Source organism: Leptonychotes weddellii, chromosome 14 (assembly GCF_054177405.1).
Source record: "Leptonychotes weddellii isolate Sample4059 chromosome 14, ASM5417740v2, whole genome shotgun sequence".
Classification (NCBI taxonomy): Eukaryota; Metazoa; Chordata; class Mammalia; order Carnivora; family Phocidae; genus Leptonychotes; species Leptonychotes weddellii.
Genome location: NC_138382.1, coordinates 44025031 through 44097119, shown reverse-complemented (window position 1 = coordinate 44097119; position 72089 = coordinate 44025031). Strand labels below are relative to the sequence as shown.

Sequence of the window (72089 nt, the reverse complement as noted above, 5' to 3'; positions counted from 1 at the left end):
GATACAAGCCACCAGGATAGATTTGGAGCCCTATTTTGTCATCCAGTGCATTTTTATTCCCCCCAAGCTTTATGTTACATATTTGAAGCATCTTTAATCATATATCAGTCAAGTTCCTTATAACAAGAGGAGATACAAAGAAGGAGGAAAAAGAGAAAAACATAGAAAGAGCAAAGGCAAGTAAGGGGAAAGGAGAAAAAAAGAAAAAGAAATGAAAATATCTAGCATGTTAGGTATAAGGGGACTATATACTTCATCTTTTTTTTTTTATGTAACCCAAATTCATGAGATTTAGCAAACTCAAAACAGAGAAAGGTGCAACCTAATTAGAACAATTATAATCCCGCCTCCTCACATTCATTTTGGAAGGAGCTTTAAAGTATAAATAAACAAATACATAAGTATACTGTTGCCTCTGTATTTACTTTGCTTATTTCCTCAAATTGCTAAAGGTGCTTATCACACATCTTAATTATCTTCGCACATGTATGCATACTTGAAGGAAGAAACAATTTCTATAAATTTTTTTCTTTTTTTTCTTCTTTTCTTTCTTTTTTCTTCTTTTTTTTTTTTTTAAGTAGGCTTCATGCCCAGCATGGGGTCCAATGCAGGGGTTGAACTCACGACCCTGAGATCAAGACGAGTTGATATCAAGAATTGGATGCTTAACCAACTGAGCCACCCAGGCACCCCCGAAGTTTAAATTTTGATGTGGCTCAATTCGTCAACTTTTTCTTTTAGGGACTGTGCTTCTAGTTTCAATTCTAAGAACTTTTCACCTAGCCCTCGGTCACAAAGATTTTTCTTAATTTTAATCTAAAGGTTTGATAGTTTAAATATTATTTATTTATTATTATTATTTTTTTTTAGAGAGAGCACACACTAGTGGAGGGGGGAGCACAGGGTGGGGGAGAGAGAGTATCTTAAGCAGGCTCCACACCCATTGTGGAGCCCAACATGGGGCTTGATCTCACACCCCTGAAATCATGACCTGAGTTGAAATCAAGAATTAGACACTTAACTGACTGAGCCACCCAGGTACCCATAGGTATTTTTTTTAATCATATTGCGCTAGATCCTGGTATTCTATTTTATTAAAGATGACAATAATGAGATAGATGGAAAGATAACAGGGGTTATAATTATAAGTAACTAAAACACTATATAAAACTCTGTTCACCATAGGGCTACGTAGAGGTAGGCAGAAGAGAGTGAGAAAGACTGGAGTCATATTTGAACAAGTAGGGTTGCTGACACAATGGTACTTGAACCTTTCTTTCAAATTCTTTCAGAAACATAATTGAAGTGAGAAGACATCTTCAAGAACCCCCAAAATATATTTTTAAAGGTACAAACTTGGAATTAGTAAATAAATGTGTCCTAGGGAGCTAATACACAGCATAGAGATTGTCATCAACAATATTGTGTTATAAACTTCAAAGTCTCTAAGAGACTAGATCTAATTGTTCCCATCATAAAAAAGAAATGATAATTATGTAATGTCATAGAGGTTTTAGTTAATGCTATGGTGGTAATCATATTTGCAAATTATAAATATATCAAATCAACATGTTATACAACCTTAAACTTACACAATATTATATGTCAATTATATTTCAATTAAAAAAAAAACAAAATAAAAATAGGTAACAACAAACTGGCAGCAACTAAACTACCTGTTCAATATCAGAAGCCATACTAGAGAATGTAGAGGGAAAGCAAAGGGCCTTGTGAATGAGCTTAGACACAGAAAATTCCAAGTCATTATCATGTATTCACTGTAAACCTTCTCAGTCCATCCTCCAAAACAGCAGCAAAAGCTAGAAGGGCACATGGTAACCATCAATTTGGGTGAGAGTTCGAGGAACTTTGGGAATGTCTGCAAATGATAAAGTTATCTGGGAGTCTGAGCTCTACAAAATCTAGAAACCAGCAAATAAAGCAACTTCTCAGGTCAGTGTTCAGCATTGAGGAGATATTGCTTGGATGGAATCCAACTTGAGCAGGTCAAGGTGAATCGGAGCAAGGGAAAGTGAAGATTCAGATAAGGGCTAGGGAGGACTGAGGTGGGTGGGGAATTGTGGAGGAAGTACTCAGAAAGTGGAGACCATACTTGTGATTTGTCAGTAAAACAATGGAGGAGGGGGACTTAGGGTGGTGAAACTATAATAAATACCCTTGCTAATCCCTCATTCCTAAAAATACAATATGGTTATTTTACCTCTAAATGTGTAACAGAAAAGATCTGCAGCACACTCTCATGCAATGTCATTATGATAAAAAAGAAAATAGGGAAAAGAACATCCCTATATATAATGAAAGCATGCCATTAACATTTAACCACAGAGCAGATAAAAACTGTAAAAATTGTAATAGAAATTGTAAAATATTTCAAAATAAATTAAAAAATAAAAAATAGAAGTTTAATAGAATAAAATAATACTAATAAAATAAATCAACAAAGTAAAAGAAAAATTTAAGTGATGGAAATTTAAAATAATAACAAATCAGAAAGAGAAAAAGAGTGGAGGGGCAGGCAAAGAGTAACTAACATTACCTTAGAAAATGGGTGAACACTATCTCAGCTAGGTGACCAAGGCTGACATCTATAATAACGTCATGTTTAGTGTATGTACTCTTGATTTGTTATGAAGAAAATGGCACTAAACCTTTGTAGTCTTCCCCTCCCCTAAAATTTATAATCTTATCTGATAAGAAGAAAAATATAAGACAAACCCTAAAGGAGAGATATTCTACAAAAGACCCGACCAGTACCCCTGAAAACCATCAAGGTCACCTCCAAAAAAAGGAAAGTCTGAGAAACACGATGATTAAATGTAATCCCAGAGGAGATCCCAAAACAGAAAAAGGACATGAGAACAAAGCATGGACTTTGGTTAATAATAATAATGTATCAATATTGGTCCATTAACTGTAACAAAAACACCATACTAATGCAAGATGCTAATAATAGGGAAAACTAAGTTTGGAACATATGGAAAATCTCGGTACTATCTTCCAATTTTTCTGTAAGTCTAAAACTGTTCTAGAATAATAAGTTTATTTAAAAACATAAAAATCATTTCAGCATGATGATTAAACAAAACAGACACAAGAACAAATAAAATGAACAGACCATAAAGGAAACAGGAGATGTAGGGAAGAAAATGTTAAAAGCCAAAAAGCAATGAAGACAACAATGAGATACCATTACACACTTATTAAAATGGCCAAAATCCAGAACACTGGCGACACCAAAAGCCGGCGAGGATGTGGAACAACAAGAACTTTCATTCACTGATAGTGGGAATTCACTGGAAGACAGTTTGGAGACTTCTTACAAAACGAAATCCACTCTTACCATATGATTCAGCAATAGTCCCCCTTGGTATGTGCCCAAAGGAGTTGGAAACTTATGTCCACATGAAAACCTGCACATGGATGTTTATGGCAGCTTTACTCATAACTGCCAAAATGTGGGGCAACCAAGATGTCTGTATGTACATGAATGTACAAATATAATGTGGTACTTTCAAACAATGGACTATTATTCAACGCTAAAAAAGAAAGGGATATCAAGGCATGAAAAGACATGGAGAAGCCTTCAATGCATATTAGCAAACAAAAGAAGTAATCTGAATATGCTACTTACGGTATGATTTCCACTATATGGCATTCTGAACAAGGCAAGAACTATGGAGACAGTAAAAAGATAAGTAGTTGCTGGGGGTGTCAGGTGAAGGATTAATAGACAGAGCACAAGGGATTTTTAGGGCAGTGAAACTACTCTGTATGACACTGTACGATAGATTCAAGTCATTATACATGCGTCCAAACACATAAAATGCACAACACCTGAGGCTCCTGGGTGGCTCCGTCGGTTGAGATGCCAACTTTTGGTTTCTGCTCAGGTCACAATCTCAGGGTCCTGGGATTGAGCCCTGTGGCAGCTCCGCGCTCAGCAGAGAGTCTGCTTCCCCTCTTCCTCTCTCTCTGCCCATCTCCCCACACACTCCCCCCCACCCGTCTCTGGAATAAATAAATAAATCTTTAAAAAAAAAGAAGAAAGCACAACATCAGAGTGAACCCTACTGTAGAGTTTGGGTGGTTATGATATCTCATTGTAGGTTCATCAGTTGTCAAAATACTACTCAATGGGAGACGTTGATCATGGGGAGGCTATATATGGGTGGGGGAAATCTCCATATCTTCCTCTCAGTTGTGCTATGAAGGTAAAACTGCTCTAAAAAAAATGTCTTTCAAAAAAAGAAAGAAAGAAAGAAATGAAGAAACTGATCCAAAGGCCATTAAACAAAGTGGTAGATATAGAAGGTGGACAGATGAGAATGGCACCAAGTGGGGGGAAAAATGAGCAATGGAACAAAAAAATTAATAAAAACCATAGCATCCCACTCTCACCCAAAGAACTCCTAAAAACTACATATTGAAAATTCAAATTATGTGCCTGGGGAAAATCTTTCAGAATGAGTGACCCAGAGATTCATTCTGGTAAAATTTTTAGATGAAAAAAAGTTCTTTGGGCATTAAAACTTGACACTTGAATACAATTAGAGGGCAGAAACAGGGCAGTCATTGCCCCGGACATGGTGATAGTGTCTGGAGGCCTGGGGGACATTCAGGATTCTCATCACCACTCACTGGTAGACATCCTAGCCCCCAGATCAGGAGAGAACATGGGGGAAGCAGTAACGAGGGACCCCTAACACTCCCAGCAACGGAGTATTAGTGGAGGCCTAATGGAAGCCGGAAGTCCTCCCACACTGAACAGCAACCAGGGCCAACCTCCTCCTATGGCAATGGAGGCCAAGCAGGACTGAATTTCTACCTACCCCCAGCAGTAAAAGCCCGTCCTTCCCCTGCAAGAGCAACTTCGGAGGAAGCCAGCTAAAATACAAGATTTGAAGTAAGACCCAGAGCTTAATAACATAATATGCCAAATGCTCATGCTTTGATAAAAAATTAGTTACCATACCAAGAACTGGAAAAATCGAAAATGGAATGAATAAGGAATCAATAGACACCACCACCAAGAGGGCAGAGATGTTAAAATTACCCGACAAACACTTTAAAGCAATGAACATAAAATGTTTCACCAAGCAGTTATGAACATGCTTGAAACAAATGAAAAACTATAGACAGTCTCAGTAAAGAAATACAAAGTTTCAGGAAGGAACTACAGGCATAAAGAAGAAACATGGAAATTGTACGCCTTTAAACGCAGAAGCTGGGGGGTGGGGTGAAGCCCTCAAATGATGGACTAAACACCAGAATGGAGGGAACAAAGAACAAATCAATTAAAGAACAATAAAAAATACCCATTTGAACAACAGGCAGAATAGACTGATTAACAAGAAATAACAGAGCCCCAGAGACCTGTGTGACAAAGACAAAATATTGAAAATTCATGTTATCAGAGGCTCGGAGGGAGGAGAAAGAGAATAGAGCTTCGAAAGTATTCAAAGAAATAATTGCCGAAAACCTCCCAAATTTGCAAAAAAAACATACACCTACTTATTCAAAAAGCTGAACAAGCACCAAGCACTTGGGTAAAATTGTACAGAACTTGACACATTCACCCAGATACACACACATGCATGCACGCATGCGCACAAATGAGTACAAGGTAAATTCCGGGAATCTGCAGAATGTTGGTGGATTGTGTTAGTGTGAATAGCCTGGTTATTATATGATACTATAGTTCTGTAAAATGTCACCACTGAGGGGAACTAGGAAAAGTGTACAAGATATTTCTCTGTATTATCTTTACAACTGTATGTGAGTCTACAAGTATCTCAATAGAAGTTGTAACTAAAAATGGTTTTTGCAATCCATTCTCAACTTAGCTGTGCTCTCCTCTGTCATTATCTTGTAATCTAAAGGACCTGTAAGGAAGTTAGGAGGACGAGTACTTGATGTTTCTTATATTCTTGAAATGACATTATGATAGAAATGGTGAGTAGATTATGTCACCAGAAGTGAAAGAGAGGAGGGGGCAGGAGGGAGGGGGTCTTGGCTCTACAAGGGCAGCATGAGGCATTCTTGTGGTGATGGAAATTTTCTATATCTTGACTGTATTAACATCAATAGCCTGGTTGTGATACCATTCTATAGTCCTATAAGATGTTACTATTGGGGGAAATTGGGTGAAGGATACATGGGATCACTGTATTCTATCTTAAAACTGCACGTGAACCCACAACTATCTCAAAATTTAAAATTCAATTAAAAATAGAATTCAGCCAATGAAAATAAATACTTAGGAATTATATGAATGACCAGTGATGAGTACCGAATCCATTAAAAGTAGAACACATTAAATAACTATGACGGGCGCCTGGGTGGCTCAGTTGGTTAAGCGACTGCCTTCGGCTCAGGTCATGATCCTGGAGTCCCGGGATCGAGTCCCGCATCGGGCTCCCTGCTCGGCAGGGAGTCTGCTTCTCCCTCTGACCCTCCTCCCTCTCATGCTCTCTCTATCTCATTCTCTCTCTCAAATAAATAAATAAATAAATCTTTAAAAAATAACTATGAGAACTGTGATTTCAGATTATTAACTGACATAATGTGAAAATATGAAAAACAAAAATTTGGAAGTAATAGGTAGGCAATAAGAGGGGTTTTAAAAAGTTAAAGCCACCATCTTTCGCAGGAAAGAGATAATTTATAAATTGTCCCTGATTAAAATTCCATCCTGCAGTTTAAAAGTATGTCATTAGCAGACGGTAGTTACACTTGTGGTGAGCGGAGCATAACATATAGAGTTGACAGATCACTATGTTGTACACCCGACGCCAATGTAACCTTGTGGGTCAGCTTTACTTCAATTTAAAACACAGTCTGTCACTATTATGTTAATAGTTTTTGTTACATTTTAACATTACAGACACTCTTAGGGAGAATATTTCCTCTGGAGAAATTATTTGAATTTCAAAATTTCACTCTAGATTTTTGTTGTGTTACAATTAAATAAATTAAATGTAACACTGCCTAACACAGTACAATGCCTGATAATGCCCCTGAACCTATGAAGGAAAAGTCAGGAGGTAAAATGTCACAGAGGAAGAGTTCTTATAATCTTTGGAACTGTGAAGTTTGATTGGAATCTTTGATTTTGCATTTATGAGCTGAGAGTCCTAGAGCAGATATTGACTTTATCTGAAATTCAGTTTCATTTTCTCTGCATTGGGCTAGCACTGCTCATCCTCATCCTACAGGACTATTTTGGGCTTGGGACACAGTGCTCGGCACAGACTCTGCTCTCTGCCTTGACGTTAAAAAGTGTATTAATTTGTCAGTAATTATCAATTACTTCCTTCCCTCCCTTATTATATTTCCTTATATTCAATATGTTTTGAATATATATATATATATATATTTATTAAGGTCACAGTATATTTAGAATGACTTCTATTTAAAGTGGCTAAGTGTTAAGGGAAGAATCATATTCCATCAGCATCTTCTAACATCTAGAGATCACTCAGGGAACCTCAAGCACACAGGCTGGACCGGTTATAAAATACCATATTTTCTCATGGGGAATTTTGTAAAACGGCTCGGGTTTACCAGGGACTTTTTTTCTTGTTGCAAAACGTATCGAAAATCCCTGAGATGGACATACAAGATGTAAGGCTGGGAACAAAAGTGTCAGTACCCACACAAAGAAACGATCTGCTTTTCACTAGTGGACATTAGGTTGTTGGCAAGGACTAGCCAAACAGTTTCTGTATTTTTTACTTCCAGTCAGGCAGCAGCTGGTTTTCAATGGAAGACTGAACATTTGTCTGCCTTTCTCTTACCCGCAGCTGTCCTCCCCATATGTACTCACAGACGTAAAGAAAACTTCTAAATCCAATTAATAAAATGACAGACCATTGGGCAAAATATGGTACATTTTTCTCTCATTATTCAAGGGTTAAAGAGTAAACAAATCTGTTTCCACCACAACTGATGGTACAGACAACCGAGTGGTCACACGGGTTTGCTAACTGGCTCCTCACCTTCCTGGAACTGCTCTGCGGCTCTACTTTGCCGCTCATGGAGAGCAAATTAGTGAACTTGCCGGGCATCCAGTGACTGGTTTTCTCAGCGGGGGATCCTCCTGAACCTACCTTCTGAGGCTATTATGAAAATCATCTGACCAGAGTCCATTCAATGATGAACAGGTAGTCACAGCACTACCAAGTACCACAGATGAAGCCCCTGCCTTCCTGGGGAAAGCAACCTTGACAGAGCCAGGCCTTCTCTGTTAGCAGCAAGGTACATGCAAGGACCTGCGACAGTGGATTAGTTGGCGCTGCAGGGACACATCATCTCCTAATCACCATTCAGGTGTGTGTTTTCATGAGACCAGACTCTTGAAATTGTTTTATTATTATTATTATTATTATTATTTTAAAGATTTTATTTATTTATTTGAGAGAGAGAGAGAGAGAGCACAAGAGGTGGGGAGGGTCAGAGGGAGAAGCAGACTTCCCGCAGAACAGGGAGCCCGATGTGGGACTCGATCCCAGGACCCCAGAATCATGACCCAAACCCAAGGCAGACACCCAACCGACGGAGCCACCCAGGTACCCCCAGACTCTTGAAAGTGTAAGCAAAATTTGGTTAACCTATTACTTAAGATAGGATTTTTAAAAATCAGCGAGTATTTAGACAATTTAAACACTACCAATTACATTGACCTAACTGCTCTTTATAGAAGGTTGTACTCGACCGCGGCCACAAACACATTCTTTTCAAGGGCACATAGGATTCTAATAACATGGACCATAATGAGGGGCAATCATTCTCCAAAACCTTTGAAATTCTTAAAACCAACAGTGTATATTTTCTGAACATGGCAGAATTAAATGAGAAATCCACAAAATCCTACACATCAGTCAAAGAACAAATCATGAGAGAATACATAGAATAGTTGAAAATGAATGATAGTGAAAATACAGCATGTCAAAATTTGTAGGATGCTGCTTAAACACTGGTTAAAGAGAAATTTTTAGCATTAAATGCTTAGGTAAAATGAAAGTGTTAATTATCCACATTTCCACCTTAAGAAGACAATAAAAGAAGAGCAAAATAAACTCAAAGTATAAGGAATAAAATAAAATTAAAAAGAAATCAAGCAGCAAAGAGGAAAAAAACAGAAAAAATCAAAAAGGAAAAATTGATTCTTTAAAAAGAATGAAAATTGATAAATCCTTAGCAAGTCTGAGGAAGATACAAATTAAGACTAACAAGAATAAAAGAGATCTTGCAGATCCTATGCAATGTAAGAAGAATAATGAGGTGAAATTTAAATAACTTATGGCCAACCAATCCAACAAATTAAATAAAATGGACAAATTCCTTGGAAATCACAATTTACCAAAAGGATACCCAGAGAAATAGAAAATCTTTAAAAAAAATGAATACATAATCAACAAATTTCTCACAAAGAAAATCTCAGTACAAAATTGTTTCCCAGAAGAAATAATCCCAACAGCATATAAATTCTTCCAGAAAATATAAAAGGAAGGATCACACAACTCATTTTATGGGGCCAACAGAGCACCAAAAACAAAACATAAAAAGATATCACATAAAAATTTACAAGTAGATATCCTCCAGAACCATAAACAAAGATATTTTTAATAAATATTAGCAATAGAATCTCATGAATTATAAATCAAATAATGTGTAATAATAAAGTGGAGCTACCCCAGGAGTAACAGGATGATTTAACATTTGAAAATCAACCAAAGCAATCCACACTCTTAACATATTAAATGAGAAAGTAAAGGAGAAAAAACATGAAAAAAATTCATGACAATGCCCATTCATGATAATAATTTCCAGAAAACTCGGAATAGAAGAGAAAACAATGTTACAGGGCATCTATATAAAGCCTACAGCTAACAGCATTACTCCTTGTGGTAAAAAATGGGCATTTTTCCCAAAGACTGCAAAAAAGGCAAGGATGTTTGCTTTTAGCAATTATAGTCAATGCCAGACCAGAGGGTCCAAACTTTGAATAAAGCGAGAAAAAGAATAATATGCCTAAAGTTTGGAACATAGAAGTAAACTGTCTTAATTCGTAGCTAACGTGTTTGTTCTTGCAGACAGGTGAATATAGCCATGAAACAAAATAGAAGCCCAAGATGTGAGCCAAATATGTGCAACTGAGTTTTTTACAAAGGTGCCTATGTGGAAAGGACAGTTTTTCATAAATGTTCCTGGCATCACTAGATAAATATATGGGCAGGAATGAATCCTGACGCTTAGTTTTCAGAATAAAATAAATAAATATAATTCAAGCTGGGATGTACAACTGAATGTGAAATCTAAAAGCCCCTACAAGAAAACATGGGAGAATAGATTCACAAATTTGAACAGGCAAAGATTTTTTAGGCAGAGAGAGATCATAAAAAATCACTAAAAGAAAAAAACTGGTAACTTGAACTACATCAAAATATTGAACTTCTGTGGTTTAAAATATATAATTAGGAAAATGATTAGACAATCACAGAATGGGACGGAATATTGGCAATTCATATACACGACCAGGACTTGTGTTCAGATTATATAAAAATTTGATAAAAATAAATAATAAAAATCTGGGGTGCCTGGGTGTTTCAGTCGGTTAAGCATCTGCTTAATTAATAATTTCAGCACCTGCTTCACAGGATTAGTGTAATATGAAATGTTAAGAATTTAGCCCAGTGCCCAGTACACATTAGGTATTCCACATATATTATCTGTAAGCATTATTTCATTTTACCCTCTGCACAATCCCTACATGTTGTTTCACATCTTTGCAAAAACACAATTCTCACAAGCACAAAATGAACTCTATTCTTTCTTCCATTCCTTTTGTATATCCAGGTTAAATTACTGTTTAGGTTTTCATTACTCCCCAAATGCCCTTGGTGGTGTCTACTTAAAATACCACCTGTGCTTGCTAATGTATGCACCAAGACTGCCAATGCCAGGATTAAAGGTGCTAATGACCTTTATTTATGAAGCCTAAACATTCTCCTACTCATTGGACAAAGGTCTAACATAGTTCCCTTTCACAGTAGAAGCCATAAGCATCAATGCTATTATTATATTACATTCATTTTCTCCCAAGAAAATACAAATACAGGGCATTTGATCTTCTTGTTCTCCTTTGTAGTCCTTCATCTTAGAGTTCAAACACAAATGCATGGTTCAGGATCAGAGGATTTTTTAGAAAGAGATATCATTCTATGCTTACAGTTATCCCATTGGATTTCATCCACTGATCTTAAATCAAATTTATGTTTCAATCCTTTCTTCCCTTAGGAATCGTTCCCTATCCCCACACTCCCAGAGCTCTGCTCAATAACTCACGTAAATAATCACTTTGAAGGCCCCACAACCATCGCCAGTTCTCCAGGTGTAGCAAAATGTACCAAAAGTCTGGAGTAGGCTCAGATAAATCTCAATAATGGATCAAAACAGGATAAGTCACTGCCATACGGTAGCTGAAGGGGGCCGGGGACTGAAGAGAGAGTGGAGAGAGGAGGAAGAAGCCTGGAAGACCTCACAAGCGCTTATTAGAAACTTGTAGGAATCATATCAGAGCCTATAACATCAAGAGAAGTAAGAAAATAATAAGAAGGATCTGTTTTCCATGGATAGCTTGTACTACTTACTATTCTGTCCTGAGAATAGACCCAATATTCATAACACATAAATCACTAGCATTTCAGAGAAGAGAGTGGTTATCACCCAAGTGGTGAGGTGACATTGAAGTTTCAGGAAGACTATGTGTTCTAAGCTGCGTCTTGACCCATAAATTCCCTACACCAACTGGTAACCAGACACATGTGTCAATTTCTAAAAGACAAATGTAGATGACCCCTAAAAAGATGGCTTTATGTCAATGACCTAGACTGTCCATCTCTACTAACTTTTCCAACTATCTCATGAGGGTCATATATGGGTAGTCAAGCTTTCCACAAAGAAATAAAGTTTGACAAATCTTCCCATACTACTATGTTTCCAAATAAAAGATCCATTTTCTGAAGAAAGCAACTAGAATTTATACGCAAACATAATTTTTAGAAAATTACTTTGGAGTAGATATGGAGCTTTGCACAGTGGCAGTATCGTAGCCAATGAGGTTTATCCAAGGCGCGATTATTGCTAATTGGAGTAGATATGGATGTGAATTTATTCTGTTGAGTCATATTTACCTGCTCTCATCTTTAAAACTGGTCATGATGCTGCATTTCAATGGTGTAAACCATAAAACAGTTAAAAGGCATTAAGATTTATTCCCCATGATACTCCTAGGGAAATTTTGTAATAATCCTGTTGAGGTTGTTTTCATACCTAGAGTTTATTTATTTGTTTGACTTCTAAATGGATACACTTACTTAGCTCAGGCTTCACAACATTACATCATTGGACAAAAGTCCATAGAAAAATGTGGCACCAATGACAGGAACATATAGAACAATTTGAGATTGTGAAATAATCTGTCAATTAAGAGGTTCATTTATAAGCATGGAAAACCCACCACAAAGTGGCTTAAAAGGTGGCTGGGTGATAGACATTGGGGAGGGTATGTGCTATGGTGAGCTCTGTGAATTGTGTAAGACTGGTTGAATCACAGACCTGTACCTCTGAAACAAGTAATACATTATATGTTTAAAAAAAAAGAAGAAGAATATAGCAGGAAGGGAAAAATGAAGGGGGGGAAATCAGAGGGGAAGACGAAACAAACTGAGGGTTCTAAAGGGGAGGCGGGTGGGGGGATGGATTAGCCTGGTGATGGGTATTAAAGAGAGCATGTTCTGCATGGAGCACTGGGTGTTATATGCAAACAATGAATCATGGAACACTACATCAAAAACTAATGATGTGATGTATGGTGATTAACATAACATAATAAAATTTAAAAAAATAAAGGGCACTAATTGGCTGTAGTAAGTAGAAACAAAAAGAGACCAAGCTTTAGACTTGATTTGATTCAGGGCAACACAAAGTCAACAAGACAGCTTTTCTCCTTTCTTCTCCTTTACCTTCAGCTGTGTTAACTTCATCCCCAAAGTGCCACTCTTTTCAGTGACAATTTCAAGGGCTATATACACTTCTTTATCATCAGTGGAAGGAGAGAGACTCAGAAAAATTCCTGATGAGACAGAAGAGACTTATTTCCCATCCGACCATAACAAACCTTTTACCCAGTCTTCTTAGAACTAATTGAGTCAGGGATGACAAGTTTTTTTTCATATTTTCAGATTATGGTCATACTGAAAATATTTTATAAACTATTATGGTATATTTCCATTTTAACACCTTCATGTAAGAATTTCATAGTGCCAGAAAATGATGACCTTGAAGTATAAAGACAGTATTTTGATTATAGGGCAGAACATTTTTGCTATCACCTTTAAAATGTTGCCACATTCATTAACTTCTTGGGTTATAAAAAGCACATAGAATCCATTTCCTATCCTTCAGTACATTTTTATATCCACAATGCAGTAATCAGATACTGATGAATGTAATAATTTGGGGAGAATTTAAAGATTAAAACTTTTCAGGCAGCACAATGATTTAAAATCAACCAGGAAAAAGCTCCCTCAAAATATTGTTTTATGTAATTTTCTAGCCATTACCATAATAACAAAGTAAAACTAGTTCAATTTTATAAAGAAACTAAAGGAAAATGTTTCACGTTTGCTGTTCCCTTGAAAACACCATTATTAGTGATCAGTTGAAGAGGGCAAAATTTTAATTTGGGGGGGGAAGGGTGGAATCCTTTTTAGGCAAAAATCAACTTTGTCTCAGTTTACAATAAATTATTGAAGAAAGAAAGACATTACTTTGATTTGAAGTATTATAGGGGTACCTGGGTGGCTCATTCGGTTAAGCATCTGTCTTCAGCTCAGGTCATGATCCCAAGGTCCTGGGATGGAGTCCCACATCAGGCTCCCCGTTCAGCAGGGAGTCTGCTTCTCCTTTTCCCTCTGCCCCTCCCCCTGCTCATGCTCGCTCTCGCTCTCTCTCTCTCTCTCTCAAATAAATAAAATATTTAAAAAAACCCAAAGTATTACAAAATATTTCATTGTTACACAAAAAGTAAAATTAAAGTTTAAAATACTAGCAAATTGAACTAACATAAATCATTCATCAATGTACTTTACTCTTTTTAACAAATCCATAATTACAGAAAAATAGGTTAGGAAAGATGTCCTTTTCCTTCAATTTGGTCATATTAGCTTTGAATCACTAGGCAAACCATACAACTCTCTGACCCTTAAGGTCTTCATCTATAAAATGAGAGAAGTAAACCAAATGCACTCAAACATCTCTCCCAACCTACAAATTTGTATACCATTGTTATCTTTTTTTTTCTTTTTTTAAAGATTTTAATTATTCATGAGAGAGAGAGAGAGGCAGAGGAGAAGCAGGCTCCCAAGGAGCAGGGAGCCCGATGCGGGACTCGATCCCAGGACCCTGGGATCATGACCTGAGCCGAAGGCAGACGCTCAACCATCTGAGCCACCCAGGCACCCCTACCATTGTTATCTTAAGTAATCCTTTAAGGAATGAGGGTTAAACCTCAATGTGTCTTCTAGATACATAAAGCTCCCCTTTAAGTTGCAAAGCTTTACTTGGAGCATTTACAATAAATGCATTATGTTTCCCTGTCACCTTAAAAAAATATGAACTATGACTGCTAACACAATCTCCTAACTTCTTAGTCCTGCCTCTCAAACTTGTCAGCTGTTGGACTAGATCAGCACAGACTTCTGGGCCTTGGCTCCCATTCTCTGCAACCACGGGAAGAAGTTGGGAGTCTCAGAATGAAGATACCGGAACCTTCCCTTTCTCTCTCTCACTGTTTTGAACACCAAAAGGAATACCATGTAACAAAGTATATACAGATATTTTGTATATGCATATACACATAGATACATATACCATGTCCAAAGTATATCTAATGCAAAGAATTACTTTTGAGGAACAGTTCTTACTTTTTTTCTAATGAAAATACTTGGATATTACATAAAATATGTCTTATTTTAGAGGACGTGTAGCTTTATGGTTCAAATCTTCAATTAACTGACAATTCTGCACTCATTTTGTTTCATTTCTAACTTGCTGCTTTATTGTCTAATTGCATAGGGCCTAATACTCCCTTTGTTTCTCCTAGAGTTTCGAAGTTTGACCTTTTAGCACATGAAAATGAAAACTTACAGCTCTCTCTCTGTTACTTGAGCAAATTCTCTATCACCATTCACTTTAAAACAGTGGTTCCCTAAACCGCTTTTTTTTGGTTTTGGTTTCGGGTTTTTTGGTTTTGTTTTGTTTTGTGTTTTTGCTTGAGATCCCTAGGCTCCAGCCCTAGAGATTCTGGTTCAGTACATCTGGGGCAGGATACAGGAAAGCTGTTTCTCAAAATTCCCTCAGGTAATTCTGAAATCAGCTAGTTTGGGAACTATTACTTTGCCCTCAATTTTAGCAGCTGCTTCTTATATTTTACAACAAATATAAAATTTTCTTCTGATATGCATCACAAGTACATTCAGAGAAAATTCCTGAGAACTAGATGTAGCAATCTTTTGCAAGAAAATTTTAAAATACGATATAAACAGAAGAGCTAAGACAATGCAAGTTGATGCTGAAAAGTGAGTGGTTGTACGCTCATGAGGCAATTGTTTTCTGCAGTATTCGTAGTCATTTCACTGGTAAACAAAGACTGGCTGATAACAGCTGTCATTACTAAATAAAATATGGAAGATCTTTAGGTAATAAAAATGTAACTAAGTAGTTAAACAGCTTGAGAAAATGTTTCTAACAGACCTAAATGAAAAGCATGAAATAAGCTGCAGTTTCCCATAGAAATTCAAAGATTTCTTTGCCTCTGGAGTTTACCCTTAATAGGACAAAAAAACTTAAACAAAACCACTACCACTGAAAACTAAGTTAAATTAAGTGCAAAAATGTAAGAGTAAAATATGTACCACTATATTTTTAAGGATGTTTAAAGCACAGATAGATTAATGAGTATTAAATGTATTAAAATGAGATAAAAAATGTTTGGTACCAAGAATGAACACCACTCCTTCCAAACTTGATACAAAAACCACATTTGGTTTTTCCAGCGTCCTAGATGTCTGTGTCCACTGCAGAATATTTTTTGTATGTGTTTTGCCTGTTTTCTTGGCCCACCCCTATCATGAGCCTCAAAGTTAAGAGTTGTCATGCTTCCAGGCAGCTGTGTTATATACCAGGAAGTCTTATATAGGTAAATATAACTGTCCCATAACATTCTAGGAGATATAGCTTTCGTTCTCCTTGAAATAGTGTACAAGATGTTATATAGGTGATCTATAACCCAAATCAGCCAGAGTGCTTTTCCAGATATCACCACTGGAGGCCAGGGTGTGGCTAAATACCTGTAGCTGTAGATTCAATTTTCTTCAGAGGAACACCATTTCCACATTGCTCTTAGGTGTCATGATATGAACTTGAAAGGAAGGGTAAACTATCTGTGTCAGTATGGCGTTTCATGCATTCTTGAAAAGTTCAGACCCCCTGTGACACAGATGGATAAGACATAAACCTTTTGTATTGGGTGTTCTGGTGATCTTACATTTGGCTCCAGTTCTATTTCAGCAGAGGTAATGTAACAGCAGTTTCAAAATCACTTCAATAATTTCATCTCTCTTGCAATTTGGATTAAAACCTCTCCATTTTGAAGAGCTGGAATTATTTTGCTTTTGCCACCAGACAATAAAGCAGCAAATCGAATAACATTCTAAATGAAATCCAACAAATATCCAAAAAGTACTGAACATTCTGGCTGATTGTAGGGATCTTCCTGAAGGTCTTCTTGTATTTAATCACACTCTGAGCTGTGGTGATTTCCTTGTGTCTTTTCTAGGTCCTTATCACCTTGACTGTAAAAAACATGTACAGTGTTTGCATCATCAGCATTTTCATCTTTAAAAAGCAAGCAATTCCTGGGGCGCCTGGTTGGCTCAGTCGGTTAAGCTCGGACTCTTTGATTTTGGCTCAGGTCATGATGTCAGGGTCATGAGATCAAGCCCCACGCTGGGCTCCACACTCTGCAGGGAGTCTGCTTGAGAGTCTTTCCCTCTCTCTCTCCCTTGCCTCTCTTGCATTCTCTCTCTCTACCCCATCCGCCCCTCCCCCCACTTGCATTCTCTCTCTCTTTCTCTCTCAAATAAATAAATAAATCTATAAAATAAAACAAAACAAAATGAAAACCCAAGCAATTCCTGACAACTTAATAAGCTAGTTCTGTAAAGCTGAGCTGATGGTATTCTCTGATTATCTGGGGAACTGGTTTATGATTGGGCTTAATCATGTCAGGTATAATCAGAAACAGTTTTATTTTTCTACCACCATTGCCTGCAAACACATCTGTATTACCTAGTTTACTGACCTCTGGGGAGCATCTCCATCAGATCTCCTGCTACTATGTTACCGAATCCAGGACATTCTTAGTCTAAATTCCGCCTCCAATCTGACTTTGGGCTCCTCCCCTCTGGCTCCGCTCAGGCCTCCCTGAGAGTTTACAGATTTGGCTGGGGGAAAGAGATGCAAGAACTTGATTTTCTTTTTTTATTCAACTAACTTCTCTACTCCTTCTTTCACCCCTCTTCTGCTTCTGATGGGTTCAGTGTTGGGAGCATGGGAAGAAAGACTTGTAGGAAGAAGGGCAAAGTGCTCTAAGTGTCAAGTGGTTTTATTTGTTTGTGGTTTTTCTTTATTTTTTAAATTCCAGTATAATTAATATATAGTGTTATATTAGTTTCAGGTGTACAGTGTAGTGATTTAACAATTCTATATATTGTTCAGTCCCCATCACCTTTTTCACCCATCCCCCACCCACCTCCTCTCTGGTAACCACCAGATTGTTCTCTGTATTTAAGAGTCTGGGTTTTTGTTTTTGTTTTTTTGTTTTTGTTTTTGTTTTTGTTTGGTCTCTTTGTTTCTTTGTTCATTTGTTTCTTAAATTCCGAGAAATGCAAATCAAAACATCAATGCGATATCTCCTCATACCTGTCACAATTGCTAAACTTAAAAACACAAGCAACAAGAAGTGTTGGCAAGGATGTGGAGAAAAAGGAACACTTGTTCACTGTTGATGGGGATGCAGCTGGTACAGCCACTCTGGAAAAGAGCATAGAGATTGTTTTTTTGTTTTTAAGGTGGCTCTTGGTACCCTCATCAGGGACACCATTCAAAAGTTGACTTTCTACTTCAAAGCCCATTTCTATATTCTTTGGAATGTCCTCCTTCTCTGCTCCCTTGCAGGGACCTTCACACTGTCCTCTTTTGATGCATCCCTTCTTCCATTTCTTGTCCTTAGTAGAATACCTCTAGCATCTTTCTGCTAAAGCTCTCACCTTATTGGCCAATCATCTTGGGTGAGTTACTTTTAAGATTTCTGGGGCTCCAGATAATACTTAGTCCTTACTAACTTTTTTTGCCTTATTCTTCCAAAATCAGACAATTCTGCCTTCAAAATTTTGCATGCAAGAGATAGCCACCAACTTCTTGGATGGCTTAAAACTCAAATTGCTGGGGGGTTAAGAACTCTCTTGCATTAATCTCCAGTAGCAGCATGGTAATTAGGATTTGCTGCTCAACAGGCCTCCAGTCCAGAAATAGAATGCCTGCCCTCTTCTTGCAGACAGCCCAAGTTTGTGAAGTAACTCTCTTGGGTTTCCTTCACTCAGCTTTAGATGGGGGAAGAGAGAGAGAGGAGCTTTCCCCTCCCCTACCCGGAAGGAAGGGAAAATCTTACAACTTCTTACTCTTATGAGTTTCTTCCATATAAATTTGTCTAAGTGACACTCCAGTCTACTCTAAATTTTGTTTGGAAGTAAGTGGTGATAGTGCCTAAACTGGTTGGAGCAGGCTTTAGAATGCAGATGTCTGGGGCCCCTGGGTGGCTCAATGGGTTAAGCATCCGACTCTTGATTTTGGCTCAGGTGATGATCTTAGGATCGTGAGACTGAGCCCCCATGGAGTCTGCCTGTCCCTCTCCCTCTGCTCCTCCTCCTCTCTCTGTCTCTCTCTCTCCCTCTATTAAATAAATAAAATCTTTTTTAAAAAATGCAGACATTCATGCTACACTCTCAGCTTAAGAGTTGCAGGCTAAGTTCTGAAACAACAGGACTTTAAGACATGAAAGTGGAATTAGCAATCCTTTTTTTTCTGATTCATTCTGTTGCTCACTTAGTAGTACAGCAGCCAAGCCAGAGAGCTTAATATTCTTTTCCCTATTATGCCCATGTTTCTACTGGCAGAAAAAAAATGTGGACAGAGGAGAGAGAAGGACTAAAAGGAATGGGGTACTAAATATATAACTGCTTCTATTATCCTGCCTCCTGAGATCCAAGACTCCCGGCTTATGAAAGGTTAACCACACTCTGCGATGGCACTATAGAACATGTGTGAGTCCCTTTTATCTAAAAACAGGGCTTTCTGAAGAATATAGAATTACATTCTTATTTTAATATTTAAGCCTGTGCTCAGTGAGATTCTAAAAGCCCAAAAACTTTTTCATCACAGGAAATAAATCAAGAGCCTATATTTAATACTGCACAAAGCAGAAATAACCCTACACACACACACACACACACACACAAGAAAAGAAAGGAGAAAAAGCACTCCTACAGATGTAGTACGTTAAACAGATACCCATAGCTTTTATCTTTAATGAGAGCCATTGAACACGTGGGAACCATGATTTAATAAGCTTTGTTTTAAATCCACATCAGATAGAAGACACTGAAAGCAAATGTGTACTCTTATCAAATACAACAACTGAATTTGAGCATATCCACTCAATACTAGAGGCACTGAAACTCATATATTATGTATAATTCCGTTTTGATTATATGCACAGATAAAACCAATGCAAAATTGTTTTCCATTTATACAGATAATAGACTTTCTCTTAAGTGGAACTCATTCCAATGTTGAAATAATGTAAAAAAAAAAAAAAGACCAAAATATATAAAGTAGTATTTTGTCTGAATAGAGGAACTAAATGTAATTTAACAAATTATTATTAATAAGAAACTGACAATTAAAATAGAAATTTAGTCACCTTCAATTTTTCAAACCAGATATGCTTTTTAGATACTAGTTGCTTTTAAAATAGTGTGGTGTCTCCTGGGAATACTGCATTCAGAGATTTTAATATTCATTTATTTTTGAAGATCATTGACTTATGACAAGAAAAACAATATGATTAATACTACAATGTTTAAGAAAATTAAAAATACAGTGATTACTGGAAAACATGATTTCTTTTTATGGAGAAATTCATTATTCCCCAATGCATCTGAAAAGCAAAGAAAAAAATCAACCAACCTTTTTATTTTTAATTAATTGAATTGAAGTTTGAAATTACTTCACCTGCTCAGTGTATAGAATTAAATGTCCCCAGAAATAGAAAAAAAAGAGTTGAATTATCAGATAATCATAAAAACAAGCTCCAAAAGGAGATTGTACAGTTAATAGCCTAATCATTTTGACAAAGAACACTCTTAATTCTTAACCACCTTTCTACAGTGATGACAACTAATAGAAAAGCAATTACAGTGTTAGAATTATTCTTACACCTGCTGAGTCTGACCCTTTATGTTTCCATAGGGAATCCAATAGGGTTCATGATGAATTGAGGTGGGATATTACACTAACTTTCTTTGAAGCTAATTGTGTGGCCACATTTACCAGCATCTAGCACAATAATTATCTGGCCAAGCATTCTTTGTTATGAGCAATATGTACAAAATGTGGGCAATCAGTAATAACTAGAAAATTGAGCTGGCAAAAAAGAAATCATTATAGATGAGTTGGACTTATACTCAATAGCATAATAAAGGATTACTCTACAAGAAGACTGTGTTAGCATAAAACTCTACACAAAATATGAAGTTGTACTCTAGTGATCATATTTCAGAACATCGGAAGAAAATGTATCCCTCTTGGTTCATGTTAAATAATAAAGCAACCCCCCACATGTAACAATATGAGCCCTCCAACACATGTGGAATCAATTTCTCCTTAATATTATACAGTACTCTTCTTGAATAGTAACTGTTCCTGAAGATGTCCTCATAAGACAGAAAATAAAAAATCAAATGATCATATATATGGAAGAAAAAAGAGTCCCTCACTTGCTCTCTCCTTTTTCTGCATTTGCAGGGGATTTGCATGGGGACAGGAGTACCTGTCTATGATGATTGAAAATGAAGATGGTTTTTTCCATAATCCAGGTTCACCCATGTTATAATAATAGGTGCAAGTTTTTGTAATAAATTAAAAGTAGGTAGGATAGAGTGATTTTTTTTAGTGTAACAATGCATAAACCATGCCAACAAATGCCATCAAACAGTATGAAACTCTCATTGCTTTGGGGATATTTGACCCTATAACCAAACTGGTCTTTTATCATCCTCCTCCATTCATGGAGATTCTAAACTCTACTGAGAAACATTCAAAAATAAGAAATGAAACAAAACAAGCACCTAACATAACATAAATGATTGACAGTCTCAAAAGCCTTAGAGGGTAGGAGGCAGATTCCAGACCAAGATGGCTAGGGCAGTCTGGGAAGAAAGAAGGAATTGGAAAGGGGGTGATTTGAGGGGTGGCCCCAACAATGGTGAATGTAAATCTGTCAGGCCCACTAAGGAACAACTAGGGTGAGAAATAACACAAATTTTCCATATTTTCTACCCAAACTGGACTCTTCTTAAACTGCACAAAGCAATTTGAAACTGAAATAGTGAATAGTCAATGAATACTGAATAACAAAATAGGATAATATATTTTTCTAGAATCTGTGTGTGACAGATACATTAAGAACACTCACATTAAAAGATTGGCTATGATTGGAAATATAATTTAATCTTTCTCTTTCTGTCCCTACAAAAGCAGCTCAAGGTTGCTCTTGCTGGGACTCTTAGGACCAATGTGTGGTGCGTGCATGCGTATGTGCCTGAGTGTGTATGTGTGTGTGTGAAGAGGGACAGGATGCCATCAACTACTGTTAATTCATTTCACAGGAATTACGCATATCAATTCTCTCCTAAATCCACTGGCCTGAGACTTTGCACAGCCTTTATTTTTACCCCTAAGTATGTGATGTATATTCCTCAGGAAAGTCTCCCTTCAGGATCTAAACCAAAACCTAGTGAAGCATCTGGGGATTGAGATAGTGGATAAACCTCTCATTTTCTAGTTCAGAACATTTTCAATGATTCCATTTGGCCAGCTCCAAATGGCACATCAAATTCTACACTTTTGTTCTTACTTTACCTTAGAAATCGTTCTTTTGCCCATTACTAGTCCATCAGCTACTTGTGAAATTGTTGGATTAATGTCCTGATTACTTCACACATAGTCCATTGACATTTTCTGAATGGAGAAGGGAAAAACACCCTACTGGACAAAGGTTATCATATTTTTTGTTTTGGGTTTTTTTTTTAGTAATTAACTTTCATAATTGCAGAAGTTAACTATCATCATTCTTGAGTTAAACAAAAGAAGTGGTTTTGGGGGTCTCATTCTTTCATTAAGATTTTTAAAACTCTCAACATGAATTCATAATGCATAATGAATCTATCATGAGTGAGTACTGGGACAGTCACAGAATATAAGATACAGCTAGCTCTGTCCAAAGAAGAATCAGTTACATGTGGTTACTTCAAGTACTCTAAGTACTTTGGAGCCAAGTAAACCTGAATTCAGATGAAAGCTTTACCATTTACTTAAATTATAATGTTGGGTAAGCTCTAAACCTTATTTTTTTTTTCAGTTCTAAAATGGTAATACAACATCAAATTCATAAGGACACTGTAAAGATAAAATAAAGTCTTTCAATTAATTACTCTGATAACACTCACAAGATCAACTGCTATCATTGTTCCTGAAACTTAGCTCAAAACATGGTAAATAGTAAATTCTCTCTACAAGAGTGTCCATGAAGGGAAAGAAATTTAGTGCCTGAACTTGAGAAGCTGGTGCTTGAATTTTCATATCTGTTTGTGTTATTAGATCTTTGAATGATTTTTCTTCATTCAGACAGTTTCATTTCTATTACGTTTTAAATAATTTCCTTAGAATTTCTAATCCACCCTTGGCATTCTTTGCTAGTACTTACCACTTTTATAGATTTATTCCTTTTTGCCTTTATTTTCCTTAATTTTTGTGGAAATTTGGGATGAAGGAGGAAGATAATTGGGTGATATTACTCTATCATGGTAACCTAAAAGTCTCAATGTATATTCTTTTTCTATTTTTTCAAATTTTTATTAAATTATAGTTAACTGGGGGCACCTGGGTGCCTCAATTGGTTGGGCCTCTGACTTGATTTTGGCTCAGGTCATGATCTCAGGGTCATGGAGTCGAGCCCCACATTGGGCTCCACACTCAGCATGGAGTCTGCTGGTCCCTCTCCCTCTGCTCCTCTCTTTGCTCATGCACTCTCTCTCTTTCCCTCTCTCTCTCAAATAAATAAATAAATAAATAAATAAATAAATAAATAAATAAAATCTTTTAAATAAATTCTAGTTAGTTGACAAATAGTGTAATATTGATTTCAGGAGTAGAATTCAGTGATACATCACTTGCATATAACACCCAGTATATTCTAATTTAGGTGACATAGATCTGTCTGGTTTCTTGGTTGGGGAGTATAGTTGTAATTTCAATTATTCTCAGCCCTTGAAAGAAAAGTCTTTCAGAGTTGGCAAACAAGATGACAATGCTTCACAGAGAAGACCCTCTGTGGTAGATTCCTAAGTTTTATGAAATTTACCCATCCTGCCAGAGATAACCTGTGGGATTTTTTTTCAAAAATGGAATGCATGTATAAGGATATATTTTAGCAGTTAAATCTCCAAAAGATAAAATAAGGATATGTGATCATTGAGTTAAATGGTTGGACATGGACGCCAAGGGAGGATTTACCAGGCAAAGAACAGTTCTTTAATAGGGAGCTTTAACAACTTTTTCTTTTAGTACTAAAATGCTATCCTTTCAAATTCTGATAAGTAATCAACATAATGACAGTCCAAATTAGTTTGAATTTACATAAATCTATTTAATGCTGCATACTTCCAAGCCATTGTACTAGACAATATGAAGAACAGAAAGAGGAAAGGAAATAGCTTTTGTGTGTATTGAGTTTACAGTCAGAGTCAGAGAGCTGAATATACAAATATATATATATATATTTTAAAGAGGAATTAATAAATACTAAATGTATATTTATTTCCAAAGCTGATGTTCTCTGTCTACTTTATTGAAGTGAATATAGGGGAAGTCAAAGATTCATAGAAAATGATCCAAGTGCAATAGGCAGAGATGCAAGACACAGAGGTGGGTAGAGAAATAGGTTGAGTGAACATATGAAAGCAGGAATCTGAAGAACGTTATAGAGTAGAGGGACACCTGCTGACTGTAGGGCAATCAGGTTGATCTTTTGGCTGTAGCTAACTTATAACTTCCTTCCCCATGAAAGAGAATGTACACAATTTAGAAGATTAAATGTTACACCTTGAGTATACATATATGTAGCATTTGAGCACTAGGAGTTATACCCTAGTGTGCCATTTTATGCTGTTAGAGGAATAAATGTTTTGAACTTGACTCAGAGGTGAAAAGGCTCTCCAGAGAAGCTTTTAAATGTTCAAATTCAGGACATGGTTTTTCTATCTCCAGAAGTGAATAAAATCCCAAAGGAGAGAAACCAAAATAAATAAATCAATAGGAGGCTGGGAAAAATAGTGGACCAGCTACTAGGATGGTGTTAGGAACTTGGCAATTTGATAAATTCAATTTGCTGAGCATACACAATACAGAGTAGGAACAAATGGAGCAGGTCAAGGAGAGCAAACTTCAACAGCTCTTACACAAAATATATCAGCAGAGGAGTGTTTATTATAAAGCTAATGGAGCTTTTTAATTTAATTTTATTTTATTTTTAAAGATTTTATTTATTTGACAGAGAGACAGAGCACAAGCGGGGGAGCAGCAGGCAGAGGGAGAAGCAGACTCCCTGCTGAGCAGGGACCCCAATGTGGGGCTCGATCCCAGGACCCTGAGATCATGACCTGAGCCAAAGGCAGATGCTTAACCGACTGAGCCACCCAGGCACCCCCAAAGCTAATGGAGCTTAATTTTAAAAGTGCTTCATTTCTACTGTCCCCTTCCAGGGCTCTGGGATGGGCTCAAACACTATGTTCATAGAATTATATGTCTTGAAAAATTTGCAAAATTAAGTCATTGTAACCAAGTTAGTTAATATCACTGTATCTTTCCTCTCCAACTTTCACTGCAACCTGGCTCCTTCCTGTCGAATCAATCAGCTTTGGAGTAGCCTTATTATTGGGACCTAGCTAGAGGGAGGTTGAGTTGCCCATGTTTTATTTTAGAAGTATAGTATCCATGATTCTCAGTTACTTCTTTGTAATTAGTTAATTTATTTATAGCCACCATGGTGTAGCAACTAAAAAAAAAAAATCCAATTACAGCCAGTATATTCAACCACGCATTGTACCAACTCAGTTTTGTGTCCAGTTTTGTTTTTATTTTATTTTGCTTAATGAGGATCCTCAGAATTGTATAAAGTTCATGACACAGAAAACCCTGGATGAAACATAATTTCTTAAATGGAGAAGTTGATAACTGACTCAGAGGGAAAGAACAGATCCCAAGAAATCAATGTGGTATAAAAACCGATACAACATGAGAGTATTAATATCTCTGGGCTGGGAATGAGGAGGCCTAATTTCTTGTCTCTGAAGTGTAGGCATAATAATTTAATATAACAGGCATAATTTCATTTCTTTGGGATTCAGTTGTGTTATCTGTACAAATGAAAAGGTTAATCCAACTTATGACTGCCAAACACTGGTCCTTGAATTGCTCTTCATAATAAAGTTTGTAAGGACAATTCATTCATTCGCATATGACTGGAATGTTCACTGAATATCTACTACATGTCTGAGGCTGCTAGGTACTAGGGATGCAGGGACTCTGTTTTCCTGTCGCTGAGAGCATGGCGTTTTGGGGAGCGGGGTGGGGGCAGAAACATTAAACAAATAATCACAGAAATGCATACAAAATTACACACTGTGTGTAAGTACTATGAAGATAAAGTATAAAGAGCCACAGGAGAGTACAATAATTAACTTTTCTGAAGGAGATCAGATAAAGCTTCTCTAAGAAAGCATCATTTAAGCTGAGATATGGATGAACAGGAGGTAAGTAATGATCATGAGAGATTAAAGGAGGAGGCTGCAAACTTTTCAGGCAAGTGACAAGGCATGAGTAACGTCCTGAAGAGGCAGGAAGCACAACTGATGAAAGCAGGGGTCTCCCAATTTTATTTTGATTATGTAGAACACACGGTTAAAAAATTTGACCACACTGTTTTTTTGTTTCTTTATCCATGAGTGGGATACACGTACTATTGTATTTATATGGTGTGTATAATACAAAAATAACAAAAATATAAATGTTTCAATATTACATGAAGGGTACAGAAACCTTTCCATTCTAACAACAAAAAAGAGCTCTGTGGTAAATAGATTATACATTTTTATTTTTGAAAATCTTGGTCAGTACTTTGTGATACAGTGATTAAAAGTCTTCCTATGGCCAGTTTATTTTGATGACTAATTTTAATGGCTATTATAGCTTTAAAACATAATAGTCCACAAAGGAGCATATCTAAATAGGAAAATTACATGATTAGTCAAACTTACAAAATTACGAATTTGATTTTACAATCCATTTGCCCAGGAAGCAAAAATTTTTATTAAAAATTGCCTAGCAATTTGTGATTTCCTGGCATCAGTCAGCTGTCTAGAAAACTGATCAGAGTGTGTTGAATATTCAATTTTTAACAAATAAATCTAAAATCCACAGAAATTCTGTATTTAAAAAATTCTAAGGGATTAGAAAATTTTGCCTCCAAAGACATAAAGTGTGCAGAGATGAGAACATTTATGGTTGGTACAATCACATAACTTCCAGCATCTATATAATAATGATGGAAACACTTCCAAATATCTGTCTTCAAAAGAGCTCTATCCATAACAAGAGTTTCCTTAAAAGAGAGCATTATTAGCCGTTTCACTCATTAAAACATCAAAGTTACTTCAAATAGGCTAGGCAATTTTAGTTTTAAAAAATGATTAGTAGGCTTGAAATTGAAGAGAACCATTTGACAGAAATGAGCACATTTTTTTGAAAAGGAAAACAGGAATTCATCTTTATGTAGAATAATTCTTCTAAGAATTTCGCCATGTGTTAACTAGCAAACTTTGGATATCACAAAAGATTTTGATAGTCACTGTCCATCTTATTTCCAAAGATCTATAAACACTCTATTATAAAAAGCAATGTTTTTAAAAACCAACCTCAGTAAAACCTTACTAAAAGGGTAAACCTATTTTTTTAAAGAAATCTTGTATTGCATCAACTGCAGTGCTTTAAAATATTCTAGAAATGGACAGAAGAGTAAGATTGAAGCCATCTAGCAGTGCAGGCTTGCAAGCACCCCACTTCCCCAGAGAGCTCCTCCACTTTGTAACGGGGCACCCTCTGACCGACCGAGGTATCAAGGCTGTAATTCTTACCGAAAATGTCAGTGAAGTCTACTTTAACAGTTTTGTAGATAAATGTCAAAATAAATCCTAATATTTTCACCATCACCTCAATGTAATATTATCTTGTGACCCCCGGTGCCTTTGTTTATCTCACTTTGTAGACCACTGCTCTGAAGGAACCAAAAGAAAGTCTGGGAAATTGGAGGGCAAAAAGCAAGGGGAGTGAGAGATGGGGCTGGTTGAGAAGGCAGGGCAGAGTGTGCCTCTGTTGTTTGGACAACCCACAGATGCCTTTAACAGGGCATGTTAAAGATTACCTCAGGGGCGCCTGGGTGGCTCAGTCATTAAGTGTCTGCCTTTGGCTCAGGTCATGATCCCAGGGACCTGGGATCAAACCCTGCGTCGGGTTCCTTGCTCAGGGGGGAGTCTGCTTCTCCCTCTCTCACTCCCCCTGCTTGTGTTCCCTCTCTCGCTGCCTCTATCTCTCTGTGTCAAAGAAATAAAGTCTTTAAAAAAAATAAAGATTACCTCACGAACAGGAGTGACAATCCACTATTGCATTTCATGAGATTTTTAGAAAATTAAAATGTATCTATCAGGTTGTCCTTTATTCCATTTGTATTATTAGTATTAATATTAGCATTTGGGGTTAAATTTTTTGAATAAGTTATAATAATGGTACTTTCTTTTTACCTTTATTTTATTAAGAACAGATAACATGAGATCCGCCTCTTAACAAATGTTTATGTGTACAGTACATTATTGTTGACTGCAGGCATAAGGTTGTACAGCAGATCTCTAGAGCCTATTCATCTTCCTTAACTGAAAGTTGGTGCTCATTGATTAGTGACTCCCCATTTCCCACTTCCTTCAGCCCCTGGCAACCACTATTCCACTCTTCAATTCTATGAATTTGACCATTTTAGATATCTCATATAAGTGAAATCATACAGTATTTGCCTTCCTGTTACTGCCTCGTTTCACTTAGCATAGCATCCTCAAGGGTAATACAACACGGCACATATTGCAGAATATTTTTGTCTTCTTAAAGGCTAAATAGTATTCCATTGCATGTATACTTTCTTTTATTCATTCATCTCCGCTTAAAAGTGTTGCATTCCATGAAAAACGGACCAGTTTTTATTCTCTTCCACCTCAGTGCTTTTTCTATATTTCTTTTAAAATTTTAATCTTTGTAACCCAAATATCTGAGAACCACTAGTCTACATATAATCTATGATCCCTTTTACTCTCTAAAATTCTGGGTTTAGGGGCACCTGGGTGAATCAGTCATTAAGCATCTGCCTTCAGCTCAGGTCATGATCCCAGAGTCCCAGGATCGGGTCCCACATTTGGCTCCCTGCTTCTCACTCTGACCCTCACCCTGTTTGTGCTCTCTCTCTCCCTCTCTCTCTCACAAATAAATAAATAAATAAAATCTTAAAATAAATAAATAAATAGATAAATAAGTAAATAAAATTCTGGGTTTATATACTTTATACTTAGAAAAAAAGATTGAAGTCCATGTGGAACGAGCCATTGCATTTTTGCTGTGGTTTAAGAATAGAAATAAACTGTCCTTGTATATGATGGTTACCTATCATTAAAGATGCCACATAAAGTTTTCTGTGTGTCCCAAGGGTTTGGACAACCCACAGATTACACCACTCTTTCCGGTCAGTTTTCTAGCAGCTATTATGCTGGATATATTCTTACATACCCTTCATCAAGTGTGCTGATAATTACTTGAAGCTTTTAGAAAAGCATAGAGTAACAATGTAAAATACTCCAGAAAAAAAAAATGGAAATATTTACATACATTTTTCAGGTTTCCAAAAATTGATTATTCTGGGAGTGAGAAATCTTGGGAATTGAATGAAAGCCAGATTTCACTTGTTGCATGTTTACTGTCATATAGGCACTTCCTACATGGCAATGACTCTGTGAAGTATAAATATATTTATAGAACTTATTCTCTGGCATTATCCATGGGAATAAAGCCCCAAACTTGCATGAAACTTGTTTTTGTAGTAACTGATAGTTGTCAACAAAAGTAAAAACAAAACAAAACAAAAGAAGCAAAAAAAAAATGAACTATAATGTGTGACTGGGTTTTGTTTCAATAAATCCATAAATATGATACTTCTTAGAGTAAACTTAGATATTAATATTAGCATTCATATTTGATGTTAAATATTTCAGATAAGTTACAGTAGTGTAGTACTATAATAATCCCAGTAGGAAGATTTCATTTACACATAGCTAGAATGAGGTCTCATGCAACCAAGACCTCATTATTTTTACCAAGTTATTTGTGACATGTACTTATCTCAAGGATATCAGAGATAATTAAAAGTAAACCTCACTTGTCAAAAAAAGATATTTAGAGTATACTGTGTCTTGATATCACTTTTATTTTATAGGAACAAATATAGGAACCACTATGAATTGTCTGTATTTTTTGTAGGTGCTTATATTAATCTTAAACCGTGACTTTCAACAAGCTTTCACAGTTCCCATCAAAGATTTCCCACAAACTGTGCCATGACTAAAATATAAACACTCAAATTTTTAAAAGGAGCACAAATTTGTGGTGCAAAGAAATTTTTAAAAGGATAAAGTTAAGCATTATTCTTAGGTACAGTAATAAGATATGATAGGCCATATCTGGACAATAAGCTGTGAGCCCTCTTAACGCATTCCATTTCAAATTTCATTTTTTTAAAAAGCTACAAAAGAAAAAAAATATTTTACCTTCTACATAATTATGGACTCTAAAGACATTGCTTGTTAGTTTGTAGTAATAAAATACTTTAAACATATTAAATAAAAATTCCTTAAAATATTAAGCGTTGTAGAAGCAGTAATATGTGTTTTGACTGCTATAGTCTATTCTTCAAAGCATACAGTTGGAAATCTTAAATTCTGTTATGAAAAAGCCCTTGAATGCTCTACTTTTTCTAATGGTGAAGTAAACACAATAAAGTATAAAGCAGCAGTTTTTAGCGGAAAATGAATAAAGTCTATTCATAACTTCATTAATTCAACTGAATTTATAATTACCTAGTTTATGGACTATACTCAACTGTTTTATGTTCCATTTCCCAGGGAGATGAACTGTTAGTCTACTAACTCAGTAGTTCTGAATAGTATGGATCTCAATAGTTAGTTCTTTTACCTAAATTTCCCTTTTAAATGGAATATTTCAACATATTATAAATATATGGGTAAGTATGTGGATATGAATAAGTATATCTATGAAAAATTATCTTATAAGCAAATCTCAAACTCTTTAGCATTTGAATTGTTAGAGTTTTTTAAAATTCAGATCCACAACAACATAGGCTCACATTATGTGAGGTTAGGACCACGCCTAATGAGGGTATGGAAAGTAAGGAACAGAAGTACCTTCTACCAAGGAGAATAGGCATTTAAATGCTGAGTTTTTAAATGTTCTTCTATAGTCTTAATATAAAATTGATCTTGCCCTTGGATCATTATATTTTTCCCAAAATTTTGGGTACATTCTCCATCTAGTTCCAAACAATACGAAAATTGTCCTTCCATTTAGTCAAATTGATCTTTGTCTCTTCTGACTACAGTATTTTGAAGTACAATTGAGGGAGCACTGCTGCTTGAGGACTAGAAGACTGCTAGTGGTAGAGTAAGTCTTTTTCAAAGTCAAGGAAATTTTAGCCATAAATAGGTTAAATTTCCATTCTTGATGATGCAGGCATCTGAACCAGCCAACTTTGATGCCTGTAAATATAATATATCACCAGTAATTATAAATTAAAGTGGACATGTAGGCTGTATAATTTATAATATAATCTTGGAATTCGATCCTGATAGAGAAATATTTAGGGCACTTAACATCAGATACATGATCACAAACAGCACCCCTCCCCCGGTCCTGAGAATATAAGAGCTTATTAAGTTTTGTCCATGTTTTAAAAAAAAATATCATCACTCAAATGTAACTGCCTTCTCTGAATTTTCTATTCTGTTCCATTGATCTATGTGTCTATTTTTGTACCAGTACCATACTTTTTTTTTTTTAAAGATTTTATTTATTTGACAGAGAGAGATACAGTGAGAGGGGGAACACAAGCAGGGGGAGTGGGAGAGGGAGAAGCAGGCTTCCCACGGAGTAGGGAGCCGGATGTGGGGCTCAATCCCAGGACCCTGGGACCATGACCTGAGCCAAAGGCAGACACTTAACAACTGAGCCACCCAGACACCTCAGTACCATACTGTTTTGATTACTACAGCTTTGTAGTATAACTTGAATTCTGAAATTGTTCTTCTTTTTCTTTGGTTCTTCTTTCAAAATTGCTTTGTAGCAGCATTATTTACAATAGCCAAATTATGGAAGCAGCCAAAGTGTCCATTGATAGGTGAATGGATAAAGAAGATGTGGTGTAGAGGCACCTGGGTGGCTCAGTTGGTTAAGCGGCTGACTACTGATTTCAGCTCAGGTCATGATCTCAGGGTCCTGGGATCGAGCTCCCCGTCGGGCTCTGTGCTCAGCAGGGAGTCTGCTGGAGATTCTCTCTCTCCCTCTCCCTGCACCTCTCCCCCTGGTTGTGCTCCCTCTCTCTCTAAAATAAACAAATTAATCTTTTAAAAAATGATGTGGTGTATATATATGCAATAGAATATTACTCAGCCATCAAAAAGAATGAAATCTTACCATTTGCAGTGACATGGGTGGAGCTAGAGAGTATTATGCTAAGTGAAATAAGTCAGTCAGATCAAGACAAATACCGTATGATTTCACTCATATGTGGAATTTAAGAAACAAAACAAACAAGCAAAAAAAAAAAAAAGAGAGAGAGAGGCAAACCAAGAAACAGACTCTTAACTATAGAGAACAAGCTGATGGTTACCAGAAGGGAGGCAGGTGGGGGGATGGGTGAAATAGGTGATGGGGATTAAGGAGTGCATTTGTTGTGATGAGCATCAGGTGATGTATGGAAATGTTGAATCACTGTATTGTACACCTGAACTAATATAACACTGTATGTTAACTAACTGGAATTAAAATAAAAATTTAATAAATGTTTTAAAAGTAACTGCCTTCTCTAAATTTTAGAACAATATTTTAGTGGCTAAATCTAGTGACTTCTTATCGATGTTCCTTTCTTAGCCTCTCTGAAGGCTCTGGAACTGTTGATCACCCCTTCTGTCTGTAAACTCTCTTGGCTTCCAGGATGTTACTCTCTTCTATTCCTTTTTCTTCTTTGAACGTTCTTTCTCACTTTCCTCTATTATCATCTTCTTAATATCCCTATTGAATTATATTTTCTCTATTTTTCTGCTTTAGGCTTTAAATAATAAATGCTGGCAACTTTAAGTTATAGGTACTCATTTTTTAGAATATACCTGAATATATTATAAGCACTTGTAATTCAATAGAACCCAAACTTGCCACATTATTCGTCCTTCTCCATAGCCCTTCTCTCTGAGAATTGTTTAAAGACATCATCAAGCATCTAGCAGGTTTTCCTTATCTCTTTTTCTAGTTCATTAACAAAAATTTTTTATATGTTGTCTATATCTCTAATCCTCCCAGACCATCTTATTCTCTGCAACCTGAGGGATTTTTTTAGAATACAAATCTAACCTTGTCACACATCTGCTTAAAATATTTCAATTGGCCATCAAAATATAAAGATGATTTCTGAAATCTTTAGCATGGAATTCAAGACTTTTTATAATGAAGCTCTTCTTTTCCTTCTCTCGATCACATCCATTCACTCATTTATTCATCAATTTGGTTCTATCAGTCAATCTATTAGGCACTAAGATTATGAGGTCAGAAATAACCCCATAGATCTTTTAAGCTTACCCACTTCCACTGTACCCACACGGACCATTCTACCTCTAAGAATGTCTTGATCTTTCGGGCATCATGCCTTTGCCCCTGAAATTTTTACTTACTTGATTGTCCTTGCATTCTCTGGCCATCTCACCATGTCCTACTCATCCTTAGAGTGACTGAAATTGCCCATCTTTCTTCAAGTTATAAGTAATTTCTCCTACTTAAGTTCCAGTAGAATGTTCTCCAAACTGCCTGTTAATTAACTGCAATTATTTAATATTATACAGAAACTACTATGTAATATTACATTAACATATAGTACTATGTATTATAGGGACAAAAAGGTCTTTGGAGTTAGTAAAATTCAGCCTCAAGTCCTGACTCTGTCATCTATTATCTGTGTGATTTATTCTAGGAAAATTACTTAAGCTGTCTGTGCTCCTCTTTCTTGGTATATGAAAAAGGCTTAATGGGTCTAGTTATATACCTTAATCTAGACACCTAAATTTATGTCTCTATCTTTACAAACCCATTTACTACTGTAATATATCTTTGATCAATGCATTTTATTTAAGGGCAGAGATTCTGATATGTAGATAATGTATATACTGTTGATTCAAGGCATCTTATAAAATGCACACCAGTACCTATATATGATGATACCCATGTCCCTATCCTCAACAGTGTCCACTTTTCTTGATTAAGGTGCAGACATTAATAAGATTGGTTGGGTTAAAAAACCAGCAGTGTTTATAACTAAATAGAACATGTGCATATGTGGCATTTTAAGCAATACCTATATGACATTAGGCAGTCATTTAGCTATTCTGAACCTCAGTGTCCTAATTTATAGAATGAGAAAGTAGTAGTAGCGTTCTTTTCAGTTCTAAATTCTCATTCTGATATTTAATTCCATAATCCATAGAACTCTGGTTATAAAAGTAGTACTATAATAATGATACCAGAAACTCTGATAGTGCTTCATTGATTTTAAAAATTTTATATGCTTTATCTATTTTATTCTAATGGTTTTGTGAGATGAGCAAGTTGTTACTATTATCTTTTAAGATGAGAAAACCAATGATAATACCCAAATGATGCAGGCATATCAGAGAGCTAGTTAAAACTTGGTCTTCTGTTTTCCTTCTGCTATGCTAGTAGTTTCCGACCAGTGGGCTCGGGACCCCGTGGAGGTCTCTCTCTCCCTCTCAAATTTTACATTTTATAAGGCTTAGTAGGAGCAATCTTTGCAGTTGAGCATATGGGAATTTTTTTTAACACTTTGGTTTTTTTCAATCATAAGAAAAATCTATCTGTTCATCTATCTGTCTACCACTGACATTGGCTTTATAATTTTTTTTTAAGATTATTTATTTATTTATTTATTTGAGACAGAGAGAATGAGAGAGAGAGAGCACATGAGAGGGGGGAGGGTCAGAGGCAGAAGCAGGCTCCCTGCCGAGCAGGGAGCCCGATGCGGGACTCGATCCAGGGACTCCAGGATCATGACCTGAGCCGAAGGCAGTCGCTTAACCGACTGAGCCACCCAGGCGCCCTGGCTTTATAATTTTATGACAGGGTGACACAATGTAGTTTGAAAGAAAAGCAACAGACCAAGTATCCAAGCAATTCGAATTCCCATCTCTGTTCTTCCTCCTGCTTAGTCTGCCTTTTATCTACATCAAATTTCCCATGTGTAGAACAGAAAATAGCAGCCACTCAATGAACTCTCCATGATGATACATACATATATAAAGAAAGTTAGAGCAAGACTAAAGTCCTATTTGGCCATTCATTTCAATCCTCTACTTTTTTTTCAAGCCTTTTCTTAAGCTGTTCAAAGCAGTAAAGATGCTAATTTATTACGTAAATTAAGGTTCTTACCTTTCCTGAAAGTGCACAACCAGATAAGGACCTAGAGAGAAAAGTCGTGGCAGAAAATGGAGCAGCCATGGATTATCAAACTGCGGAATGTGGTTATGCCACCAACACAGCTGGTGGAAACATGGACGTCCTCATAAATAAGACATTTCTGAGCTTTGTTCCACTAGACCGTGATCTCCTTGAGTAGGCATCTGCTTTTAATTCATCTTTATGTCCACAGTATTCCATTACAGGACACAGAGTAGATGCCTAATTAATATTTTGGGAAAGTGGAAAGAATATGGAATCCCAGCTCTGCTGCTTACATGTGTGAAATTGGGCAAAATACTTAGTTGTATCCCTTATAACATGGTACTAGTAATAGTTACTTCACAGGATTATTTTAACTTTTAAATGTGCCTGGCATTTGTTTGATGCTCAGTAAATGTTAATTTCCCTTCCATTAATCTTGAATGAATTAAAGAATATTTTCTGTTTTAGGTAGGATTTTTTTTTTTTTTTGAGCAAAGGCCCTAATCTATAAGTGTGCACAGAATATACTGGAAATAGCAAAAATGTTTGTGATTACATTGCAAAATAATTTAAAAGGGTCATTGATGTAGGGAAATAGGCTGAGGATAAAACCACATGAATAGATTGAGGTCATCCTGTTAAAGACTTCAAATTCCATACTCAGTAATTTCAACTTTTCCTTCTAAGAAATGGGAAAGTATTGTAGTTGACCAGTGCCAAACTTAAATTTATGATTTAGAAATAGTCCGTGAGCAAGAGTTTAAAGATAGACTTTGAGGGTGCCTATCCTCATAGAGGTCCAGAGAAGACATGATGAGGGTTCTGGATGGAGGCACCGGCATTGGAGATGGGACAGAGTAGATGGAGGTGAAGCCAAGTTAGGTGCTATCTTGGCAGGACTTGACAAGATATTAGATGTAAGGAATGCAAGAGCAGAAGGATCTGAGCGTGGCTGCAATATTTCTAATTTTAAAACTAGGTGAATGACTGCTGTTGCTATTAGCTAAGATAGGAATAATTTATATAACCATATAACTGGAGGAAGGTTCATTGGAAAACAATGATAATAATTCAGTGTTAAACTATAACTGCCATTTATTAAGTACCTAAACTGCCACATGCTTTATCTTATTTAACCTTCATACTGCTTCTTTGAGATGGATGTTATTTTTTTCCATTTTACATGTAAGAAAAATGAGGCTCAGACATACGGATTTGTCCAAATTTACCGAACTGAGTAAGAATTTGAGTATATGTCTGATTCTAAAGATTATGTCTGTAAATGATATGCTACATTATGTGTCATTAAAGATTTGGAAAATTAGTTTAAGGAGGAAAAAGCAAAACATTTGGCATTATTTAGCCCAGAGAAGTAAAGGCATGTTAATAGCATGAAGCTTTTTTATATAAAAATTGGAAAATTGCCTTTTTTTATAGAAGGCCAAAAAATATCAATATTTCGGAGTTAGACTGAAGTCAAAACAGATAAGTTATTAAAAAGAACTCATTAAGTCAAAGAAATGTAAGACATTAGAATTGAAATGAGAATTTAAAAGGTTGAAAACCACATCTTTGGGGAATGGTATATAAAAGTGTAAAAAATGTCCCACTAGATTCACATCCTAAGAATAGTACTCCGGAAAATGTGGGAGGAAATGTATAGCTGTTTTTGTTTTGGAAATTGTTTAATGTCATACACATTTTGCCTAAAAGCATGCAAGAGGTTGTTGTCCTATTAGACAGGAAAGAAGCAGCTCTTATACAAATCAGTAAGTAAATTAGAAACTGCAGCAGCAAAATAGGCCAAAAAAAGTCCTATGACCAAGCAAGGCACAAAGGAAAGAATACAAATGACCAATACACATATGGTGAATACCCTACCTATTATTAATCAAAGAAAGGAAAATTAAAACAATAATATAACATTATTTATTAAATTTGCAAATATATTTGTGATAATATTGTCATCTAGGGTAAGGGAAAATAGCTTTTGATGGAAATGTTAATTGGAAATAATCATGAGAATAACAATACTAAACACTTCTAAGAGTTTCCTCTCTGGCAAGCACTCTAATGATTATTTTGCCTATTTTATCTATCAAATCTTCACAGTCATCATGTGAAGTAGTTTTATGAATCCCGTTGTACAGATAAGGAAACTCATCCACATGGAATCAGCCTGTGGTCACACAAGCAGACTGACGCCAGAGCCTGCATTCTACCCTCCCAAAAACTCCATTCGAACTGAAGGGTACCTAAATAATTAGTTAAACGTGCAAACCCTTTGGGGCGCCTGGGTGGCTCAGTCAGTTAAGCGACTGCCTTCGGCTCAGGTCATGATCCTGGACTCCCAGGATCGAGTCCCGCATCGGGCTCCCTGCTAGGCGGGGAGTCTGCTTCTCCCTCTGACCCTCCCCCCCTCATGCTGTCTTTCATTCTCTCTCTCTCTCTCAAATAAATAAATAAAATCTTTAAAAAAAAAAATAATAAATAAATAAATAATTAGTTAAACGTGCAAACCCTTTACCTCAGCGATTCAAGAATTCCTCTTAAAGAAATGATTAAAGCTTTGATAAAAATTGATGTATGAGAGTAGACAGCATCACATTTTATATAATAGTAAGAAATCAGAAACAACCCAGGGTCCCGCAATGGAGAATAATTAATAGTTATAAATCAATACTGTGGATGCAATCTGTATTATAATGCTTAGAAGATTATTTAATTTCATGGAGGATGATTACATTATGTTTAATTAGTAAAGAAATTGCAGAAGAGTCTATATAGTATAATAATAATCTCTATGAACACAAACCTATATAAACACACACACACACACCTGAAATATTGGGAAGTTTCTTCATAGAAATGTTAACATGTTCATCCCTGAGTACTTAGGATATCGGTGATATTTAACTGCATGTCTGTATGTTCTAATTTTTCCTTGGTGAGTATGTTAAAACAAACAATCTCTTTGTCACAATCACAAGCTCCACACCGGTGACTCTTCAGGATACATGAGAACTGAACAAATCCAACAGAAACACGAAGGTCAAAAAAAGCATAACTGAGTCAACGGGGTGAAAATCTGCATCTTTTAACAAACATCTGAAATGTTACTTAAGGACAAAGAAGACTTCCGCTAAGTTGTACTGATGGGAGTAAACAATGGAAAAGCTACTGTCTTCATTACCCACTAATGTATCTGCTAACACTTGCTTTTAGTGGTTCTGGGAGCCTGTCTAATCCCTGGGTGTCCTAAATGATGGCACTTTCACAGCTTCCTGTGGTAGATAGATTATTCTAAAAACTCAGTTTTTATAGTCAGAGGACTCTTTCCTGAGAATCCATTCTAAGGGTTCTCCTTCAATTTCCTCCTGTTCTGTCTTCCTTGCATCTTAGTAATTATTGATCGTTTCTAACTTCTGCAGCCTGACTCATCCTGTAGGTGTTTATGGCAGCAATCTGTATTCTCAGATATTGCCTCTGTAGTCGAACTCATTCGTACCCTCATCACCTTAGGGTGACTTCTCTGTATGTCCTCCAGTTGGGTTCAAGTGTATGTGATTTTCCATCGTGTTTAAAACTCTCACTCATGGTGAAGATAATTAAAACTATCTTTTTAGAAAAACGTTAATAGCTGGTCGGACTATGATTTACACACTAGTAACTTTTTGGCCCTGAGAAATGTACCCAAAATATGAACATAATGAGTTAGCCTTCACTTTGTTTAGTCAGCAGAAATATGAGCAATTTATTTTCCGTGGATGATTAGAATGCTTTACTGAGAAGCTTATTGACCTTTTAAGCCGACGTTCTGCCAGACAATGTGACATTCTGCCCAAGCCTGTGATCCATGAGGTTTCCCCCAAAGGTTGTTATTAGGAGGAGGAGGAAGGATAATGCATTGATGCACCCAGGGGCTGTTTTGCTTATTTTCGCAAGACTACGTGAAATCTGCCTAATTAGGGAATATGGCGCAGACTCTGGAACCAGACAAGCCTGACGAGAAAGCCAAATCTGTCACCCACCAGCTGTATGACCACAGGTGTGCTAGGTAAAGTCTGAAAACCTTTGTTTCTTTATTTATAAGAAGAGGATACTAATATCTACCAATTAAAGTAGTATTTTTTTTGTTCAGAATCTCTTCCATGAAAGTTTTTTGAATGAATTAAGGAAAAAATTTAACTTTTGCACTTCCTACTCTTCTCAAGGGTATAATGACAGCCCTTAGACACAGATTCAGATCTTATTGATAAGTGTTGCAATGATGCTCAGTTTCTTTTTACACTTTTCATGGTTTTAAACATTCATTTCAATCCAAATGAATGGTATTTTTCAACCAGAAATGATATTAACTTATTTCATTTGTTATGCATTGATCATGAGAACAACTGCCATTCAACAATCCTTACGGAGAAAATGATATAAACAAAAATAGAAGTATAACCAGAGACTCAGCTATCCATCTTAATTAGTAGGCACATATCACTATTTATAGACCTGCCACCTGATACTCTCCCCCTGCCCTTTAATGCAGATGCATCTGTTTGCTTTCTAAATGCTGTCAGTAATAATGTCAAATTATATAGAAGTATTTATCTTGACAGTATTCCTTCACTTTCCCTAGACTTTCTTATTTTAGATCATAGTTGGCCATTTGGTGACTTTTTGTATACTTTCTACTAGTTACAACCATGGACTTCGTGTCAGGCAGACCGGGGGTATCTATTCCTAGAGTTATCATATGTATTGTGCCCATAGATAAATTACTTACCTTGTCTAGATTTACTCTCTATCCCCAATAACAGTCTCTAAGTGGTTACACTAAGTATTTGTTTAGATAATGTTGATAAAGCATTTAGCACAAATCTTGCCACATTTTAAGTACTCACTTTAACTATGTTAATATCATTGAAATTCGATTTAAAAAGCATAATGCATATATCTGATTTGGGGCTAGGATACTAAAAGCTCAGGAAATCCCGCCATTTGGGGTCACATGGATGGACCCGAAAGACATTATACTAAGTGAAATAAGTCAGACATAGAAAGACACCTATTCTATGATCTCACTTCTTTGTGGAATCTAAAATAGTCAAACCAAAAGAAACAGTAAGATTGTGGCTCCCAAGGGCTTGCGCGAGGTGGGGAGGTGGGGGAGATAATGATCAGAGGGTACACGGTTTCAGTAATTGGGAGAACTATTATACAGCAGAGTGCCTGTAGCTAATGACACGGTACTGTATACTTAAAAGTTGCTTTACTCATGGACGTCCCTTAACAACGCCTTAACAGCGGCAATCTATAAACTGCTCGCCATAGTGGTGTTTTGGCCGACTGGCAGGCTCGGCGTGCTCAAGGACTCTCTCGTAGACTCCCACATCATTGTACTACCTCTTTCTCTTGTCTGCACTGCTGATTCCCAGGCTGGTAGTCTTTCCTCTTCATTGTTCTATCTGCTTTGAGTCTCAGCTGCAGAGTTGTTGGGTTGTTGTTTTTGTTTTTCTTTTCTTTTAATGAAGAAAACTTTCTTCCCAGTGATCTCTGCAAGATTTTCATGAATGGCAACTGCTCCCTCAAATCTGAGACAATATCCTCCCAGGTTCTCTTTTCCTTTCTTACCAGCTGTTTGTCACAAATATCAACACATTCTCCTTTGTTGTGCATTTAGTTTTCGCTCTCTCAGCAAATAACCTTGATTCTACGTAACAAAAGGGAGTGTAGACAGCTGATCCAGGAAACAAAACTTTTTACCCCGAGGACCCGGGATGGGCATTGAGGGGACCATATATGTCCACTAATTAAAAATATACATGTATTATTCCCTGTTATACATCTGTTCCTCTGTGGATGCCTTCCACTATCTTGTGATTATTTCACTCAGTTCTAGTGGATTCCATAGCATTCCTCATGGAAGATCTAGCTCAGTTTCTCCTTCCTCTTCAAGCCTTCAGTCTTCTCAAGTCCTCTCTTGCTTATTCTCACAGAGAATAAGGCTATTTAATACGATATTGTAATTTAATTTGTACAAATTCTGACATGTGATTCCATGTATTTTTCAGGGCTTTCTCTAGCCTCAGAAAATTGTGTTTTCCTTAAATTTATATCCTCACAAGAATTAGTTGTCAGGGGGCACCTGGGTGGCTCAGTCAGTTAAGCGTCTGCCTTTGGCTCAGGTCATGACCCCAGGGTCCTTGGATGGAGCCCCACATCAGGCTCCCTACTAAGCCGGGAGTCTGCTTCTCCCTCTCCCACTCCCCCTGCTTGTGTTACCGCTCTCGCTCTGTCTCTCTGTGTCAAATAAATAAATAAAAATCTTTAAAAAATAAAAAAAAAAATTAAAAAGGAGGTTACCACCTTTAAAAAAAAAAAGAATTAGTTCTCAGCCCTAGACTGAACAAAAAGATGATTGAGAAGACAGAGAATTAACAGGATGAAGATGAAGAAGCCATCTTAAAGGAGGAGCAAAAGTCAGCCAGGTTGCCTTAGTTTTAGGTCCACCAAAAGCGGCGCCTGAGACTAAGGCTTATATGCAGGTAGTTTGTTTGGGAATTGATCCTACACTGCACAAGTAAGGGACAGCAGGAGCAAAACAGGGAAGGTGGGCAAACCAATGTAAGCATATATTATTGGGTTGGATACCAAGACTAGTAACTGGTGCTTGATTATGTGGAAATTTCTCAGGAACTTTTTAGAATATTCTCAAAACTATCCACCCAGAGGGTGAAGGAGGAAACATTTATTTATATCTCCTATTGTTCAAGAATGGTATTTACCCAAAGAATACAAAAATGCTAATTTAAAGGGATACATGCACTCCTATGTTCATAACAGCATTATTTACAATAGCCAAGATATGGAAGCAGCCCAAGCATCCAACAACTGATGAGTAGATAAAAAAGGGGGGGAAATCAGAGGGGGAGACGAACCATGAGAGACGATGGACTCTGAGAAACAAACTGAGGGTTCTAGAGGGGAGTGGGTGAGGGGATGGGTTAGCCTGGTGATGGGTATTAAAGAGGGCATGTTCTGCATGGAGCACTGGGTGTTATGCACAAACAATGAATCATGGAACACTTCATCTAAAACTAATGATGTAATGTATGGGGATTAACATAATAAAAAATTAAAAAAATAAAACAAAAAAGATATATATGTATGTGGTGTGTGTGTGTATATATATGTGTGTATATATATGTATGTATGTAGTGGTGTATGTGTATATGTATATATATGTATGTATGTGGTATGTGTATATATATGTATGTAATGTATATATATGTAGTGTGTATATATATGTATAGCGTGTGTGTGTGTATATATATATAATGGAATATTATTCAGCCATAAAGAATGAAATCTTGCCATTTGCAATGACATGGATGGAGCTAGAGAGTATAATGCTAACTGAAGTAAGTCAGTCAGAGAAAAGAAAGTATCATATGATTTTAGTCATATATGGAATTTAAGATACAAGACAAACGAGAAAAAAAAAAAAGAGAGAAAGAGAGAGAGAAAACCAAGAAATAGACTCTTAATTATAGCGAACTGATGGTTACCAGAGAGGAGGAGGTGGGAACATGTATCAAACAGGTGATGGAGATGAATGAGTGCACTTGTCTCTTTTTTTTTTTAAGATTTTATTTATTTATTTGACAGAGAGAGACACAGTGAGAGTGGGAACACAAGCAGGGGGGAGTGGGAGAGGGAGAAGCAGGCCTCCCTGCAGAGCAGGGAGCCCGATGTGGGGCTTGATCCCAGGACCTGGGATCATGACCTGAGCCGAAGGCAAGACGCTTAACGACTGAGCCACCCAGGTGCCCTGAGTTCACTTGTCTTGATGAGAATGGGTGATATATGGAATTGTTGAATCACTCCATTTTACACCTGAAACTAACACTGTATGTTAACTAACTGGAATTAAAATAAAAATTTAAAAAGTCAAAAAAAAAAAAAGTGAAAAAGAAAAAAGAAAAAAAAAAGAATGGCCCCATAGGCATCAATTTCTCCTGTACCCATTCATGACTATCAGGCAAATTTCCACCAGCATCTCACATGGCAACATGAGAAAAACCCATGGCAGGATATGAAACATACACATACAGGCCCACACTTGGGTCAGACTCCTTGAAGCCACCACAAAACTATTGACACACAGTGTCGCAAGTCAGAAATGGACCCAAGAGGGTTTGAAGAGACACATAAGAAATATCTGATTCACAGATCAAGGGAGGAAAGGTAGCACAGACATAATGAAAAACAATACAGTGGTGTGAGCAAAGAATGATTAAAAAAAAAGTAATGCATCAAGAATAGTCATGTAAAACCAGGTATGGTGAGACAAGAAACTGGAGAAGTAGATGGAGCTTTCATGGCATGCTAAGAAACTTGGAATTAATTCTGTAATTAATGGGAAATAAATGAATGATTTAAAGGGATGTAATAATTGCAAATGTTTCAATCTATAATAAAGCAGTTGGCAAGAATTGGGATAAAAAAACAATGTTGGAAAGCAATAAATGGAATGACAGGAAGAAAAATATTATTTGAAAAGTTGGTATTTTTACTTCAGCAAATGATATGTCAAGTCAGTGGCTCTAAACTAGGGGCAATTTTACCTCCCAAGGGACATTTAGCAATGACTAGACATTCTTGTTTGTCACAAATGGGAGGATGCTACCATATGGGGAGAGGACAAGGAGGCTGCTACATATTCAACACACATAACAGCTTCCGATAACAAAGAATTATCCAGCCCCCAGTGTCAGTAGTAAAGTGGAGAAACCATAGATTAGGTACTTTGTTTTAGCTCAACCAAAGGATATAAGTATGCATATACTTATACATATACATAGCTTGATGGCATTGAAGAAATAACAAAGTAATAAGGAAGATAAGCAAGATCCAGGGGCAGAAGGAAAACCAAAGGTAAGGTTTTTATTATGATAGTGTCGAAGTAAATTTGGCGAGAACATATACCTTAATAATACTGAGTTTTTCACCCCATGAACATGATACAGCTCTAAATTATTTATCCTTTTTGAAATCTGTTAGCAATTATTTGCAGTTTTCAACACAGAAGTCTTTCATGTCTTTTTAAAAAATATCTTCCTAAGTATTTTGGGTTTTATGATGCTCTTATAAATATTGTTTTATTTTATCTTCCAATTGTTTGTTATTAACGTATACATAAAATTGACTTTTTGGATTGACCTTACTAAATTCACTTATTAATTATAGAATTAAAAACCTTGTAAATTTAATTTTCTCCAGTAGAGTTTTTCTTAATAATCTTATAACTGGATGACTGAAAGCACCCTGTTGCATCCTAAAATTACTCACTCTGATTGACCAGTTGTTTTCAGACATTTTTAGTGGCAAAAACCTTTATTCAAATGAAATTTTAACTGGAAGCCCAAACAAATATAACAGATAAATCAGAATTTCTCTGGCTGAAGTTTGTGTGAGATGAGGGAAGCAAAACCCAACCTGCTTAGCCCAGCAACCACCAGTGTGTATTATGTGGGAATTTGTCAGAGCCCCCAAGGGCTCCACAGAACATAGCTAGCAAACCAGAGCAGGTTCTGGGGGCCTTGCATACAGAATAAGAATTCAAACTTTAGGAAATAGTCAAATGTCTATATTTATTGAATGAAAAATTTTTATTGAAAGATAATGTAACATAAACAGAGAAAGAGAAACATAAGTGCATATGGGACTATTTTAAAAACATAAGAAAACACTTACAAGGAAAGTGGAGTAACTTTGAGCATAGGCAAAACTCAGAATGGGAATCAGAGATAGTCTATTATCCCTGGAAAATCCAATGTCAAATTAAAAGCATGGAAAAACAAAGAAAATAAGAAGGGAACACACACATGTGCGTACACACACACACACACACACACACACACACACACACACACACCCCTTCCCTAGAGAGACAGAATAGCAGAAGCTTTTGAGTCCAATGGTAAATATTTGAATCCTTGCTCAAATTGATACTACTGTGTGACCTTGAGCCAACTTCCTTCAACTCTCTAACCCTTAATTGGTTTATCTATAAAATCAGCTTTTTTGAAGTTATGGAAGTAAAGTACTTCCCATCAGTAAGAGCTTACTTATGGGTTCCTTAAAAAGAAAAGTCTCTACCCCCACCCCCACCCACCCAATTCAGCACCCTTCTCTATCAGGCTAGCTCTCCTAAAATTGTACATGCATAAGCTAAATAGTAATGGTGAACTTGTGCACATTTGATTTTTAGAAATTATGGCATAATAGCAAGAGCATTCATGCCATATAAAAAAATCAATTCCAGGTAGATTAAAAACCTAAATGTGAAAGGCAAAACCATAAAGCTTTTAGAAGATAATATGGAAGAATATATTAATATCTTTGGTATCTTAAAATACAAAAAGCAGTAGCCATGAAGAAAAAGATTAATAAATTCAACAATGTTAAAATTACAATCATAATTTTGCCTTCTTCAAAAGATATCATTTTTAAAAAGTCAAGCACCATGGAATGGAAAAAGGTATTTACCTCACATATAGCTGATAAAAGGATTTTATCCAGATTATTTATGATAAGGAAGAAAACTCTAAAAAGTCAGACAACCAGAGAGTAAAACAGGTAAAAGACTTAAGAGAACATTTCACAAAAGAGGAAACCAAATAACTAGTAAACATACACTAAAGGCACTAAACTTCAGAAGTCAAGAAAATGCTAAATAATATTTTACTTCATACTAATATATGTTAACAAGCATATAGAGCTACCAGAATTCTCCTACATGGCTGGAAGAATTGTAAATTGGTACCTCTTTGATAAAGCTTTGTTTACGTCTTTGGTGAACAATACACCATAATCTAGAAGTGTTGAAGAGGTAGTCCCTTTAAATTTTTTTTATTTATTTATTCATGAAAGTCAGAGAGAGAGGCAGAGGTAGAGGGAGAGAAGCAGGCTCCCCGCCTAGCAGGGAGCCCGATGCGGGACTCGATCCCAGGACCCTGGGATCATGACCTGAGCCAAAGGCAGACGCTTAACCATCTGAGCCACCCAGGTGCCCCGAGGTAGTCCCTTTAATTCAGAAATTTCACCCCTGTGTATAGTCCACAGAGATAAACATGCTTATTTGCAATAGATACAGAATGTTGAGAGCACAGTTGTTCATAATTGTCAGATATTGGAAGCAATCCAAATGCCACACAACTTTAGAATGGGAAACACATTGTGGATACATAAATAAAGCAGACCACAGGTACAGCAAAAATAGTGTCTCTAAAAGACATCATTTTGAACGAAAGAGAGCAAGTAACAAAAGATTATAGACACTTGTTTACATAGAGTTCTAAAAAAGACAAAATGAAACTATGTTTAAAAGTGTGATGAAACCCAACACCCAGCCCTCCCCACCATGAGAAAGGAAACTCCTCACCTCAATAGACCTCAGCTGGAGTCAAAAGTAGGGGTCTTTTACGGGTTAGGAGCTGGAGCTCCCTGGGCAGAGAGCCTCCTTGCTTCCACTCAGTCACACACCTGCACACACACACACACGCACAAACACACACGTGTGCACAGTTACAACAAGGAAACTCACTCATACTACTCTTGCCTCCGGTCACAGTACCTGTGCACCCCTAAATGTACAAGAACAGGCATGCTCAGCTGCCCTCTGGTTATGCAGGCATCTACGCATGTGTAAGACACATGTTCATTGCCAATACTGCACATACACACCCCTCCCGCCCACTTGCACTGGCAGGGAATTTTTCAAACTCGTTCATCCTTTAAAAAATATATATATGAGTAGCAAACTTATAAAGGAACTCAAAGAAATGATTTAAAATGAGTTAGGAGAATAGCCGCCTCTGGGGAGAAATGAGAGATCTGTGATTTGTGAGGCCCATCAGTCAGGGTCCCAAACAACTGTAACAGAGGAGAAATTACAAACATGTAACTACAATTCTGAGAAATACGTTATGGCTCAGGGAGGTACACGCGGAAGGACAAACTTGGAAGGGGTGTCCTTCCTCAAGATTGGGGCTCGTACCTTGTTAAGAAAGGGTGGTAGTTGGCGCCCACAGCGTGGCGGAAGTTCACGGAGTTACCGAGGCCGAAGGTGGTTCACAGTCACAGGGCAAGCAGGAAACATCCCTCTGGGGTACAGACGGGTCAAGGTTGGCTGATAGACACCGAGGGAGTTAGGACATCACCTCGTTGAGAATCCTGCATCAGCAATGCGACACATACTTAGAGACCATACATGCCAAAGGCAACACACACTGGAGTAACAGAAACCCCTTCCTCTGGCAAAGTCCCTCTAGCTCCCTCTACCGATAACGCTTAATATCGCATGGGCAGGCAAGAAAAAAGTACTTCAAGCTCTATTGCGGAGCAGATAAAAAAAGGTGGGTTTCAAGGCGAGAGGCAATCAACTGATAACTGGCACAGAGGAGCTAGAGAGCCTTCTGTGATGCCTGTAATGTTCTAATACTTCACGGCTGTGATAATTACACAGGTGTTCTCATTACAGCTATTGTTAAGCTGAATAAGTATTATGCATGTTTCTGTACGTTATCTTTCATAAGATGTTGATTTTAAAAATCAAATAAGCATATATATGATTAGCATTTAGCTAACTTAAATTGTACCATATCTCCTGCTGTTAACTAACCACAAATTCTTTGTGGCTAACACCTAATTTTTCCTCATCCTGAATCCATTGTCCTTAAAATGGAGATGGTAATACCTGTCCAGTTATTTGAAGCAATTCACATTTTCTAACAAAAGAAAAGGAAAAAAAATAAGTTAATATGTACAAAAGTGTTTTGAAGGCCATGTAAACGTGTATAATTAAAAATAAGAATTATTAATTTGTCAATAATTTTGAAAACTCTGGTTTTTGAAAAGAAAAGTATATTGCTCAGTGTTCTCCAGAAAAACAGAACCCATGAGATATATACATAAAATAAGTGATTGGCTCACATGATTATGGAGGCCGAGGATTCCCACAATCTGTCTTCTTCAAGCTGGATACCCGGGAAAGCCAGTGGGGTAATTCTAGTCCAAGTCTGAAGGCCTGAGAACCAGGAGAACCAATGGTGTAAGTCCCAGTTCAAGGGCAGGAAAAGATCAATGTGTCACCTCAACAGTCAGGCAGAGAGAATTCTCCCTTCCTCCACCTCTTTGTTCTATTCATTCCCTCAACAGATTAGATGATGCCCATCTACATTGGTGAAGACAATCTACTTCACTCTGTTCACAAATTCAAGTGCTAATCCCTTCCAGAAAAACCATCGCAGACACATCTAGAAATATTTATTCAAATATCTGAGTCAAATCCAGTCAAATTGACACATAAAATTAACCATCATAAAAAGCACATATTCATTTTAACAGTAATATTACTACCAAAAAGACCAAGAATTAAAAGACTAATGCTGGTCTTCTTATTGAGAATCAAGAGCGTGTATACAATTATTTACACAAAAAGTAAATGTTTTTTCTCTTACTGTCTGAAGCATATATTTTCCAAGCTGAAAGTGACCTAGAAATTATCTAGTCCAATCCTTCATTTGTAAATATGAAAACATTGATGACAGAAATGCTCCTGTGTTCAGTTAATGAATTCCAGAGTTAGAATTATAATCCAATCTCCTAACACACAATTTATGTCCATCCCAGAATATTACACTGAGGATCTTAACAAATCCCCTACATTTGCAGAAAATCTGTGAGTATGAAAAGAAGCAGCAGCTGTGGTCTACTTCCTTCTTTACTCATTTGATTTCTCCCCTTTTGAGTAGTTTGAAGCTGAGATTTATTACCAATCAGTAGGCTCTGGCCGTGTGAGGGGAAGATGAACCTGCCTTAATGGAATAAAAAATGAAAAGTGTGATAAGATGTAATGAAGTGAAATAGAAGCTCTGCTCAATGCCCAAAGAAGACCGTCACTATTTGGGGGTGCAGCAGGCCGGGCTATGCTTAGGTGGGCACACACGAGATCAGGACTGTGTCGAGTGAACACGCTGTCATTTGAGTCTCTGAAATCCCACACATCTATGAGTTGATGTGAAGAATGAATGGCAGCACAATGTTATTATGATACTTAATCTTAGTTAAAATCCAGTTTGAAGAAAAGAGTTGAAGCAAAGTTTGGCTCTGCCCTCTAATGACTTATTTTTTTTAAGAATTTATTTATTTATTTGAGAGAGAGAAAGAGAACAAGAGAGAACATGAGTGGAGGGGGTGAGGGCAGAGGGAGAGGAAGAAGCAGACTCCCAACTAAGCAGGGACCCTGATGCGGGGCTCGATCCCAGGACCCTGGGATCATGACCTGAGCCGAAGGCAGACATTTAACCAACTGAGCCACCCAGGTGCCCCTCTAATAACTTATTTAAATAATAAGTTCTGAACCAGTTCTACCCCAGAGTTCATCAATAGGTTACAAAACACACTCGCAGACAATAATTACTACAATCTCGTCGCAGAGCAGGCGGAGGTTATTTGGGGAACTTGGGCAGAGAAAGTGTTCCTCGCCTAAAATCAGAAACCCTGAGTCTTTGTGAAGTTTTGACTTGTATAAGAGTTGAAACAGCTCTGACATCCTCCATTACCTGTGGAATGTAAAATGCAGCCATTCTTAGCTGGATGACAGTGATAAAGTGCAAACTAATGGTGTTCACCCTCTGCACAGACCCTGATGTACCTGGCCTTTTCAAAACAGGGAGGCTAATGTCTAACAAGTCATGTAAAAGTCATAGTGAATGAACCTTAAAGTAAATGCAACATAACATCCCTTTGCATTTCAGTTTTCCTTGAAATATCATCACTTTAAGTTCAGAGTCAAAGCCAAAAGGCAACGATTCTGGGTGAGTTTTGAAATGTGTGTTAACTTAACCAGAAAACAATCCAGCAAAAAGAAGGCTGAATCACTTGCTGTCGCTTGACAGTTTTAGCACTCGCTTTTCGCTTTGGTAATCAAGGTGCTGGAATTGGATTCAAGATACTTTCCCTGAAATTAGAATTCAATCATTTTTAGTCAAAAGCTAAAACAGCGATTTATGAAAATATAAATTAATTTCATCATAGAAAATACTGGAAATGGAGGCTTTTTGAATACCTCCCATGTAGAGATGTTTTTGCATATGTTATATGCAAAATGACTACACATAACCTTCTGAGTAGATACACTTCTATTTTTTTCTCATTTTACTGACATGGCAAGTCAAGTTCAGAAACGTAAAAGAATCGTTCAAAGTAATGAATTCCGTAGGTGGCAGATCATAATAAAACTGCAGCCTTGGGGCGCCTGGGTGGCTCAGTCGTTAAGCGTCTGCCTTCAGCTCGGGTCATGATCCCAGGGTGCTGGGATCAAGCCCCGTATTGGGCTCCCTGCTTGGCGGGAAGCCTGCTTGTCCCTGGGATCGAGCCCCACGTCAGGCTCCCTGCTCCGTGGGAGGCCTGCTTCTCCCCCTCCCACTCCCCCTGCTTGTGTTCCCTCTCTCGCTGTCTCTCTCTGTCAAATAAATAAATAAAATCTTTAAAAAAAAAAAACAAAAAACTGCAGCCTTGTTCATAATTTGTTTGTTTTAAATATATAACACAACATTAACTCTGTTAATCACTGTATTTAGAGCAGAACAAACTGCATCATATAGGTGCTTGGTTGGTTAGTTTAACCTGTATGCATCTCCTTCTGTAGTAGAACACTGGGTTTCTATCACACTTCTAAGACTGCAGGAGGGAGGGTAGGGAGCCAGGATGTCACAGAGGAGGTATGAGAGAAGAAAGAGTGATTGAAAAATGGTACACAAGATTAGTGAATCAGAATTGAGGTGCTCCGGCTTCCAAGGCACATCACTGTAAGAAAATAAAATTAAGAGAAAAAGATTCGAACTTCAGAAAGAAAATAAAACGCTTCCTCAGCTCTGACCTAATCAGCTGAAGGGTTTTGTAGTTGAGATTTGTCTCTCTCCACTTCCTCCTTTTAGAGACGTCTTAAATACTTAAAGGCTTCGTGCATTCTCCTTTAAACAGAAACTTCCATAGAGAAAAGGCTACAGCTTGATCCTTCCATAATTGTGAGTTATGGTTTGTGGCCCATATTTTTTCCAACTTTATTGAGAAATGATTGACAAATAAAAATCATATATATTTAAGGTGTACAATGTGACATTTTAATATATGTGTACATTATGAAATGATTACCACAATCAAGCTAATTAACATATTCAGCACCCTGCTTAGTTATGTGTGTGTGGCAAGAACACTTAAAGATCTAAGAAGATAAGATCTAAAAAGATCTAAGAAGAAGGATAAACCTTGAGGCTTCTACACCTGACTGGCAATGAGATTCAACTAATTAAACAAACAAGTAAAAGTGAGAACAAGAGCTCAGAAGGTAATTGGTATAATCTACACCTATGTACCTGCAGTGACCAACTTGTGATCAAACAGACATATAGATTCAGAATGTAGCCTCCAATTTAATTTCAGGATGAGCGTTTTTTATTATTTTTTGTTTTTATTTTTATTTTTTTGAGAGAAAAAGTGCAAGCAGGGGGAGGGGGTGGGCAGAGGGAGGAGAGAGAATCTTAAGCAGGCTCAGCACAGAGCCCGAGGAGGGGCTTGATCTCACCACCCTGAGATCATGACCTGAGCCAAAACCAAGAGTTGGACGCTCAACCGACTGAGCCGCCCAGGCGCCCCAAGATAAGAGCTTTATAGAAAGCTGCCTTCATTTTGCTACTTCTCTATAATATGAAAAATAAAGCAAAATTATCTTCTCATTGGAATTAATTTGTACAATAAATAGGTAGTCTAATTTGTATAAATGTACCCTCTCCCCTTGGGATTCAGTAAAGTAAAATAGATGAATGTGTTTTGTTACCTGTTAAATGACACTCTTTTCTGGATGTTAGTCATATTTTATTTTATTTTATTGTTTGGTGTTTTAAAGTGTCCATTTATCATCTTTTTAAAGATACATATTTTTAAAACTTTTTACTAAAGGTCAAAAAGTTAAACATCACTAAATATCTTTATTTTCCATAAATTGGTTCTTATGCAAAAAAAAAAATGCTGAATAAGAGTATAAATGACAAGGTGGGCCATTTAGAAGGGTAGGGCACTCCAGATCTGGATAATAAATTAATCCAGTTTAGTGATGCTAATAAATTAGGCATTTCCTGGAAAGTTCCAACATCTTTATAACATTTTTACAATGTTTCCTAACTTTTGGTCAATGCTATTTTTCTTTAGAATTACAGATACTGGTATGGAGGAAAAGCTTCTGGTTCTATCATGATACAAAGAATATATATTCCAAGGTGGTTTTGTTTCAGAGAGGAGTGTTTGTATTCCCTTTAGTTAGCTTAGTTTAGTTTATTTTTGTTTGTTTTCAACTGAAGAGAAGGAAAATATATAGATGTTGTTCCAAAATAGCACAGGGAAAAAAATACAGAGAGATAGTAAGAAGAGCCTGTCAATGCAGGTGTGAGACGCCCCAGTGACTCTCCCACCACAGACGCAGTCTGGCAGATTTTCTTGGGCTTTGACAGGAATAGACAGAGTATTAGTGAAAAGGATCACACAGTTACACTCAGGGTTGTTGATACCTCTTCAAGAAATAAAAATCAACTTGTTCTTTCTTTCCTCAGTTAATCATTTTTGGTTTGATGTATAGGTTTCCAAACACATACAAGTCCACTGAGAACCTGTTTCTACAGGTTATTTTCTAGGGTGAGAAGGATCTTGAATCCAGCCTCTCTTAGGTAGAAAATTCCTCTTCCAAAGCTCAGGACAAAACCGTATCACAAAATGTCATTATAGAAACACTTAATTGGGACAAAATTATTTTTAAATAAACTTTTTTTTTTAAAGATTTTATTTATTTATTTGACAGAGAGAGACTCAGCAAGAGAGGGAACACAAGCAGGGGGAGTGGGAGAGAGAGAAGCAGGCTTCCCGCCGAGCAGAAAGCCCAATGCGGGGCTCGATCCCAGGACTCTGGGATCATGACCTGAGCCGAAGGCAGACGCTCAACGACTGAGCCTCCCAGGCACCCCTAAATAAACTCTTTATAATTGTCCTATGTTGAGTTCTTACTCTGTGCTAAATGCCTTGTATATATTATTTCATTTAATACTATAAACATATTAAAACCTATCAAATATGTACTGTTATTATTATCTTGATATTACAGAAGAGGAAGACAGGATATAGAAGATTTACTTGTTCAACACCAAATAGCTACTATTACAGAGTTAGAATGTGAACCCAGGCCTACCTGTTTCTGAAGCTTACACCCTCAATGTTTGCTTTCTACTACCTCTCAAGCAATGGATTTCAGTACAAGAAAATAGTCTGGATGATATCTGACAGCTAATTAATGTGTTGGAGCAGCAGTACACATATCTTTATAAATCAGTTCTATCAAAGAAATGATAGTGATTGCTATGTGGAATTCCCTCTCCCGCTGTGTCTCTCTCTGTCAAACAAATAAATAAAAATAAATAAAATCTTAAAAAAAATAAAATCCTTAATCTATCTGGTGATGATTTTATTTTTGTGGGTAACCAGTCATCCAGTTTCATTTACTGAATTCTCTCACCTTTCCTTACTGTTGAGACAGGCCACCTCTGATGTACCTAAATTTCAGTGGATACCTAAGTCTAGTTCTGAGTTCTCTGTTCGATCCCATTGGCCAATTTTCTATCCCTGTGCCAGTTACATACTGTCTTTATTATTATAGCTTATAAAAAGTCCCATAATTAATATGAATAAGCCTGTAATATTTTATTTTCAAAATGAAATACGAAGCAACAGTCAAAATGAATGAATTCTAGCTAACTACAATAATAAGTATGAACATTAACAATATATTATTTGTAGAAAAAAAGCCCTAAATTATTATATATAGCATCATATAATTTTTAATAAAGTTAAAAACGACTGAAAAACATGCCTTTTTATGGGTAAATAAGACAATTAAAAGAAATTATACAAAAAGGAAATGTGTAAGACTGCTCTTCTTCAGGCTTATATTAGAAAATCCGTAAATATAATTCACCACATTAAGGCATTAAAAGAGAAAAACAATATGACTATTTCAAATAGGTTCAGGGAAAGCGTTTGATAAAATTCAAAAAACAACTTTTAGTAATTCAGAAATAGATGCGAATACCATTGATCTGATAAAAATATCTTTGAAAACAAAAGGGCAGAAATTACTGAGCCCCCTCCATCTTCTACAAACCACTTCAGACTCAAAAAGGAAAAGTTAAGCTGGAATAGAAGCAAAACTGACCAAGTAGGCTAAGCAGTCTGATGACATGGCAGCCCGCATAATGTCTGTAACCAAGCAAGGAGCCGAATTATCTCCAATGAGGAAAGTATCTTTTTCTCAGTTACTTGCAAAACATGTAAAAAGCCATAGGTCGTTTTGGAGAGTCATCTCAAGTACTGAGCTAAGGACAGAAGATGCTGAGGGAAAAAAAAAAAAAAGATTATTCATGAGTAGGGAGAAAAAACTGTGACGAAGCTTAGAGTACATCTGCAATGATATACTATCTCTTTTGGAGAAGTTCTTGATCACAGTGGTTTGCAAGCAGAGAGCGAAATCTTCTCTTTGAAAGTGAAAGGGGACTCTTACTATTACATGGCTGAGGTAGCTTCTGGTGCTGACAGGAAAGGGGTTGTGAATCAGTCACCACAAGCATACCAAGAAGCTTTGAATAAGCAGAAAGGACGTGCCAATGGACACATCCTATCAGATGGGGTCTCATCCTTAACTTTTCTGTCTTCTCCTATGAGGTCTGAACTCCTCTGAGCAAGCCTGCTCTCTTGCGTAGACAACTTTTGATGAGACCATTGCTGAACTTGACTGAGTGAAGAGTCATACAAAGAGAGCAGGCTAATAATGCAATGACTGAGAGGCAACTTGACCTTGCAAACACTGGATACCCAAGGAAACAAAGCTGAAGCAGGAAGAAGAGGGGAAAATTAGCCTTCCAAATTTTGTCTGCCTCATTCTAAAATTTACAGAGTAGACTGTTTGTCTCTCAAGCTATCCCACAGAGGGGTTTTTGTTTATGATTTGTGATAGGTTTATGTTACTTCTATTTGAATTTTTATCTTTCTTGTGCGGTTTTTCTGTTTAGTATTAGAGGAGTAGAGCTGATTGAGTGTAGGGAATTGTCTTTCTTTTTTTGGCATTTATTTATTTATTCATTGTTAATCAAGTTTTTATTTTAATTCCAGTATAGTTAACATAGAGTGTTATATTAGTTTCAGGTGTACCATATACCGATTCCATACATCATCTTATGCTCATCATCACAAGAGGACTCCCTGGGAGGTGTCTGGTTTTGAGGCACGTAATATAGGAATGGTGGCATTTTTATACAACTTATAAATGTTTGGCCCAGTCCTTTGGGTATATTGTGGCTATAACTCAATGGTATGACATGTTAAATGAAGTGTATTTGTGGGATACACACTCTCAGTGTGCACACTTTGAGTAGAGTTGACACACAATATTACATCTGTGTCAGGTGTACAACATAGTGATTGGACAACTCTAGACATTATGCCGTGTTCATCACAAGTGTAGCTACCATCTGTCACCATACAACTCTATCACAATACCATTGACTATATTCCCCATGCTGTACCTTTTTTTAATGGGCACACTTTTGACTACAGCTATAGAAGTGTTCCTTTACAGAAAGTTGTGACCCACTTTGCTCTGGATAAGGGCAGAAAATGGTTCATATTTCATTCTTTGTAAAGTTACCTGCTGCGTACTTCGTTATTTTTTGCTACACTTATTTGTATCTAAATGTTTTAGGCAACCTGAGAACAAATGTACGAGAAAAGATGCTGTAAAATCAAATTTCCTAATATCCTTTATTTCATATACATCAATCACTAGTAAAACAAAATGTGTTTAACTTATTTTAGGGTTTTTTGTTTTTGTGCTGTATATGCATGACTATAAAAATAGTTTACAGGGAAATAACTTAAGATGATGGATAGGTTTGTTTAATTTTTCATGAAACTTTCAATACCAGTTCAAACATAATTGTTGAGAACATGTAGATTAAGATGATGTAAGTGGAATAAAAGTTTTATGACTGGACTCTAAAAAAGAAAGGATGGCCCAGTGTCATCCCTTTATTCACTTTTACTTTACATCATAGCCAGTGTAATAAGATGAATAATTAGAGATATGGGGATAAGAGAAGAGGATAACACTCTGTTTCTTTATAGATGATGTTATTGTTACACAGAAAACTCAAAATAATCTACAATTATTAGAAGGCAGGAAGGTTTTGTCAAGATAACTAGATGATGGTTAGTATGTAAAAGCCAATTGCATTTCCATACACCTTCAACAAATAAGTGGGATGTGTAATTAAGGTTTTTTACAATAGTATTAAAAATACCTAATAAGAGATAATTTTAGTAAAGCCAGGCAGGCTTTTTACTGGGAAAAATATACAGCTTTATTAAGAAGTATCAAAGAACAGCCTACAAAAATTAGGAGTTACAACATATTCACTGTAGAATGAAAATTTGTTTGTAAAATTCAATGCAACTTCAATAAAAATCTGTTTGTTTGGTTTTTTTCAGAGAACTTGATAATATTTATTCCAACATTTAGTTTGGAAAAGTAATGTGCCTAGCATAGCCTGAGCACTCATATTCCCCCAGGGAGACATACTACTTTGTTAGGAAAAATGATCTGGCTAATAGGGCCAGATCCTAGTGTGTGTAAAGCCTTATGAATAAGTTCAAGGATCACAGAGATGGATGCACCGTAGGCTGAAGAGCCTGAAACACCAGTCCCCACAAAAAAAAAAAAAAAAAAAAAATTCAGTTCGAGACTTTACCCTCACCACCCAGGAGAAGCAACCTTAGGAGGAATTACTTCTTAGGTTGTAATTCATCAGCCACTGGGATTTAGTTAGGGGGAAAGAGGATAGAGCCTTTCTGATGCTAATTAATCTCTACCTATTTTTCTCAGCTCTTTGTTTACTCCACAAGACCTCTAAACCAGCAAATGCGTCACCAGGTGAGGGAGTAGACATTGATTGTCTCAAGACAACTAATGGGAGAAGCACCAGCAGAATTCTAAGGATCCTTTCTTTATTTTGTCTTGTCCATGCTTCCTTCCCTCCCCAGGGTTTGAAAGACAAATGGGCTACAGGTGATGGGCATTTAAGAGATTCCTAATGCAGGGGGAATAAACATTTTTCACTATGTCTCTAATGGCAAATGATATAGAGTGCAATACACAAAATTATGGGGACTTTCTGGAGTAGGAACAATTCCCAATAAATTGTCTGCAACTCTCCTATTTCCCCTCATCAAGGCTTATCAGAATACAAAGAAAAGTGAAGATACTTAAGAGATAATTTTGACTCTGCTGTATTCCTAAAAAGTAAATCACACACAAACTCAAGTACTTTAATTATTTTTAGTGTGATCGGCTCATAATTTACACACAAAAATTCAGACATGAGAAAAATTTGTTTATTTTCACTACCTGGTTTCATCTTCATTCTGGAGCTCCCGTTCTCATTTGGTAGTGAAAAAGAAAACTTAAATTTCCATTTGAGGTCACTTAACTTCTTCCAGTTTGAAACACATCACAGTTGTATTGAAACATGTTTTCACTTTAATCCACCCACAATAAGAAATACTATTTTTTCTTATTGCAATATAGTACAACAGAAGTGTGAATATGTATGTGGGTGTGTATGTAGATACAGATATAATATAGATATAGATGGATATAGATGTATTCAGAAATAGAGAGATTTAGCTATTGATAATAAAATTGAACCTAGATTTCACCAAACAACACTTAACACTATGCGGGACACAATTGCATTGTTCTATTTTATGCTATTTTAACCACAAACTGATTTCAAGATACACTAATACATTATGACCAGCAGTTTAAAAGACAGTGATATAAAAACCCTAATCTATAGCAATTTATTTTAATGTAAATTAACTCTGGATTTCTATCTCTCTTTTTCTCATCTTTTTTTCTCCTGGAATAAATTCAAACTTTAAAGATGTAAGAACAGGGACAGGTGAGTACTGAGCCTCATTACAATGTTACCAGGCTATACCTGAGAAGCAAGGTATTACCCCCAAACTTACCAGGTTATTTCTACCCTTCTTCCCCAAAATTTAACCCCAAGGAAGAATGAAAGATCAATTGGCTAAGACACTGGGTCTAACCACTAGGCCCTCTCTCTCTTTCATTATCTTCTCCCAGCACAAAGAGAGCATTCTATTTCCCCTTTTTATCCAGTAGAAAAGTCTAATCCTTTATCCTATCTTGGTAGTATTTGGTCTTCCCAATGCTGAGGCAACAAGTCCTAGGTTCAAAGACCACTCATCATGGCAGAGAAAAAATATTGATAAGGGAAAAATCTTACAATATTTCAAAAAAGTTTATCCCACTACCGAGGGAGTACATGTCTTGTAATACATTTCATAACAGTTTATGATATGCTCTACGCAGAAAACTTGTTGAAAATCTCTAAAATCCAACACCTTCATTTTCTTATGAGTTAATTAGGAGCCTCAGAGTAAGTGATTTTCCCAAGATTGCTTCACTGATTCTGTATTGTCTACCCTCTCCTCTATTGAATTCCAACTTCCTAAGAGGTGTGTCCAGATATGTCTCTGGGCCAGTTAGAGACAAAATAATAAGACGGATAAAAGAAAATGTAAATACAAACAGCCTTCCCACTCCATAAGCTCCCTGTCTCTTCTGCTTTTCCCTATCAGTGACCTGTGCCCTCAATCTCTGACAACACTTCCCATCAGATTGCCTTCAAAGCTTCACACTAGGGTTAATTTGGTCTTGTGATATCTCTTCCTCAAACTAGAACACTTTTGTCAACACCCTGTATCCTAAAAATTCACATTAAATATCCAGGCCTGGCTCAAAGTTGAAGACAGTACAAAAGTATTTACTGAAGCAGAGATTTTTGCATTTGTTTTCTAATTGTAGTCACTTTTCTAACATGATACATTAGCACCATGGATTCAGCATAGCCAATTCCAATAAAATAGGAAGTTTCACTATATATTTAATTATATTAATTAAATTGATACTGCCCCAATTAAAATATTATTCTTGAAATATGAGAAAGTTCACTTAGAAAACAAATATATCTGATTTTGAGATAATAGAAAGTACTCCAAATGCTTATAAATTTTTTAAATTAATATGATATCTATAAACAAGAAATTAAGTGGATCTGATTTTATAATAATTACACTAATGAACAAAGCATCTCTACCCTCTAAAACATCCACATGTTTAGGAAATAATTGTTTTGTGAAGGGCTGTGTGTTAATGAAAGAATTAGTACATTAAACATGGTGCCTTATAAACATACATTTTAATTTCTCCTTTTCTCACTTTGTCACGTTAATATGATAATCACCAGAAGTAGCTACATAAAAAAGCTGAGTCTAATAACCAAAGTCAAATCAGGCCAAGTCAATCAAATATATCCATAATTTTTTTGAAAACCTGATTTATGCTGTCTCGTATTTTAAAATATGAGTTAAAAACACTTGCCCGGTTCTTTTTCACCTATTACCCTTCTCTTTCCGTCATTAGAAATCAGGACCAGTCACTGTAATTTTGTGATTGCTCTTCTGGAAGTTGCAGGGGATAAAAGCACTTGACCTACATTTTCCTTCAGGCTCTTCCTTCTGTAACTTGAAAGAAAAAAATCAGGGTTCACATGGAGAACAATAATCTTTCCTGCACCACCTACACCTTTATTCTCAGGGTTCTGTAATCAACTGTGACAGCATTTGAAGACACTAATCAGTCAGACTCTGAGATTATTGATCCCAGAAAAAGAGTGCATGAATGACTTCCTTTCCATTTCTTCATATCTGTGGGTAGCTCCAAATAAAAAACTCAGTAACATCAATGACTCAAAACCTCCTACAAGTCGATGTGCTAAGTCATAATACATAAAAAAGTAAAAGGCATAATGGAATTTGTGTGATACCATTAACATTTATGTTTGGTTTTGAGAGAGGTTCTGCTTCAAAGTATGTTGTGTATACCTGCTCTTTCCTATGAAGGACTAAGGAGGTTGGGGTGTAGAGAGGATTTGACTACAAACACTCCCATGTCCTCTTCTGGTCACACCCTTAATATGTCATAGCTTGAGCTTTACAAGAACCAGTCTTTACAAAGACAACAGGAATTCATGTTTGATTAAGTACACAAACATAATGTACCCAGATCAGTATAGAATATAAAGAATCCAGATAATGAGGTTTTGTTGTTTCCATTTAAGTGTCCTAAGGAGAGACTCTCATTTACACCCACTTGATGCTAAAAGCCCAATTTAAATTCAAACATCACAATCCCATGAGCAGCTAATAATGTGTTATCCACATGTCTTATTTATCTGTGTATCCCCAGCCCCTAATATAATGCCTGCTACACAGAAATGACATTAAAATATGAGCTGAACTGAACAAAACAGAGGTTGTCTCACATGCTATTGAATTGTGGAGAGTTAAAAATCACAAATATTTTTGTTTTACAAAATATCATCCAATCAATGAAATTATATTTATAAAAATCAATGTAAGAAGTTCTTAACTCCTGTACCCTCCATAAGGGCAGAATGGGTTAGGATTTTTGAGATACGAATACATAGTATCTGAGACTAAAGTCTAAAATAGAAATATAGGAAACCACATGGAAATTCATAAGGTCCACCATTTTAAATCAATTTATTTTTGGTTCTTTGACATTTTCTCTGCAAAATCTGTGTTCCATTGATAGGACTGCTACCTATCTTTAAGGCAGGAACTTCATGGTGTTTTTAAAAGAAAGATTATCTGTAAGCGTTCCTAGTGCTTGGCTTGCCAAGATGGTTGACCTAATAAAGTTTTATGAATTACACTCATAGTGTATTCAGCCATATAATTCTCTGCATCATCAGGGAGGAAAAATAAGTGTTTTCAGAATAGCTTTTTTAAAAAGTTGCTCTCTTCCACCTAGCTTAGTTTTAGCCAGCACAGTTTTGAAGTAAAAGGGAGGCTTTAGAATTTCCTTTATGAAGGTCCTTTAATGTTAAGATAGTTTCTCATCTGTCTGGCTTTACATAAAGATTAAAGAAAAAAGGTAATATTTCCTTAAAAATTTTTTCTACCCCTGTGGTAGACATGAAATTGCACCACTCAGATCCCCTTTCAGGGTAACATTGCCCAGATACAAAGTACAGTCAGCAGATGGCTTCCATCTATCAGCTCCTTCAGGGTCTACTTCAGCTTGATGTGGAATAACGTAAGCTCTGCTCACTCCAAAGCTCCCCACTGGGTTAGCCAAGACTTGATGGGCACCCCCATCACAATTCCTCCCTCTGTCCAACACACTTCTTTCCTCCTTCCTCTCACAGGTATTAATCAACAATAAATTTACACCTTGCATTGTCTTAGAATCCACTTCAGAGGAATCCACACTTAGGCAGTACAAATCAAGACTGGTCCAAGAATGTGGGCAATAAAATCGAGTTGTAGGTTATTTACTATCCTATTAGATGATGACTCTTTCACTGTTGGGGGGTGAGGGTGGCGGGGAGGGCAAAAGGACGCAAAGGTGGAAGTCCAGTTGCTAATACATGAAGTAGGATGTTATACCGGTAGAAGGGGACACACTAATGAGTTTGAGTATTGCATGATTAGTAGAAGTAGTCCCGCTTACCTTCACTCCTGATAACTCCCTGGTGGACTTCATGCTCCCTGTAACTGTAATTTACACTCTGAAGGGTTAAACATCCTGCACTACCAAGGGAGTACACTTTCATCAGCAAATACAGAAAGAGCCCCATTGATTATAAATGAGGTGCTTTGATTCTGTCAATACATTTGTTTCCGGGCGCCTGGGTGGCTCAGTCATTAAGCGTCTGCCTTCGGCTCAGGTCATGATCCCAGGGTCCTGGGATCCCTGCTCAGCGGAAAGCCTGCTTCTCCCTCACCCACTCCCCCTGCTTGTGTTCCCTCTCTTGCTGTGCCTCTCTCTGTCAAATAAATAAATAAAATCTTAAAAAAAAAAATTTATTTCTATCCCAGTCTGCAAATGAGCATACATATTGAAATCTGTTTCCAAGGACCGTCACTTTCTCCTTCGGAAGAGAAGCTCACAGAAATCCTGGAGGAGCTGCTCTCTGGGTGTATACGGAGAAGTGGAACTTAGCAACAGTGAGGAGTATGGCAGACACAGGGATGAACTACCCATATTCCTTTTCTTTTCTTTCTTTTTTCCCCCCAAATTCCCTTTCAAGGAAGGGCTTACTGCCCTGTAGAGAGGCAGTCAGTAGGCAGACTCCAGCTGTTATCTCCTTCAAGGTCTGCCTCTGTTACAGAGAGCCATTTGAGGTCACACCATTTTCATGAGTAGCCCGTTGGTGAGTGAGCTAGGTGAATATATAAAGATCCATCAGTTCTGACTCAATATAGGACAATTCTGACACACCGCTCAGATTTCCCCATCAGTTTGGCCGGGGCTTTATCAGGCCTTGTTCACAATTCAACTGCTCTCTTTGTTCATTCTTTCTTCCTCTCCCTTCTTTCACAGGCAATGATAACCTAATATGTACCTAGCACCCTAAATTCTGTCTCAGCTTCTGCTTCCCAAGATTCAATCTTCAAAATTCCCAACCCAAACCCCCATTTCTGATTATTAATATTTTCATTCTTCCATTTCTTAACTCAGCATTTCCCAAAATATCTTCCTAGGAAACAACATCTTCATCAAGATGTTAACTTTTATTCTATCATAGTAAAAATCCATGATCAAATGCTGGGGAATAAAATTAAGTGTTTTCTTACTGCATGACCAGACTGTTTAGCCTACAAAAGAACTTGTCACAAAAAAATATTTTCCATTTTATGAATCCCAAAGACATCAATCTCTTACCCATCGCCAGTAATAAAATCTCTGGAAAATAAGTAGTCATATGGTGACCTTTTTCATATATTTTTCCAGGAGCAGAAATAAGACTTCATAAGTACCATAAATCATGAAACTTAAAATTAAAAATACCATTTGTAACAAGTTCTTTATGGCAGCTGTGATTCTTACCTTTTGGAAACTGAACAGAGAGAATCAGTGAGCATAAAGGATGCTTGAAGGATACTTAAATGTTTAGTTTTTAATAATTTTTAATCTCATCTATCTTCATTAATATTATTAGATAATTTCTTTTAAAAGATGTGTAAGATATTCAATCAAATCTAAATTAAAGCTTTTAAAGTCACATCTTATTTGAGAATATGAGTAACAATAATTTTTCAGGAAGATTACCACTTTGCATACCCTCTTTAAAAATTATGGAGATGAGATAATTCATGTATATTCTTTTTTTGCTTAAGAGAAATTGATCTTTCCTTTAGCTTTTAAAGAACTTATAGACAGAAATTTTCACTTAAAAAAATCTAGCTCTTTATATACATTTTTCTACTAAAATAGTCTTCAGTTGACTAAATGGTTAGTCTAAACCAAACACATTCCCTTTGCCACTCTTCATTTAGAAAAGGATATGCAACCAAATGTAGGATGATGAGATGTGAAAGAAGTTTTCTGTGAAACTTCTGTGAAATAGGTCCTTGCTGCTTAGAAGTCACAAGAAAAGATGGACACTTCCTTTCAGTGGACACCTCCAACTCCATATACAATGCCTGGAAGTTCTAGAGTTGTCTTTCTGCTAACTAAGGTGAGAATAAAGTCAAGACATGGTGGGTAGAGACAAAAAGCTGAGCCACAACCTCCATACATCATACCTTGATTCCATCTTGCCTCTAGATCTCCTCTTATGTGAGATAAAACTTATTACTACTGCACTGAAGTTTTCAGTTACATGAAGTGTACAGCATCCTTGTTTATAGGAGGTTTCTAATTCCTCTAGAAAAAAAATCATAATAACCAAAAACCAGTTAGTTTCCATTATAAAAACTGATATATTCCATTATAAAGGATAGAACTACTGAACTGTGAGATACTACATATATTAATGATTAAAAAGTACAGCTTTCATAAGAAGTAACTAACTTGAATAAGTGAACTTTTGTTGTTCTTCCCCTTACAAAAAACAGAGATGATAGATGATAGATAGATAGATGATACTGAAGAGAACAAATTTAGGGCATTTATCATTTTAAGAAGTCCTTGGTGAAATCCTAAAGTGTGCTATTGTTTTGCTATATATATATATATATATATATGTATATATATATAAGGTATGACTGGCCCAGGTTCTGAGCTACTGTCTTGATAAACTGTGGATGATTGGAACCTGGTGATTGTTCCTTGAAGATGATGACAAAATAAGGATTTCAAAGTGGTCAGCTGCACCACCTCTACTTGACCCTAGCTTTCTAACACAATTCTGCATCCCATTTATGAACTTCAGCTCTTGATTCTAATTTAAGAATATTTTCAAGAAAGGAAAAGTCATGATAAAAGACAGAGAAAAAAAAGGTATATATAAAATTTACTTCTCCCAGTGGAAGAATGTGGCTTAACATTGCCCTAGAACACATTTAACCTAGCCTCTTTATAGTGGATCTGAACAAAAAGTGTGGACGTTGAAATCTTCAATTAGTAGATGGCTGTGTCTTCTTTGAAGAGTGAAATGTCAGACTGACTGGTGAAAGTTCTCAAGAGACTGTATGAGTAACCAGAGGCATTATGGTAGAGATAGTTCAAGGTAATGCATTAATATAGAAGTAATCCAAAATTTACTGAGGAGAAAATAGCCTTGATTTATCCCCACTAAAAATACAGGAAATAGATTCTACTGTTATGATTTGGCAATGCTCCTTAAAGATTAGATAGACTGCTGAACCACAGCAATCACTGAGTCTGACATGAATCTAAAAGCCTACAGCCTGAGTTAAAACAAAAACAAAAACAAAAACACACACCTACTGGAATCACTTCGCTTCAGCAGTCCTATAACTGCAAATAGCTTTGTAAAGGAGCCAATGAGACCTTCAAAATAAGCATCTCCAAAATCTTCATGATGTCCACAGACGCCTTGGAGATAATTCTACACATCCAGCAGTTGTGGTAAGACAAGAATGTTCTCTATGAGTTTGTATGCTTCAAACACATTCTGAGGTGGGCCTGTGGCATCTCTAGGATATCAGAACATGCTGTGTTACCATTAATAAAGAAGACTTTGTAGCTAAATCAACAGATCCATTCCATCAGCAATTCTTTGAAGGACTCTTGATCTAAACCCGTGGTCTCCAGTAAGTTCTTCTAGTTGCATCCCACCTGGAGGGATATGTGTGTGGGTGTGTGTATGTGTGTGTGTGTGTTCATGTGTAAGTAACTTTTGAATTAGTATATAGTGTGTTCACCTAATTACTATTGTTAGAAATAGCAGTACTGAATCCAGTTTCTTGATTTTTATAGTTTTTGTCCCTTCACACCTTGGTCTTTGAAAAAAAGCCAAGAATGGTAGCCATATTCAGAGTCAGGAAAGATCCAGCAGAAAGTGTGAAGAGCCATGATGGAGAAATTCTCCAAGCTTTCATCAGCCAATACTTACTGGCCACCTATATGCAGGACTACCTTGTGCAAAAGTACAGGAGGGCATACTATCATATTTCTTACCCAGGGTACTCCATCTAAAATGGGAGTCCCTTGAAAGTAAATAGCCTCAACTTTGTATCCCTTGTCCCTAGCATACAGAGGTATTTTACATATGCATAAATTAATGAGGGGTTTCCTTTGCTCTCTATGGGTTATAGATCATTTGAGGAAATATGTATTCCAGAAGGTCCAGTATACGTCCAGCCATCCAGTTACTAATAAATATCCTTATTGTTCTACTGCACTGATGTAATTTCATATTCTTTCTTCACTCTTCATTTCTGAGAATGGTGACAGGCACACAGAACAAGTATGTTGCAAAATTCCAAAGGCAGACTGGGTTAGTGAGACACAGAAATAGTTGACCTAGTCCCTGAAGGAAAGGTGGGATCTTGACAGAGGATGTGGGGGCAGAAGTCATTAGGTCTCTGTGAAGGTGTCAGCTGATGTGGTAGTGGAGAATTCTGGAAAATTCATGGAGAACCAGCTACAGACTTCAGCAGAAATTATTAGATCTGAAGAGACAACTGAGTGAACATTTCTGCACTGTGTCATTCATTTTTGTGAGCAACCTAATAAAATACATATTTATATTCCAGTTTAAAAGAGTACAGGGAACAAAAATATATATTATATTTTTCCCCAAATTAGAATTCCCTTACACTTAAAATATCATATTAAATTCAGATAATTAAATCTCTAAAGTGACTGACACTTTTATGAGAGTATTTTTCTTCATATTAAGTAAAATCTTATCTACTAACAACTGTCAGCCACTATTTCTTGTTCTGTCCTCTGAAGGTACACTGAAAAAATCTTGGCAATTTTCTACATGACAACTCTTCAACTTTTTGAAAATATTTATCACATTTATCCTTGATCTACTTTTAAGGCTAAACATACACAATTACTTCACTATCCTATTTGCTTTCTTTGGACAAATTTTATTTTCATGGGATTCTTCTTAAGCTATAAGCAGAATTAAAGATAACATAGAGAATTTTTCTGGTTGATAATTATTATTTCTAATAATTAAAGAGATTGTTATCTCAGAATCAGGACAGTATTTTTTAATTTTATTTTAATGTTGTGGCATTGCAGGTTATATACTTATGTGGATACATATTTAAATCTGACAGCAAAATAGTTTTAATAACTTAAATAAATTGATGTCTAGTAGATTTCTAATACAATATTTTCGTCAAGGATTCTTGGGAATTTTTAATTTTAAAGAATAATAAAACCTCTAGTCATTTCACATCACAACTTTTGGTGTCTTTTTGTTACTACATGGAGAATCCAGTAAAGTGCTTCTTAAGAACTTGAAAATGTTATGTTCTACAATGCATATTTCGTTAGAACAAAAATATGCAAATTCACTTAATATATATCTATAGTACTAAACTGAAACATGGTTAAATATTTTGCAAACAATGTGACGATCCCAAGAAGATTAGACCATGCAATGCAGGTCTGACTGTGAAAGCGAGAGGCCAAATTAATAGGAAAATCTTTTAATGGTCGTGTAGTTCTAAGAAAGTTTTGTCCAGGCAAATGAAGAATCTTTCAGAGGAGTTCTTCATCTCATGGGACCTGCCCTACTACCCTTCACACTGATTCAATGACTCCTCAGAGTGGGTTGGTTTAAACAAGGTGATGAAATCACTGTTGCAGCCAGGGTCATCAGTCAATTACAACTCCCTAAATAGGAAATCTGAAAGGTACATTTTCATGGCCACCATGCCAAATCATGTGGACTTTGAGTATGTATGTGATGTTTGCTTTACAATTTAAATAAACATATTGGCATTCTTTTTTTTAAAGATTTTATTTATTTGAGAGAATGAGAGGGCACACTGGGCTGAAAGGAGAGTGAGAAGCAGGCTCCCCATGAGCAGGGAGCCCGTTGTGGGGCTTGATCCCAGGACCCTGGGATTATAACCCCAGCCACAGGCTGACACTTAACTGACAGAGCCACCCAGGCGCCCCAACATATTGGCATTCTTAAGTTAATACAAAGGAAGAGAATGAGTTAGCCATGTATTCTTTGGTAATCGGATTTTTCTTACATGTATTAATGTTAATTAATTAGACTGATTTTATATGTGTCATATGAACTTGTTAAAATGTGTGCTTTTAAAAGATCCATCCTAGGCGTCTGGGTGGCTCAGTCGTTAAGCGTCTGCCTTCGGCTCAGGTCATGGTCCCAGGGTCCTGGGATCGAGTCCCACATCGGGCTCCCTGCTGGGCGGGGAGCCTGCTTCTCCCTCTCCCACTCCCCCTGCTTGTGTTCCTGCTCTCGCTGTCTCTCTCTCAGTCAAATAAATAAAATCTTAAAAAATAAAAAAAATAAAAAAATAAAAAATAAATAAAATAAAATAAAAGATCCATCCTAGCTGTACCTTGACAAAATATAATATCTGGGTATGAAAAGCTAAGAAATAGATTATAGATAATGATTTATCAGAATTTACCAGGATTGCTCCTACTACCCTGTGAGGCCTCCTGGAAGAGAGATTCTGATGACCCTTTCATGGTACAGATCTTTGCTGTGATATTGACCAATAGTGAGAACTGCTTGCTTTTCTTGTTAAAATATTTATACTCCAGAGACTGACCATAGAATCAATGTATTAACTTTAGAAAAAGCCAAAAATCTCACTGAGCCTGGCCTTCTAGTTGTAGGGGAGACACCCAGAGAATTTTGCTTATTTAACTAGTCATACGGTGGGTTGGGGATAGAAGTGTCACTAAAACTCATAACTCCTATTTTCTGGTCTAATACTCTTTCTGGTACAGACTTTATGGTAGTTCCTTTATCATTTTAGTTATCTTTCTCAAGTTTATGAGTTTTGAATACTGTTACCTCATCATTCTTACGCTTTTTATTCTTCATTGATGCATTCATTTAACACGATTTCCAATAAGCAGTTACCTCTGACAGGTCTTCACTGCCTATGGCTTTTACTTTCTCCAGATGTGGCTAATTCAAATTAAGATGTACCCCAAGGGGGCGCCTGGGTGGCTCAGTCGTTAAGCGTCTGCCTTCAGCTCAGGTCATGATCCCCGGGTCCTGGGATCGAGCCCCGCATCAGGCTCCCTGCTCCGCGGGAAGCCTGCTTCTCCCTCTCGCACTCCCCCTGCTTATGTTCCCTCTCTCACTGTCTCTCTCTCTGTCAAAAAAAAAAAAAAAAAGATGTACCCTAAGTATAAAATGTTAAGCATGAAGGCTTAGCACCAAAAAATGTTAAATATCTTACTAAAAATTTTATATTAATTACTCAAATGATAATATTTTGGATATATCGGATTAAACAAAATGGATTATTAAAATTAAATTTACCTGCATCTTTTTGATGTTTAAAGTGACTACTAGAAAATTTAAAAATAAATATGTGACTCACGCTTTATTTTTATTGAACAGAGCTATTATAGAAAATTGCCATGGATCATCTATTCATCAATTCAATGAATATTCAGTGAAATCCCACAAGTTTTTAGGTACTGTGCATTCACAAAATGTCTTCTCTTGTCTAAAGATGGGGTTTTGTTGTCATTTTAGGTGAGGTGTTTTAAGATATTTTAGAATGGGAAAATTATTCTCTTTATCATTAGTTTTCCTTAATTTAAATAAATTTGGAAACTGACGGTGTGTTATCATCCCTCTTGGAGCTAAAGTTATCCGAGGAATAAGATAAGGTTTACACAATACCACTGAGCTTTTTTCTTGAGCAAAGTATGGATCGGCCAGGTTTACAAAAGCCTGAACTTTAATTTGTGGACTAAAAACAGCTTCATTGCTTCTCTGATACCAAGTCAAGCTATGAGTCCTCTTTGGTTTATCATCTTGTTTGTGTCTGCTATGTCGCTTGTTCTGATTCTTCCCTTCCTTTTCAGTTGAGGTTCCCCTCCAAGGAGCATCACTTTCAGGAAGAGGAGACGGGGCTGAACTAAGGACAACTAAGTTGCCCTAATGGATGAAATAACAGAAAACTCATACTCTACTATCCTTTTATCATCTGAATTCTTCTGTAATTTTTTTTATGATGGAGTATATGAAATCATAGGCATATAGTTATCCTCAGAAGGGCATTAGACTTTAAAACTTAAGAACAGTAAATCCAAGGAATTGTCTGATGTAGAAATTCATAATAAACTATGAATTGTTGAAATTAAGTGCCTTGCAAAGGGAGAAAATGCTGAGGAAAAAAAATGAATAATATAATGCAATTCTCTCCATAAAATTAGAGAATAGCCTATTTACATTTTGAAACTGAATTAAAGAAACCGCCACTTCAAGAGAAAAGACCCCTATGTAGCAACTCTTCTCATCTTTTTTGAATGTATGACAAGGAGCTTACAAAAAGCCTGCAGATGACATGACAAAATACTCTACTTATTTGTTTCAAATAGAAATGGTGTTGGAAGAAAAATCCAGAAATTTTGTGCTCCTAAATATGATAAGTTAGAAGATAAAATAAAAAAATGAATATTAAAAAAGTGATAGAGTGCTTTACTTGGCTACTTAGTGGATTAATAGTTGTAGCCTCACCTCTATGACACTGAAGAGGCTATCTTACTTTTGAAACAATGGGTTAATGGAGTTTAACTCTGTTATGAGAGCTTTATAACTCAAGCAGCTCACTGTGACAGAGGAACCCAAAAGTCGTAAGTCTCTTAAGATAAATTCTAGGGCTCTTCTATTTATTATGTACCTTAAGGGGTTAGAAATATTTCTCTGTGATAGTTCTACATTTCAAAAAAAGGGGGGGAAAATGGAAAAGGATGCTGGTAGTTTTGTGATCATAGTAATATAAATCATACAAAGTTTTTTGATTTCCCCTTTCTCCTTTAGAAAGTTATTCACAGTGCTACTTTACTTGTGGGCTAGTCGGCCTTATGCTAGAAGATAGACCTGCAAAAGTCAAAACAGATAGTTCGTTCACTGCACATGCTATTGAGGGTATGTTCTTAAGTCTATGAAAATTAATACAGTCTCATCTTACCAACACTGTGAAGAATGAAACATTGGAATGAGTCACCATCATCAGAGATCCTGCCCCCTAGTGCATGGAGTCTGAACTGAGGAAGGTCCCATTTCTTCAACAAATGGTGATAGAAAAACTGGATACTGATATGCAAAAACAAACAAACAAACAAACAAATCTAGGCACAGACCTTATACTCTTCCCAAAATTAACTTGAAATGGGTCATGGATCTAAATGTAAAGGAAGTGCAGAGGCGCCCGGATAGCTCAGTTGGTTCAGTGTCCAGCTCTTGATTTCTGTTCAGGTCATGATCTCAGGGTCCTGGGGTTGAGAGCCCAACCTTGGGCTCCATGTTCAGCAGGGAGTCTGCTTCTCTCTCTCCCTCTCTTTGCCACTTCCCCACTCGTGCTCACTCTCTCTGTAAAGTAAATAAATAAATCTGAAAAATATATATATATAAAATGTAAAACTATAAAACTCCTAGAAGATAGTAATGGGGAGCAGAATATACCATCCCCAAATATGTCATTTTGGCATATTGATTATTTTAATTTAAAGTTACCTGAGAAACAGCTGGTGTAAGAGGGCCACTCTGACCCTTCTTGGTTCCCCTGAAAGCAGTAAATAAATCTGTCATGTGAAAGCTACAGCTTGTACCAGGAGGGTAAAGGGCATTCTTATCACTAGAGATGGGGAATTCAAGGTCAGGAAGGCTGCATAAACAAACCTTGTTACTTCTTCATTGATTTGCCACCCCAAACCCAAACCCCTTTGTTTTGTCAGTTCTTCATAAATTTATTGTTTCTTTGTCTAAAAAGTATAAAAGCTTCCTGCTTTGGTCACCTGTTTGAACCTCATATTTTGGGGCTTCTATACATATAAACTTAAATTTTTCTCTTGTTAATCTGTCTTACATCAGCTTAATAATTAGACCAGCCAAAGCACACAAAAGGGAAGAAGGGAAAAGTTTTCCTCTTCTACAGTAACATAGGAAAAAACTAGGTAATTTTTGTACATTGATGCATTTTTAGATACAATACCAAAGACATGCTCCATGAGA

General features: G+C 36.6%; 2 pseudogenes; both read left to right on the top strand.

Annotated features, from left to right (window-relative positions):
• Positions 1-12108: 12108 nt before the first annotated feature.
• On the top strand, positions 12109-12174 carry LOC115940674 (U4 spliceosomal RNA; annotated as a pseudogene).
• A 27164-nt stretch (positions 12175-39338) lies between these two features.
• On the top strand, positions 39339-55378 carry LOC102747813 (14-3-3 protein zeta/delta pseudogene; annotated as a pseudogene).
• The last annotated feature ends 16711 nt before the right edge of the window (positions 55379-72089 follow it).